General features: G+C 46.2%; 3 protein-coding genes, 1 non-coding gene and 3 pseudogenes across 4 annotated transcripts; 3 read left to right on the top strand and 4 right to left on the bottom strand.

Annotated features, from left to right (window-relative positions):
* Window positions 1-16,607: 16,607 nt before the first annotated feature.
* Window positions 16,608-34,816, bottom strand: LOC136507290 (putative wall-associated receptor kinase-like 16; annotated as a pseudogene).
* LOC136509379 (uncharacterized) lies at window positions 26,253-30,080 on the bottom strand (annotated as a pseudogene).
* Window positions 34,817-36,075: 1,259 nt separating the features above from the next.
* Window positions 36,076-38,270, top strand: LOC136507289 (uncharacterized; annotated as a pseudogene).
* LOC136509726 (small nucleolar RNA Z247) lies at window positions 36,552-36,690 on the top strand. The gene has a single exon (XR_010772470.1). It is a non-coding gene; the product is annotated as a small nucleolar RNA Z247 (small nucleolar RNA).
* A 2,013-nt stretch (window positions 38,271-40,283) lies between the features above and the next one.
* On the bottom strand, window positions 40,284-57,046 carry LOC136507287 (disease resistance protein Pik-2-like). The gene is made up of 4 exons (XM_066502059.1): window positions 56,438-57,046; window positions 56,201-56,260; window positions 54,882-55,640; window positions 40,284-42,605 (listed from the first exon to the last, which is right to left on the bottom strand). The coding sequence occupies exons 1-4, from the start codon at window positions 57,044-57,046 to the stop codon at window positions 41,376-41,378; spliced, it is 2,658 nt and encodes an 885-aa protein (XP_066358156.1). The 3' UTR covers window positions 40,284-41,375.
* On the bottom strand, window positions 40,492-41,235 carry LOC136507288 (putative disease resistance protein At1g58400). The gene has a single exon (XM_066502060.1). It carries the CDS (start codon window positions 41,233-41,235, stop codon window positions 40,492-40,494), a length of 744 nt encoding a protein of 247 aa, XP_066358157.1.
* Window positions 57,047-62,414: 5,368 nt separating the features above from the next.
* Window positions 62,415-62,849, top strand: LOC136507286 (vegetative cell wall protein gp1-like). The gene has a single exon (XM_066502058.1). The coding sequence runs from the start codon at window positions 62,415-62,417 to the stop codon at window positions 62,847-62,849; it is 435 nt and encodes a 144-aa protein (XP_066358155.1).
* The last annotated feature ends 9,051 nt before the right edge of the window (window positions 62,850-71,900 follow it).

Genomic DNA, 71,900 nt, shown 5'->3' with positions numbered 1-71,900 from the left:
TAGGAAACCCCGTTTAATTCATAACTTTCGCGTTTTAGCTCCAAATTTCGTGAACTTCGCGTTGACGTGATTGTAGCGGGACATAGATTCTTTCCATAAACATTTTATCTTGTTTTCTATACTGCTGGTGTACTATTCTAACCGTAGGATTGTTTGCTTTGCATGAATGTTCCTAGAATGTTGTGTGTTGTCGTGTTGGTCGTGTTCAGATGGTGAGGAGAACGTTGGAGATCAAGAGTTCTTCGACGACCAGCAGGACCAGTAGGAGTTTATGAACCAAGGCAAGTATAGCATGGACCTACCTTGATGTCCTATTCACTTTAATCATTTACTCATGTGCATGTGTCTAAATTTGATAACCATAAGGACATCCTAGTTATTTGATGACATGTTCCCTTGACTCCTTTGGGTTAATTGCATATGGATAGATTGCTAGCGCTCTAACTGAACATGATCTATACAATGGTTACTAGTTCTATGGAACTAAAGGTAAAACATGCTTTATAACAACTGATCCATAGGGCGAAGGAGCAAATGACTTTCGATCATGTTGCTCTCGACCCTCCATAAGGACTTATCTGTCGGCAAAAGCTGGGACTAACAGTGCAACCGTGAGAGTCATATGGCTTTGACTTTAACTCAGTAATAGGACATTTTCTAGCTTGTTAGAGGTTACCTTTATGGCGCAAAAGGGGCTTGCCACGTTGGGTATATGACTGCCTCTGTTTCTATGTGTATAGCCGCGATGGATATGTGCCATAGAAAAGGGGGTTCCTACATCTACCTGCTAAGGAAACCTAGCGGCCCTAACTTGTTAGAGAAACCTATAAAATGACTTCATAGTGTACCCTGCCCGCTCACCTTGGCAGTGATATGGGAGTAATTAACCCGGGCATATGGGAATCACGTCTCGCGGTGAATGTGCACCACCTCTGTAGAGGGTTACAAACTATTAGAACAGCCGTGCTCACGGTCACGAGCGCCCGGAAAACTCACAGAATAATTGGTTACTCATTGTGGTTCATTTATGATGGTATACGATGATAATATGATGCAAATGATTCTGATATCTGAGTATGTGGGTATAAATGGGAGCTTAAGCATAACATGATAATAAAATCTGGACTTACTAAAAGTGCTAACCACAGTAAACCAGTGTTATCCCTTTTTGAGCTTCATAACCCCATGTTATCTTGTTGAGTACGGGAAGTACTTACGCTTGTTTATTTTCTATATTTGGATAAAAATTCCGGATGGGTAACATATGACAACGGGTATGAGGAGTTTTCTGAGGATTATTAGGCTTGTGGTCAACCAGTTGACCTTCCCTGTGATGGAGTTCCACGAGAGAGTTATCATTTTACTTTCCGCTGTGTTGTGTAAGAATATGTGTTGTTATTAAACGTGATGTAAGATACACCGTGATGATAATTTTTATGATTTATCAACTTGTGTGTGTGACTGATCCCTGGGCACAAATAGGTTTTGTGCATTCAATTTTATCCTTAAAATTGGGTGTGATACAACTACATCTTCGGCCATCGACGTCTTCTTGCTTTCTGGCCTATAACTAGCGGAGAGCAAACGTGTGTGATGACGTGTTTGAAAGTAAAAGTGAGAGACAACAATGTGATGCAAATGATTCATTCCCAATGAACAGTGTGTACATATATATATACAAAGTCTATGTGGACGGTTACAAGTGTGAAAGAGAGGGAGGGGTGAAAGACACCCCTTGAAAAAATCCCTAAAGCACTAAAATAATAATTCTCAACAGTTGCCACTGGAAGGTGCAATTATATGTCGTATAATCAACGAGAGAGTTCATCAGATCACATCATTATTGGCGTATCCAAGATTTAGCTTTCAAGCCACAGCCTAGCTAGTAGCGAAGGTGGTAGTAGCTGGAAAGAAGTACCATTGTACCAACAAGATTCCAATCGAAGTTATCGTGTCCAGGCCGAGGAAGATTAACGAACTGACCACACCTCCCAACAAAAAGGCTAAACAGATCCACTACTAGCAGTAGCACGTGATGATCATAATGACTTGAACAACACACCATTCCTATTTTGCCGATCAATGCAATCATGCATAACTAACCAAAAAAAATCAGGAGACACAAATCAATCAATCTAGTTAACAGAGACGACAGCGATTTCAGGTGTCGCCTCTAGAAATAACAAGGCGGGCTAGGCAAATCATTTATGTTTTAAGCCAACGTCTATCTAAATAGTCGATTAATAGAAGCGGTGGCCTTAGAATGTGGTGGCTTTTGGCTACATGTTTTCTTGTTACTATTGATAGTCAATTGATAGTCGCCGCCACCTAGATAGAGTGGATTAGCGGATACTCTGTGAAACACTCAATTGGAGATGCGATATGCTCCGGAGGTGATTGTTAGGGGCCAGGGGCTTTATCTCAGCTGCAGAGTCGAAGAACCACTCTGTTGGACATGAGGCTCGGAGAAGCACATTGTGATCTAGCCAGCTCATAGACAAGCGCTCACGTTGGAGCCATCCTTAAGGAGTTGTTGAGCTTGTAGAGGAGTGCGGTGATCCTTGGTCACCTCAACGTGTACATAGGTGACAAGCAAGTCACCGAACCACATAAATATAGCTTGTATCATCTTCTATAGTGTTGTTTGATCACTCTCTAGTCTCTACTTTGTTTTTTTACTTGTGTTCTTACAATATAGGTAGAGATAGGACTTGACATCCTAGGGTGTTTGTCTAGCTAGTTTTCAATTCAAGTTTGGTTTTTTCCAATTCTAGAATTATGTAGTACGTCTTTGTCACGCTAGTCTTGTAAGATCACAGCTTGCTTATTCAATTCTAGAATTGTGTAGTGCATCTGTCACCCTAAGCTTGTAAGATCATAGCTAGTGTAGTGTTTATTAGGACGGCTTGTTATCTAATTTGTTTGTCTAGTGTTTCTACTTCACTCAAACCATCATTAAATCCTTTCACTTTTGCATTTTGACAACATTAGAAACCCAGGCTAGGCCGGTTTGAAAACCAGCCCTAGCGGAGAATTTTAGTCGTCAAGACAAATTATTTTCCCATGTAATTCTTGAAGAAAGTTTATATATATCTTTCAACTAATAAGATAGACGACGGTGTAGACACTAGGTGACACATTGGCTGTCCCTATAACCTCACCCAATTACAATTGCAGCCCCAATTCATCAGCCTAGCAGCTGACAAGCAGCTTGACATGGCAGCACAATATCCAAATGATTCTATATAGCGCAACTGCATTATTGGCTGGGACTTAGGAGTAGGAGTATATTACACCAACCACTGACATCATGCATGGTTCCCATAAGTGCCTAATAATATCTTCATTATCATGTTTTTGTTTAGAAAAAAAAGGACTTAAGCACTTGTCAATTTGCCATTTACAGTAAAAAGATAAACGAACATTGAGTTGACGCATAGTTAATTAGAGCACTTATCATTTCCCGCAGGAATGACGACACTTGTTTCCCCTATAAGAAATTTAACAGTGAGTTTTCAAGCATCGAAAGAAAAAGGATGTTGTTGCGATCCGTGGGTGCAACACATGCATGTATGAAAAAGTCGAGCATTATCATCATTGCGGCGTATCGGCTTCCAAGCTACAGAAGCGATAGTTGGGCGTGGACAGCAGAGTAGTACTACTTTCAGTAAAACTAGCTACAGCCTATATATAGGCAGGAGAAAGTGCAAGATTCTAATCCAAGTCATCCACCGAGAGGAAGTTTTTTTTAAGGCCTCGTTTAGATTGCCTCAAAGTTGCTAAGTTTTTTTTGCTCTCTCTCCATCACATCAATTTTTGGACGCATGCATGGAGCATTAAATGTAGGTAAAAAAGTAACTAATTGCACAGTTTGGTTGTAAATTACGAGACGAATCTTTTGAGCCTAGTTAGTCCATGATCGGACAAAATTTGTCAAATACAAACGAAACGTGCTACAGTGTCCAGATTGCAAAAATTTACAATCTAAACAAGGACTAAGCTCACCGAGAGGAAGTTAAACCAACTAAACAGCATTAGGTTTCTTATAATATAATATACTATTAGCTACTCACCCTCTTCTCAGATTATAAATCATTCCAATTTTCTTGGAAAATCAAGTTATCTTAAGTTTGATCAAATCTATATAATAAAATAATAAGATTTATTATACCAATTACCAAATAAGTATCATATATTCTTCATTAATTATATTTTCATAGTATATTTATTTGATGTCATATTTTTTTTGTAAATCTCTCTATAATTTAGGTCAAACTTAAGATGCTTTGATTCTAAAAAAAGTTAAAATCTCTATCTCTACCTCTATAATACACCACTTCAAATTATCCTACAGCCACTAAACAAATCCCACCTCTACAGTTATCTATATCTCTATCTCTACCTCTACCCCTATAATACACCACTTCAAATTATCCTACAACCACTAAACCAATCCCACCTCTACGGTCACAACCTAGACTACGCCCACCCCACAAAATGCGCACAGAAATAGACCAACATAAAAACGTGCGCACCGGTTGCCTCGTTCTCTCTCCTTACTCATCCATATCCGACGGCCAATATTCTTTGGATCTCCCACCCCCGATCTCCCCACTTCACCGCTCCACCCCACCCACGCGCGCAGACGCCGATTCGAGTCCCCTCCCCCTCCGTGGAACATCATCCTCTTCCCTCAACTGACCGCAGAAAGGAAAAAACACCACGACTTCCGCCGCCTCCTGGTTCCCGGCGACGGCAACCTCTCCAGCTCCGGCGGCCTCCTTCGGCGACGGACGTGGCACGGCGCGGCAACCGGCGGCAGGCACTCGCGAGTAGGCACCCGCCGGATGCCGCCGCCGGTGCTTCGACCAAGCCGAAGGCGGCGACGACGAAGCTTGCAACTCGGGGGCGGGCAAAGCGCGTCAAGGCGCCGCCCAAGCCCGAGCCCGAGATGGATTACTTCCCTGAGAAACGAGAAAAGGAATCTGGTGAGTTGGGTTTCTAGGATGACCGGGCTCAGGTTAGGTTTTGGTATTCCCAATCGAGTAGTCGTTTGGTCCTGATCTGATTAGCCCGCGAGCGGCGATTGTTGCTCTAGTGGCAAGATTTGCCTTGCCGTGCTTTGATTGGTGGAAAAAATTGGCGATGATGGCTCCATTCTGCCTGGTAATCTGGACTGGACTGATAGGCAAGTATCACCGCTCCGTCCAAGTTCTAATCTAGGTGTGTGATAATCAGATATATGCATGCTTTGGCAATTGTGTCGATTAATTATCGGTTTTGTTAAATAGAGCATAGAGTGATGCTAGTCTGCCACTCATGGATCAGCAGCTAATCGCTTGCTATAGTTATTGGTGATTGGTGATGCCAGGTCCCATGTGTAGTATGTCTGTGCCATCATAGTTTTTGCTTTTCATGTGTCCTACGAAATGCGTCTCTGGCCAGGCGAGTAGTTGCATCATCTCTTGTAATTTGATAAATTTCTACACTCTATTTGCATCATTTCCTATTAGTTAGTTACTAATTGCAAGATTGAAATTATTTCATTTGACACTTCAACATAGATTTTCCTTAGTCTGCTGATTTTCTTTGTTGTTTGCAGTTGCTAATATCTTGACTATTAAGCCATAATTGTCTTGTACATAAACATAGAATTTTTGTAAATATCTACTAATCTGAGCAACTCATTGAAGTTAGCAGAAAACTTCTCTGAAGATTCACCGACAGGAAAAGCGCGCGCATACACACACCCTTACAGAAAGTTGCGACATTCGGTTTCCTTTGAAATCCAAAAGTCATCAAACCACACATTGGTTAAAATCCCGTGCGCTCGCGCATCGCAATAATTAAACGACGTGGCATTGTAATTAAGGAACTCTCACCAGCGCCGATGAGAATGGGCGAGAGGATTGGAGAAGCTATGTGGAAGGAAGTAAGGAATTCCAGCAAGCAAGCGAGAGCTAGCGAGGAGGGAAGGATCAGCAGTCGTGATGGGCAAGTCGGATTTTGACATATAATTTTCTGACAAACTGACTAAAAGTTCTATTCAGATTCTAGGTTGCGGGCAATGGTAATGGGTGCACCTTTAGAGGATGCCAGACATCTGGCCCAGAGATATGACAGAATGAGGCAAGAAGCTGAAGCACAGGTGAGCATCTTTGCTAGCTTAAGCAAAGTTCCTTGCAAAGATGAAACTTTATTATTAGATTAGAGAGTTATTCTCAGAGTCGATAGCAACTGTCAGTTAGGACTCAGGAGCTATGTGAGCTATAGTGGTTCTTACTATCACTATTTGGCTTTAAGGTTGAGGCTGAGAGAGCTTACCATCAGAGAGTTCTAGAGATACTTGACCAGTTGGAAGAAGAAGTATGTATGCTACCAGCTTAATTATTTGAGCATATCAGGTGGCACAGAACATACTCATTTGCTGATGTATGGAGATAGCACGGCATATATGTTTCTGATAATCTATTCCTTGCATTCTCTTAATGAAATTATAAATGGCGTTCATGATTTCCGGAATGTCTAAATTGCTTATTTCTATAGCATACCAAGGATCATTGGTGACTCCATACCGATGGTTAGACTGGAATAGCTGGTGAAATATTGAGACTGACGCCGCTGTTATTCTTCCATCTGAAGAACTTTTTCCTGGTCAAAACTGAAAAGGATAGAGAAGAGGCAATGGATCCAGCAGTATCTACTTTGACTCAAGCGGACCTAGAATACAACTATACTTCTTGCTTGGCCTTGTTTATGTTGCAGTGACACTATTCTTGCTTCCTTTCATATTGGTATTCTTTTTGGGTTCGCATATGTTGTCTTCCGCCACTAGGACGGAACCGCTCTTGAGAGTTTACTGCTCGTCAAACCCACTAGGGGTATTCAAATGATTTTGAATAAGTTGTCTGATTTGAGTCTTGTTTGCTTGTTGAAGGGTCGAGATGGCGACTAGAGGGGGGGTGAATAGTCTTTTCTAAAACTTAATCGCATCGGCTAACCGATACAAATGCGGAATTTAAACTAACGGTCTAGCCAAGACTACACCCCACTATATATGTTCACTAGCACCTTGCAAAGATAACAATTATGCAACAAAGGTGCCGGGCTAGCTAGAGCTCTCCTAAACAATTCTAGGAGTAAGGTTACACAAACCTTTGCCACTAGTACTTTAAGCGACAAGGGAGCTCCTACACATGCTAGTAAGCAAAAGCACAAAGCTAACTAAGCTCACTAGCAATGCTCAATAACAAGGCAACTAATGCCTAATTAGAGAGCGCAAATACTTAGCTATATAAACTAAGCAATGTGACTAACAATGTTACTAAAACCAAATTAGCCACGCAAGGGAGCTACTTCTATGCTACACAAGCAAGAAGGTAATTAGCAAGCTACGCAAGCTATCTAATTACAAGAGCAACTACACAAGCTTAATATGTATAAAAGTAATTGCAAGCTTGTGTAATGGGGATGTAAACCAACGGGAAGAACAAGGTTGACACGATGATTTTTCTCCCAAGGTTCACGTGTTTGCCAACACGCTAGTCCCCGTTGTGTCGACCGCTCACTTGGTGGTTCAGCGGCTAATTAGCATCACCCGCTAAGCCGCACGTCGGGCGCCGCAAGAACCTACCCCTTGAGTGAGGGTAGCTCAATGACACACTTTACTAGAGTTGCTCTTTGCGGCTCCCGTGGGGCGAGCATAATGCCCCTCACAAGCACTTCTCCGGAGCGCCGCACAAGCTTCTTGCGCGCTTCGACGGAGACCGCCACCAAGCCGTCTAGGAGGTGGCAACCTCCAAGAGTAACAAGCACCACCGGCTTGCAACTCGATCACCTAGTGCCACTCAATGCAACCTCACGATGCAATCGCACTAGAATCGCTCACTCACACAATCGGATGATCGCTATCAAGTATGTGTGAGATGGAGGGCTCCCAAGCACTCCCAAGCATGGACACTAAGTCCCTTGAGGTGCTCAGCACTAGCCATGGCCGAAGGCCACTTCTATTTATAGCCCTAAGGGCTAAACTAGCCGTTACCCCCTTCACTGGGCAACGATCGGGCCGACCGGACACTCCGGTCGTGTTGACCGGACGCTGGACCTCAGCGTCCGGTCGCCCGTAGACGGCCACGTGTCTTGGTTCCAACGGTCACTTGACTTGACCGGACGCAGCAGCTTTCAACTGACCGGACACTGAACCCCTAGCGTCCAGTCGTTTCCAGTAAGGTACCGACCTCGACCGGACGCGTCCGGTCACACTTGATCGGACGCAGCCAGCGTCCGGTCACACCTCTAGCTTCTACGTCGTCGTACGTCAGCCTGACCGGACGCATAGACGACGGTGTAGACACTAGGTGACACATTGGCTGTCCCTATAACCTCACCCAATTACAATTGCAGCCCCAATTCATCAGCCTAGCAGCTGACAAGCAGCTTGACATGGCAGCACAATATCCAAATGATTCTATATAGCGCAACTGCATTATTGGCTGGGACTTAGGAGTAGGAGTATATTACACCAACCACTGACATCATGCATGGTTCCCATAAGTGCCTAATAATATCTTCATTATCATGTTTTTGTTTAGAAAAAAAAGGACTTAAGCACTTGTCAATTTACCATTTACAGTAAAAAGATAAACGAACATTGAGTTGACGCATAGTTAATTAGAGCACTTATCATTTCCCGCAGGAATGACGACACTTGTTTCCCCTATAAGAAATTTAACAGTGAGTTTTCAAGCATCGAAAGAAAAAGGATGATGTTGCGATCCGTGGGTGCAACACATGTATGAAAAAGTCTAGCATTATCATCATTGCGGCGTATCCAAGAATAATTGGCTTCCAAGCTACAGAAGCGATAGTTGGGCGTGGACAGCAAAGTAGTACTACTTTCAGTAAAACTAGCTACAGCCTATATATAGGCAGGAGAAAGTGCAAGATTCTAATCCAAGTCATCCACCGAGAGGAAGTTTTTTTTTTGAAGCTCACCGAGAGGAAGTTAAACCAACTAAACAGCATTAGGTTTCTTATAATATAATATACTATTAGCTACTCACCCTCTTCTCAAATTAGAAATCATTCCAATTTTCTTGGAAAATCAAGTTATCTTAAGTTTGATCAAATCTATATAATAAAATAATAACATTTATTATACCAATTACCAAATAAATATAATATATTTTTCATTAATTATATTTTCATAGTATATTTATTTGATGCCATAAATTTTTGTAAATCTCTCTATAATTTAGGTCAAACTTAAGATGCTTTAATTTAAAAAAAGTTAAAATCTCTTTCTCTACCTCTATAATACACCACTTCAAATTATCCTACAGCCACTAAACAAATCCCACCTCTACGATCATCTCTATCTCTATCTCTATCTCTACCTCTACCTCTATAATACACCACTTCAAATTATCCTACAACCACTAAACAAATCACACCTCTACGGTCACAGCCTAAACTACGCCCACCCCACAAAATGCGCACAAAAATAGACCAACATAAAAAGGTGCGCACCAGATTAACTCTGCCTCGTTCTCTCTCCCTACTCATCCATATCCGACGGCCGATATTCTTTGGATCTCCCACCCCCGATCTCCCCACTTCACTGCTCCACCCCACCCACGCGCGCAGACGCCGGTTCGAGTCCCCTGCCCCTCCGTGGAACATCATCCTCTTCCCTCAACCGACCGCGGAAAGGAAAAAACACCGCGACTTCCGCCGCCTCCTGGTTCCCGGCGACGGCAACCTCTCCAGCTCCGGCGGCCTCCTTCGGCGATGGACTCGGCACGGCGCGGCAACCAGTGGCAGGCACTCGCGAGTAGGCACCCGCCGGAGGCCGTCGCCGGTACTTCGACCAAGCCGAAGGCGGCGATGACGAAGCTTGCAACTCGGGGGCGGGCAAAGCGCGTCAAGGCGCCGCCCAAGCCCAAGCCTAAGAATGATTACTTCCCTGAGAAACGAGAAAAGGAATCTGGTGAGTTGGTTTTCTAGGATGACCTGGCTCGGGTTAGGTTTTGGTATTCCCAATCGAGTAGTCGTTTGGTCCTGATATGATTAGCCCACGAGCGGCGATTGTTGCTCTTGCGGCAAGATTTGCCTTGCCGTGCTTTGATTGGTGAAAAAAATTGGCGATGATGGCTCCATTCTGCCACGAGTAATCTGGACTGGACTGGATAGGCAAGTATCACCGCTCCGTCCAAGTTCTAATCTGGTGTGTGATAATCAGATATGTGCATGCTTTGGCAATTGTGTCGATTAATTATTGGTTTTGTTAAATAGAGCATAGAGTGATGCCAGTCTGCCACTCATGGATCAGCAGCTAATCGCTTGCTATAGTTATGGTGATTGGTGATGCCAGGTCCCATGCGTAGTATGTCTGTGCCATCATAGTTTTTGCTTTTCATGTGTCCTACGAAATGCGTCTCTGGCCAGGCGAGTAGTTGCATCATCTCTTGTAATTTGATAAATTTCTACACTCTATTTGCATCCTTTCCTATTAGTTAGTTACTAATTGCAAGATTGAAATTATTTCGTTTGACACTTCAACATAGATTTTCCTTAGTCTGCTGATTTTCTTTGTTGTTTGCAGTTGCTAATATCTTGACTATTAAGCCATAATTGTCTTCTACATAAACATAGAATTTTTGTAAATATCTACTAATCTGAGCAACTCATTGAAGTTAGCAGAAAACTTCTCTGAAGATTCACTGACAGGAAAAGCGCGCATACACACACCCTACAGAAAGTTGCGACATTCAGTTTCCTTTGAAATCCAAAAGTCATCAAACCACACATTGGTTAAAATCCCGTGCGCTCGCGCGTCGCAATAATTAAACGACGTGGCATTGTAATTAAGGAACTCTCACCACGCCGATGAGAATGGTCGAGAGGATTGGAGAAGCTGTGTGGAAGGAAGTAAGGAATTCCAGCAAGCAAGCGAGAGCTAGCGAGGAGGGAAGGATCAGCAGTCGCGATGGGCAAGTCGGATTTTGACATATAATTTTCTGACAAACTGACTAAAAGTTCTATTTAGATTCTAGGTTGCGGGCAATGGTAATGGGTGCACCTTTAGAGGATGTCAGACATCTGGCCCAGAGATATGACAGAATGAGGCAAGAAGCTGAAGCACCGGTGAGCATCTTTGCTAGCTTAAGCAAAGTTCCTTGCAAAGATGAAACTTTATTCTCAGATTAGAGAGTTATTCTCAGAGTCGATAGCAACTGTCAGTCGGACTCAGGAGCTATGTGAGCTATAGTGGTTCTTACTATCACTATTTGGCTTTAAGGTTGAGGCTGAGAGAGCTTACCATCAGAGAGTTCTGGAGATACTTGACCGGTTGGAAGAAGAAGTATGTATGCTACCAGCTTAATTATTTGAGCATATCAGGTGGCACAGAACATACTCATTTGCTGACGTATGGAGAGAGCACGGCATAATATGTTTCTGATAATGTATTCCTTTCATTCTCTTAATGAAATTATAAATGGCGTTCATGATTTCCGGAATGTCTAAATTGCTTATTTCTACAGCATACCAAGGACCATTGGTGACTCCATACCGATGGTTGGACTGGAATAGCTGGTGAAATATTGAGACTGAAGCCGCTGTTATTCTTCCATCTGAAGAACTTTTTCCTGGTCAAAACTGAAAAGGATAGAGAAGAGGCAATGGATCCAGCAGTATCTACTTTGACTCAAGCGGACCTAGAATACAACTATACTTCTTGCTTGGCCTTGTTTATGTTGCAGTGACACTATTCTTGCTTCCTTTCATATTGGTATTCTTTTTGGGTTCGCATATGTTGTCTTCCGCCACTAGGACGGAACCGCTCTTGAGAGTTTACTGCTCGTCAAACCCACTAGGGGTATTCAAATGATTTTGAATAAGTTGTCTGATTTGAGTCTTGTTTGCTTGTTGAAGGGTCGAGATGGCGACTAGAGGGGGGGTGAATAGTCTTTTCTAAAACTTAATCGCATCGGCTAACCGATACAAATGCGGAATTTAAACTAACGGTCTAGCCAAGACTACACCCCACTATATATGTTCACTAGCACCTTGCAAAGATAACAATTATGCAACAAAGGTGCCGGGCTAGCTAGAGCTCTCCTAAACAATTCTAGGAGTAAGGTTACACAAACCTTTGCCACTAGTACTTTAAGCGACAAGGGAGCTCCTACACATGCTAGTAAGCAAAAGCACAAAGCTAACTAAGCTCACTAGCAATGCTCAATAACAAGGCAACTAATGCCTAATTAGAGAGCGCAAATACTTAGCTATATAAACTAAGCAATGTGACTAACAATGTTACTAAAACCAAATTAGCCACGCAAGGGAGCTACTTCTATGCTACACAAGCAAGAAGGTAATTAGCAAGCTACGCAAGCTATCTAATTACAAGAGCAACTACACAAGCTTAATATGTATAAAAGTAATTGCAAGCTTGTGTAATGGGGATGTAAACCAACGGGAAGAACAAGGTTGACACGATGATTTTTCTCCCAAGGTTCACGTGTTTGCCAACACGCTAGTCCCCGTTGTGTCGACCGCTCACTTGGTGGTTCAGCGGCTAATTAGCATCACCCGCTAAGCCGCACGTCGGGCGCCGCAAGAACCTACCCCTTGAGTGAGGGTAGCTCAATGACACACTTTACTAGAGTTGCTCTTTGCGGCTCCCGTGGGGCGAGCATAATGCCCCTCACAAGCACTTCTCCGGAGCGCCGCACAAGCTTCTTGCGCGCTTCGACGGAGACCGCCACCAAGCCGTCTAGGAGGTGGCAACCTCCAAGAGTAACAAGCACCACCGGCTTGCAACTCGATCACCTAGTGCCACTCAATGCAACCTCACGATGCAATCGCACTAGAATCGCTCACTCACACAATCGGATGATCGCTATCAAGTATGTGTGAGATGGAGGGCTCCCAAGCACTCCCAAGCATGGACACTAAGTCCCTTGAGGTGCTCAGCACTAGCCATGGCCGAAGGCCACTTCTATTTATAGCCCTAAGGGCTAAACTAGCCGTTACCCCTTCACTGGGCAACGATCGGGCCGACCGGACACTCCGGTCGTGTTGACCGGACGCTGGACCTCAGCGTCCGGTCGCCCGTAGACGGCCACGTGTCTTGGTTCCAACGGTCACTTGACTTGACCGGACGCAGCAGCTTTCAACTGACCGGACACTGAACCCCTAGCGTCCAGTCGTTTCCAGTAAGGTACCGACCTCGACCGGACGCGTCCGGTCACACTTGATCGGACGCAGCCAGCGTCCGGTCACACTCTAGCTTCTACGTCGTCGTACGTCAGCCTGACCGGACGCAGCCAGCCAGCGTCCGGTGCATTTAGATCCAGCGTCCAGTCAGTTGACCGACGCCAGCGTCTTCGCGATCAGCTCGTTTTCACTTCTAACTTCTTCACCCTTGCTCCAATGAGCTAACCACCAAGAATTTGCATCCGGCGCAATAGAAAGTAGGCATTCCATTTTTCCGAAAGCGCCGAATCCCGCCTCAAACACCACCTCCTTTGTAAATGTGCCAACACCACCAAGTGTACACCACCATATGTATGTGTGTTAGCTTTTCACAATCATTTCCCAAAGGATGTTAGCCACTCAACTTGCCACGCCACTCGATCCTAGCGACAATGCAAAGTTAGATCACTCGAGTGGCACTAGATGACCGATATACAAACAAGTTTGCCCCTCTTGATAGTACGGCCATCTATCCTAAACCCGGTCATGAACTTCTCTACACACCTATGACCGGTGAAATGAAATGCCCTAGGTTATACCTTTGCCTTGCGCATTCCATTTCATCTCCTCCAATGTTGATGCAACACATGCACCAACATGATCAACAATGATATGATCCACTTCATATCATCACGTGATCATATTGGTTCATCGATCTTGACTTTACTTGCTCTTCACCGTTGCCATCGTCCATCGGCGCCAAGTCTTGCTCAAGCTTCACCGCCACGCGGTCCATCACTCCAAAGCCTTCGACTTGCCCTTCACGCTTACAACCGGTCCATCAAGCCAAGTCTTGTCTTGATCTTCTCCACCTTGATCACATGACTCAATGTCATGTCTCATGTGCATTTAAGCTCCTTCATCATCACATGTGTGAGCTTTGCAATATCTCCAAGCCATTTTCACCTTCATGGCATATGTTGCTCACACACATGTACCTGTGGACTAATCACCTCTGTATCTCACATAAACTCAATTAGTCCACCTAGGTGGTCACTCAATTACCAAAACCAAACAAGGACCTTTCACTTGTGCTATTAGATAACAAATGTCTACAATCAGCGATATGAGAGCGTCGCACCATTCTGGTAGTCACTTTGTTTCATTAACTCCTTCCTGGTAGTGAAGATGTGGTGATTTGGGATTCTCATATGTGCTAGATAGTCCATGCCTCAATTGTGGGATGTTAGTATGTTACTAAAGATTTCCCTTTTTTCACACCTATAGGTGACGTCAAGTGGGTGGGGCAACCATGCCCAAGGTCAAAAATCCACACGTTTTCATGACATATCAATCATTGGAGGCAGGCACTGAGAGGATCACATTCGAGGTTGAGCAACATGCTTGGTTGTTGTCGTCGTCGTCTCTTTTTTTTCAACTGTTGAGGACATGGATCAGGAGCAACATGCCTGCTAATGAGGCAAGATTTTTTTCTGTATGGTTTAGCAATTCTAGAATAGCTATAAACTACAACTTTTTCACCTCCACATATTATATAAGAGCTGACATATAGACACTGTAGGATTCAAGATTGTATCAGTAATATTGAATTTTTTGCGCTGTTTTTGGAAATATTTTAGGAACTAAACTGAGACTATATTGTTATTTACATGGTGCTGTTTTCTTTTAAGATGTCAACATGGTTTGTCGTCGTAGCGTTAGCACGAGTAATATACTACTAACTTATAATTTAGGACGGAGGGAGTAGAACCTATCTATTCAGATCTGAGTTTCACATCGTGTTTGTATTTATGCTCATATATTTTTCAGCTAATTACACTTTCTGTGTGTCGGTTGCTGGCGAGCGAGGTGCTCATGATACCTCGCAAATTTCAATGCCTGCTCTGTTCATCTATACCGTGTTTCGAAAATATAAAAACCTGTGATCCCAAACAGTGTTGGACCTCAATCATTTATTTTGTCAGCCTTTGTAAACAAGACCGGGTCCACCAGTATCTTTACTTGCTGAGAGTCGTCATGAACACATTTCTTTTTGTCGGAGCCCAATACACATCCTCTCGTTCGTTTGTGGACCAATTGGGCTCACATGTCCTTCGGCCCATTTCGAGAACCTAAACCCGCTGGGCTACAGAAACGGCCCATTTCCCATGGAGATTTCCTTCTTTGTCCACAGTCCGCGCATCCGCATCGCTGAAATTATTCATCCGGCACGGCAGTCCAGCCCCAATGCCCAATGTCGGTTGCTCTATAACCAGGATTCACCGCCCCGGCGCCGTCACTGCTCAGCTCCAGACTCCAGTTCTCACCGCTCCGCCGCCGCGTCCCACCGTCGCCCACGGGTTGCATCTGTTAATCTGTCTGGTGTGATGTGGCCATGGCCCTTGGGCGTGCGCCGTCCTTCGTTCGGCTGGCTGGCTGGGCTGAGCCTGGCTGGCTAGCTCACTCATAGAAACACTGTTTACGTTCAGACAGAACAATATTTTTCTCTCACAATAATCAGCCGAAACAGTATTTTGACTTATTTTTCAGTCCTGCCGAACAGGCCCTCGGGGAACATTTCGTGGGCTACAGAAATCTAGTGCCCAGTAAAGATGCTGGCATGTTGTCAATCTTCCAAGAGACGTGGTTTCATGAGGAATCTGAAAATCAGAGAAGAAACAAATGCTGCGTTTTCTCTGTTCTATGAATTTTTGTACCTAAATACATTATACACAAATAACTCAATTTGTCCAAGATGATATAAAAATTTAGACATGTACATCCATTGTATGGACTGCAAGGATCCAAGTACAAACAACAGATAAGAGAATCCAGGTACAAACAATAGATAAGAGCAAGTCCAATTTGCAGGGCAATAAGTACAACATACTTATGTATGATAATAATGTATAAAACAAGAGAGTAAAGGACAGTCCATCATCTTCTGGGGATACAAAGATGGACCACATTAAGATGTTCAGGCTCATGCCTGGTTGCAACACAGTATTTTGGTAGGACTTGCAGGAAAATAAATATCCACCTCGTAAAAGCTTCTTTTCCTCTTGATGTTCTGTTGGAATTCTGACACTTCAAGGAGGCCCTTAGCGTGGCACCCCAAGAGACGATTCAAAATCTTGCTCCAAGCTATTGAGTCTTCGGCTGTAGTGAGACTCTGAGTTAGAACTTCCACCCAATCTAATAGAAAACATCTCATATTTAGATTCAGCTCTTGTACAAAACAATGGTTGTATCTCGTCAGCATTATCTTGGATGACATGGCATGAGTTTCACCTTTTTGGGCGTGTTCGCTGGTCTGGTAAAACCAGATCAGCCGGCTGATCCTTCTCAGCGAACACTGTTCATCAATCAGCCGCTACAGTGTTTCTCTCTCACAAAACCAGCCAGTTTCAGTCAAGTTTCAGACCAGCGAACGGGGTCTTTGTTCTCAAGAGCTGCAAACTCATCTCAACTTGCTTCATAGTAGGTCTCTCTCCACTGTTGAGTCCCAGACACATCTTAGCAAGAGAGGCAACACTGTTAATCTCTTCCTCGGTTGCTTCCTCGCAAACCTGAGTAGCTACTATCTCTTTGATTGGCCTTGCCTCTAACTCCCAAAGAAAGTAATTACACAAGTTCTACTTTGAACCTGTCTCACTTGTAAAGATAGGCTCCCTTCTCATAAGTAGTTCCACAAGTACAACACCAAAACTATATACATCACTCTTCTCATTTAGCTTCCCGGTATGGTAATACTCTGGGTCTAAGTACCCAAATGTACCTTGGACATTTGTAACAACATGAGTTTGATCAATAGGAACCAATCTAGAAGCACCAAAGTCTGAAACTTTTGCAGTATAGTTTGAATCTAGCAGTATATTAGAGGACTTCACATCTCGATGGAAGACTGATACTGAAGCTGATGAGTGGAGATAACATAGAGCTTCTGCAGCAATTCTTAGGCAGTCATCCCATGACAAAGAGAAACCACTGCTTGAACTAGAACGTAGAATTTCGAACAATGAACCATTTGAAATGAAGTCATACACCAACAGTGGGACCTCAGTTTCAAGACAACACCCAAAAAGCTTCACTATATTTCGATGATTTATTTGAGAGAAGAGAACTGCTACCTCATTAATGAATTGACCGATCTCACCTTCCTCAATGTCCTTAGACCTTTTTATTGCCACCACGCGTTGGTCAGATAAGATACCCTTATACACCATGCCATGCCCTCCATGGCCAAGGATTCGTGTAGGATCAAAATTGTTTGTTGCCTTTTCCAGGTCTTCCAAAGTGAAAATATTTGTTTTTTCACTTGCATTTTCATCGGATGATATCAGTTGTTCCAAGAGAAGGCCTTTATTTTTCTGAAATATTTTTTTCATTGTTGCTTTTGGATGTCCTTTTTCCATTTGTGAATAAGCACTGTTGCACTTAAGCTGAGAAGTAAAATCCCGAAGCCACTGCTGAGCCCAATCACAATACCTGCGATAGTTATGTTCCTTAGTCTGGTTCTGCTTTATATTCTCATTGTTAGTTGTCAAATTACTATTGTAGAAAGCTCACCTAATAGAAGATTTGCTTTTTCATACTTGCTCCATTAATTGGTAAAGCTGCAAATGTCCATGTTAATTGGAGAGTAGAAGAAAGTTAGACTGAGCTTAGAGCAGATATAGGTAGATTCCCAGAACAAAATTGCGATCTGGAAAATCTGACTGTTGGATTTCATTCTGGAAAAATGAAGCAGGATATTGAAGAATGAAGATCCCACGTGTTGGAGCACTAAGATCGTCTTTATTCAAGAATGTTATTTGTGGAAAGTTTTGTTTTCGCCTGTAATCGAGTGAATTTCAGTTTTGTCACAGAGTTGTCTTTAAAATGCTGAGGCAAATCCTAACTCAAAGCTAGTAACGCAACAAGGTGAGAACACCATAATGTGGCAAAGACATTAATCACCTGGAAATATTTAAAGTTATGGTTACCAGTCTATTAACTTTAGTCTGGTTAGTGTTATTTTTTTAACGTAATGGCAGGAGCTCTGCTTTCAATTAAGAAGGGTAAAGAGGTTTATGTACAGAGCAAGAGGGGCATTGCCCCCATTAGGATTACACGATGCCTCCCGCAATATTGCCCCCTCCCCAAGCTAAAGCCCTCTTTCTTTGCTCGATATCCTTTTTTACCCTTAATGCCACTTGCATTGCCAACTCGTGGGCGTTGTTAAAAATTCTTCTGTTCCTTTGCTTCCATATGTTCCATAGCATGTAGACGACCATCCCGTTGAAGCGCCGTTTTTCTTGTTTCACTATCTTGGTTGCGGCCTCTTCCCACCAAGACTTCAGGTGAGGTAGGTCTTGAGTGGGGTGGGTCAACTGTACATCAAAATGCTCCCATGAAAGAACTTGGCTCCACACTGCCTTGGCGAAAGGGCAAAGGAGTGATAGGTGAAGGCATGTTTCCAAAGGTCCGTTACATAGGGCGCATTGGTCCTGATGAGGCCAACCTCTCTTCTGGAGATTATCCGCCGTCAAGACTTTTTCTTGCACCAGGATCCAAACAAACACTTTTCCTTTATTCTCAGCATGTGCTCTCCAAATGAGGTCATTTCGGAATCCGCCATAGGAACCTTCGAACTGGATCCTGTACGCTGAACGGGTGGAGTTAGAAGCATAGCTGTCCACCTCCAGACTATGGAGTCACGAACACCTGGTGTCAACTGGATGTTTTGGAGCCTTATCCAAAGGGAGACAAACTCCTCGACTTGGAATACGGAGGTGATCCTGCCTCTTAGCGATCAGATCCAACTATAGTTCGAAGCTCCTGTTGGACCGATTTGTTTTTCCTTCTCACCAAGTCGAACAAGTGCGGTGATAAATATTTGGGTGCTTCACCGTCCAGCCAGCTGCTGTGCCAGAAACGGGCCTTTGCGCCATCACCAATCGTGACCTTGGTTGATGAGTTGAAGAGCAGCCGGTTGGCTTCGTTGCAAGGCAGTTCCGCACCTGCCCAAAGTTTGGATTCATCCACCCAATCCTGCCAAAACCAACGTAGGCGAAGCGCCCTGCCAAATTTTTCTAGATCCGGTATCCCCAAACCGCCAAGGTCTTTGGGTCTAGCAACTGTTGGCCAGTTCACTAGACAGTGACCGCCATTTGCATTTTCTTCACCTTTCCAAAGGAATGATCTCCTGATTTTATCGATTTTCTTCCTAGCCCAAGCCGCAAGGGGAAACACTGTGAGGTGGTAGGTCGGCATGGATGAGAGGACCGAGGAGACTAGAGTGAGGCGACCAGCTCTGTTTAGCCATCTCCCTTTCCATCCAGGCAGTCTTTGGCCAATGCGCTCTATAAGCGGTTGGACATGAATTTTTCGAAGCTTACGGACGTGCAGCTCCAGTCCTAGATACCGACAAGGGAAAGCACCTCTGGTTCCCGCAAAACAAGACAGAATGTGGTCCAGGTCCACTTCTACACATTTGATTGGGTGAATTGAGCTTTTTTGCAAATTTATGTGCAGGCTTGAGAAATTCCCAAATGCTTGCAGGACCATTTTGGTAGCTTCCAGGTCTTCTTTTATGGGGTTTATGAAGATGGCCGCGTCATCTGCATACATGGAGGTCCTCCACCTTGCTGCAGCCGATGGTAGAAAAGAGAGGATTCCTTGCTGCGTGGCCAGCTCTAGCAGCCGTTGTAGGGGATCCATGGCGAGGATGAAGAGCATGGGCGATAGAGGGTCACCTTGGCGGACCCCTCTGCCGTGGCTGAAATTAGGCCCTCGCTGGCCGTTCAGCAACACCTCGACGTGCGGAAAAGGATGGATACCCATTCACGCCAACATGGCCCAAAGCCCAGTGCCTAGAGCACCTCGAGCAAGTAACTCCAGTTGATCGTGTCAAAAGCTTTGTGGATGTCTGGTTTCATGAAGAGGGTTGGGGTTTTTTTGCTTGTGCAACTTTTGTACTGTGGTCTGGACATATAAGAAGTTATCATGGATGCTTCTCTTCTTTATGAAGGCACTTTGACAATTGGAGACCAGCAAGTTGAGAATGGGCGCGAGCCTGTTGGCCAGGAGCTTTGAGAAGATCTTTGCAAAGTTGTGTATGAGACTGATGGGTCTGTAATCTGTGATCCACAGTGTGTCCTCCTTTTTTGGGAGTAGGACAATGTTCGCTGAGTTCATGAGTTCGAAACCCTGGGAGTTCAGATGGAACAAATTATTTATGGCCGCCGTGACATCGTCTTTGATGATCTCCCAGCATGATTTGAAGAAGGCGCCGGTGAACCCGTTAGGGCCCGGGGCCTTTTCCGACGGCATCGAAGTTATCGTGTCCTTGATCTCCTCTTGTGAGCATGGCACTTCCAGTTCCGAGAGATCTCGTGGGGTGTATCCCAGTGCCTGCCAATCTATGGTCCTGGTCCTTTGGATGGACGTGCCCAGGTGGTTCCTGAAATATTCTCCTGCCACATTTTTCTTTTCCTCATGGCTGAAAGCCGTCCCCTCATTTGTTTAAAGGCAGTGGATGTAATTTTTTCTCCGTCTGGTGCTTGGTCTTATGTGGAAGAATTTTGTGTTGGTGTCTCCGCAGCGGATATATGTGAGCCTCGATCTTTGCCTTATCCATTTTTCAATGACCGCAAGACCGGTGCTGCGAATTTTGAGACGTCGTCGTAGGTCCAACTCTTGGTCCGTGAGTGTCTTGAATTCCTGTGCCATTTCCAATTGCAGCAAGATTTCTTTGATTATGGCTAGCTGCTGCTTGGTGTCCCCTATCTTGTCTCTGCGCCATCTTTTGATACTTCTTGCTACCCTTGCCATTTTGATGTGGAGGCGTTTGAGGGGTAGCTGGGAGCTAACCGGCCGGACCCAGGTGGCTTGGACCATGTCTTGGAATCCCGGCATGGTGGTCCAGAAATTCTCAGACTGGAAAGCTGGGTTGGGGCGATGGTCAAGGTCTCCTTGAAGTAGGAGCAGTGTGTGACTGTGTGGTCGGACATAAGAGACGGCAAGGAGTGAAGGAAGCAAGCCGGAAACAATAATTCCCATTCGGGGGTGCAGAAGAGCCTATCAATTCTGGTTAGCGTTGGGTTCGTCTGTTCGTTGCTCCAGGTAAAGCGACGACCATTTAATTTGATTTCTTTGAGCCGCATAACATCTAAGGCCGCCTTGAAGGAGTTCATCAGACGCCGGTTGAGGTTTGAATTATTTTTGTCTTCCGCTTGGTATATAAGGTTGAAATCTCCCAAAATGAGCCATCTGTCATGAGCGGGAACGGGGATGTTTTTTAATTCTTGGAGGAACTGAATCTTTTCATCATCCCTTTGTGGTCCATATTGCCATTGTATCCTGTCCGCCCTCATGGTAATTGTCACGGTGATAGCATTTGTGGATAATTGGATATCTGATAAATCGAAGAAATCCTCATTTACAGCTAGCAGGATACCACCTCTGGTATGTGCCACTGGTAGCATAGCGAAGGAGTTAGCGAATTTAGGACCTGCTGTTCGACTGACGGCGCTCTGGTCCATGATTTGTAGTTTGGTCTCCTGAAGACAAACAATTGTGGCACCAGTGTCTCTCACAAGCTCGTTTACAGCATTCTGTCTGGCGCCATCATTTAGCCCCCTCACATTCCAATTTAGCAAGTGACAATTATGCTGGGCCATTTAGAAACAATCTGACAACCTTTTGAAACAGCAGGACAAGCAGCCTGGAGGAGTAAACTTCCTGATGGAAGAAAGCAGCAGAGTTCAAAACACACAGCAGCACAACAGCCTTACATTCAGGAGCTTGTAACGTTGGTGCAGGTGCCCATTGCCGGCTAGACTGAAGGACAAAGGCTGCCGGTATGGTGACCATATGCAGGGGAGCAAGGATCCTAGGATGACGACAACGGACAGATAGGCGTTCTGGTTCACTGGATGGTTGGGGCGATGACTTGAGGCCCCTGGCTGTCATCCCACTCATCCAGGAAACCAATGGGCAGCGCCTATACATGACGAACACGACGCAGCAGAAATTAAGATGCATGAAGGCTAACATTTGGTCAGAAGCTGAATCGCTGAAGGGTGGACGCTGTGCATAGTGCTTGGCAGCGGCCGCTGGTATAGCAGCGTCGGTGCAAAAACTGACCAACAAGTAAATATTTATAGTTTTGTTGTGCATTGTGATCGGATGTGGCCTAACACTCAATGACACATGATTTATACTGGTTCAGGCAACGTGTCCTACGTCTAGTTTCCGTCGGTCGGAGACTTTATTCCTGAGCCCATGTGCTTAAAGTTTGTTGTGGGGTTACCAACGAGTAGCAATAAGTAGGTGTAAAAGGCCCGATCGGACTCCGAACCGAAGGGCTGAGAGTGACGGGGGCTCTAGCGTGCGCTAAGTATTGGAGCGTGAACTCTGTGTAGCTTTAGAGTTCTGGAGCTGTTCGAATGCTCAGATTATCTAGAGCCAGCCAGAGAGAGTCTGAATGATCCTCCTCTATTGAGAGAGAGCGTATCCCCTTTTATAGGTGAAGGGGATGGCCTTACAAGTTTAGAGAGAGAGAATGTATATGTGTGTTTCCTAGTCTTGTTGCCCACGCTATCGGGTACGAGATAGTCGTCGACGCCCATAATACAGTTTATGTCAGACGCATGTGGCAGGCTTTACCGTGTTCGCCTGGTATGGCAAATGACGGCGCCCACAACACTGTAAGGCAAATGTCTGCGCCCACAACACTGTTTGGGGTCTGACACGCCTGAAAGGTTACATAGTACCCTTCTGGCATGGCCTGGCGGTACTGCCCTACAACTGTGCAGGGTATGGCAGGGTACGGTCCTCGGTATTGCGGTAGACTTGAGCGCCTTACCTTATCTGTTCCGCCTGATCCTCAGGCCCTTACCGAGCGGGCGTCCCCTGGTCGGTCGTTCCCGGTCGGCTCCGACCGTGTCGGTCGGAGAAGAGCTGTAACCAGAGGTTCAGCGTATTCCCGGTCGAAAAAGGAGGTCGGAGTCGGATCATGTCCCCTCCTTGGCCAGGCCTTCTGGTCGGAGATTGGATCGTTCTCCGGGTCGATCGTTAGGTAACTGGGCCGGCCCGAGAGGCGCGCGTTGTTGCTATGCCGTTTGCTAGACCGAATTTTTGTTGAGAAGCGGCCCATTGGGGACTCCGAGTTTATGAACCCGACAGGAGCCCCCGAACCCTTTTGGGACTTCTCTGAAGTCGTGAAGGGGTTGTTTACACTTGTTTTAGTAGCGCACCTAGTGGGCGTAAGATCGCGAGTCGCCGTCGAACGAGTCGGAGCGCCAACTCAGGCGTCAGGCGCAGACGAGACGGAGCGCCAACCTAGGTGTCGGGCGTGGCCGAGGGGTCGGGAGAGATGGGGCGCCAACCCAGGCATCGGGCGCGGCCGAGGGGTCGAGCGAGACGGAGCGCCAACCCAGGCGTCGTGCGCGGCTGAGGGGTCGGTTTTAGTTTCGTGCGTTACCTCGTCCGCGATTTCCACAACCGGAGGGGTTGAGCTAAAGTCGCTTGCCTCGATGGCTCGAGTGACGCGCTCGGTGAGCTTAATAACGGGTACATCCGAGTGGAATCTGGGTCCGTTGTTCGTAACTGGGTCGGCACAGCCCTCATGTGGCATTCCACTGCTCCTTAACATGCCTCTCGGCAGATGCCCGAGCTGTTCTGGAGACCGACTCAGGTGGCCAGCTGGCCTCCCCTCAATGGAGATTCTGTGGGCATGGCTTGAGGTTAGGATCGAACAAGAAGGTCGAGATGACCCTGTCTGCTTCTGGGCAGATCAGGCAAGGGCCGCTAGGGCTCATCTGTATTTTCTCCCCTAGCTCTATTTGACGCGAGGCGGCTTCGAGCCCTTCACGGGCCGGCCTTCGAACCCCGGTCAGTAGTCACTCATATCGAATGAGGTGACTACTGCTTCGTGACACAACACGAAGCGTTGTGATGCATCAATTGCATATGCAATGCTTGGATGTATGGGATGAATGAATGGATGAATGTATGGATGAATGTGTGAATGCATGTATGAGAAATGATGAATGAATGATCATGCATTAGAAAATAAAATAAAATGAGAAGGTTTGGTAAAGTTACCTTGATGACTCGAGTGACGGGTTTGGGAAGCTCCTATCGGATATGTTCGAGTGGGATCCGTGTTCATCGTTTGTGACGGAGTTGGCATAGCCTGCATGGAGCATCCCACTGCTCCTTACCTGTCTCTCGTCAGCCACCTGGGCCGTGCGATCGACCTAGGTGACCCGTTGGTCTCTCGTCGATGGAGATTATGTTGGTGGGCCCCACCAGTCCCTTCTTGGGAAGGTGGAGGGGTGTTTGCGTGCAGTTGCGCCTTGTTTCCCGTGCTCGGGTTGTGGTAGTGCCGTAGTGGTGGGCCCTGCCTAGGCCATGTCCCATTAACCGGGTGACGTTTCATCGGGCAGGGTGCGTCCCATCGGCCAGGGTGCGTTCCATCGCATGCCTCTCCACCTTAAATTGGGGGAAGGGAGAGGGTTTTCCTCCCATTCTTTCACCTTTCTTGAACTGTTGCCTCTTCTCCTTCCTTCTTTTTGCCAAGCCTGTTCGTGCGCCGCGGCGGTTTCTAGGAGAGAGAAGGTAAAGCGAGGGAGAGGAGAACTCATTCGTTCGTGAATCTAAGGCGGGGGCAACAGGGCCCCTTCGGAGAATCGGCGGAAGGTATTAAACAACGAGTAAAGAACAACATGTGCGTTACTCACCGTGGAATTTGAGCCTAGTTTGGGCTCAAAACGAAGCGTAGGTGTCTCGACGTTGAGGTTGTCGAGTGGCTCGGGTTCGACGGAGGGCACTCCTCCTCCAATGGGCGCTGGGACAAGTGCCTCCTCGCGGAGGTGAAGTACGATGAGCTGGTCGGCGACGAAGTCCAAACTTCCGAACGGAACGTCTGGAACGGCTCAAAGACGGGAGGAACCCACATCCCAACAGGTGGGAGCGTGGGAAACTCTAGCGAGCCAAAGCGAATCGTATCGCTTGAGCCTGTCATGCCAAAAATGGTTGAAAGGTGGGCCATCCGATAACCAAAAGCGTGAATGCACGACATCCTCCCCACGGACGGCGTCACTGTTGGTGCGAAAAGTGACCAACAAGTAAATATTTATAGTTTTGTCGTGCGTTGTGATCAGATGTGGCCTAGCACTCAATGACACAAGATTTATACTGGTTCAAGTAACGTGCCCTACGTCCAGTTTCAGTCGGTCGGAGACTTTATTCCTGAGCCCAGGTGCTCAAAATTTGCTGTGGGGTTACAAACGAGTAGTAATAAGAAAGGGGATGTAAAAGGTCCGATCGGACTCTGAACTGAAGGGCTGAGAGTGACAGGGGCTCTAACGTGCGCTAAGTATTAGAGCATGAACTCTGTGTAGCTTTAGAGTTCTAGAGCTGTGGAGCTGTTTGAATGCTCGGATTGTCTAGAGCCAACTAGAGAGAGTCTGAATGATCATCCTCTGTTGGGAGAGCGTGTATCCCTTTTTATAGGTGAAGGGGATGGCCTTACAAGTTTAGAGAGAGAGAATGTATATGTGTGCTTCCTAGTCTTATTGCCCATGCTGTCGGGTATGAGACGGTCGTCGGCGCCCATAATACTATTTATGTCAGACGCATGTGGCAGGCTTTACCGTGTTCGCCTGGTATGACAAATGTCGGCGCCCACAACACTGTAAGGCAAATGTCGGTGCCCACAATACTGTTTGGGTTTTGACACACCTAGAAAGTTGCATAGTACCCTTTTGGCATGGCCTGATGGTACTGTCCTATAGGTGTGCAGGGTATGGCAGGGTACGGTTCTCGGTATTGCGGTTGACTTGAGCGCCTTACCTTATCTACTCCGCCTGATCCCTAGGCCCTTACCGAGCGGTCGTCCCCTGGTCGATCATTCCTGGTCGGTTCCGACTGTGTCGGTCGGAGAAGAGCTATAAGCAGAGGTTCGGCGTATTCCCGGTTGAAAAAGGAGGCCGGAGTCGGATCATGTCCCCTCCTTGGCCAGGCCTTCCGGTCAGAGACCAGATCGTTCTCCGGGTCGATTGTTAGGTAACTGGGCCGGCCCGGGAGGCGCGCGTTGTTGCTATGTCGTCTGCTGGGCTGAGTTTTTGCTGGAAAACGGGTCCATTGAGGACCTCATATTTATGAACCCGACAAGCAATGTCGAGGCCGGACAGGGCCATTAAGGCCATGACTGCCGGCGAGCGGGCCCCTAAAGAGGTCGATGTAGCGCAGGAAATGATCATCAGGGGTGAGACCCTCTTCCTCCATGATGCCGAGCTTCTTCACGAGGACTTGGCGGGCTTGAGTGTGGGTGTCGCCTTCGGGCCAGTTCCTGGCTGCAATGCAGACACTCTTTCTGCATTGGGTGGGCTGGACACCTCTTGCGCCGCTTGCGGCTGCTCGTTCTTGCGCCGGGGTGGCTGGAGCAGGGGTGGGGGCAGCGTGGGTGAGATGGTGTCGATGAATGCTGACGCTGCATGGTCCGCGTCACATGCTCCCCCCTGCTCGTCGACGGTTGTTGCTGCAGCGGCCATCTAAGTTGGAGACGTGGCCGCCGAACTGGAGGACGCGCAGCGCCGTCGTGCCCTGGCTTTGCCTAGTCCACGGGCCCGGCCCTGCGCCTGTAGTACACGAGGCCGGGTTTGAAGCATTGTACAGCCTCGTCCGGTGGTGGCTGCACTGCATCTACAGCAGGGGGCTCGCTGTCGCTGCCGGGGATGAAGCGGTGATGCACACTTCCATCAACGACCTGCAGTGGCTCCGGTGCTATTGCGGCATTTTCCTGCAAGTTGGAGGGGTGAGAAGCATCCCAGCCTCTCTTAGTAAAAACAGAGCAGTGCAGTATAGAATTCTTTTTCACTACTTCCTTAGCATGGGGGTGGATGCGGTGTCGAACAGACGCATGAAATCTGAGTTGTGTCAGAATGATTCAGAGGTGTTGCCAGAGTGTGAGGATCTGAGGCAATGCCATCAACCATCCATGGTACCTGATGTAGTAGAGATGTGCTCATGAGCCGTCCACCACCAGCAACGTCCACTGAACTGGCAAGCGGATCTGAGGCAATGCCACTGAGTTGTGGTACCAGATTCTCATTAACAAATGAGGATGAGCTGCCCGAGTCAACCAAAATTTGGACCGGTATCTGCTGTAAGAAGCCCACCAGATGAACTATCCGAGCAGCTAGAACACCTGACAGTGCAGACTTGGAGAGGGCCAGCATAATGTGCTCAGCCTGTGGCGAGGTTGGAGGTGTATCAGCCAAAGAATCATCGGACGAAAATGACTCCCAAAGTGGATCGACCGCGTGCAACACTTCAGGCGGGCAGCAATGATCACGGCTCCACTTGGTACCGCACTTGAAGTAGAGCCCCAGAGCACGTCGGTAGGTCTTGAGGGCGGCGAGCTTGGCATCGCTAGCCATTGGTACAGCACCAGCCACCGCAGTGGCCGAGGTAGTAGCGGTCGATGCCGGCCGTTCGGAGCGTGGTGGCGGTGGTGGTAGTGGCAGGGGCATCCGCGCCACTGCCACCGGCTTGTAGGAAGAAGACCAATCACCACCTCACGCGTGCTTCGGGGCAATGGGAACTGCCATTTCTTCCTGCAATAATGCCAACGAGCAAGCAGTATCTAGGTCTTTCAGAGATTGCATAATGACGATTGCTCGAATTTCAGGCTTAAGCCCGTCAATGAAGCGCTGGGTAAAATAGAGGGGATCACTGATTTGGGAGTAGGAGTTGAGGTGATCTTTGAGCTCACAGAATTCGTTCACATAGGTTTGGACAGAGGAATGCTGGCGGATGTTAAAGAGCCTGCGCAGCAGGATTTCATGCTGGTTGTGATCGAATCGATCATGGAGAAGGCGGCAGAACGTATCCCAAGAGGCGTTTTCAAGCTAAGACTGAACAGATTGGTACCAGCGATCAGCTGGGCCTTCGAGATACATCTCGGTGACACTGAGCCAAAGAGGTTCATCCACCAAGTACATGTGAAAGTATTTTTCACAGCGGTGCCGCTAGCGGCGAGGATTTTCGCCATTGAATTTGGGAAATGGAAGTTTGGGAAGGCGGCCTAGAGTAGCTATGATTTGCGCCTGATCAGCAGGCGTGGAAGGTGTGGAAGGCCTGGATTGGGGAATTGTGTAGTTGGCGGTGTGATGCTGAAATTGGGGATAGGTTGGGAAATCGGTGGTTGGTAAGGGGCCAAAAATTGGTGGGGAAACGAATTGGATAGTGGAGGTGGATAATGGTTAGGCATCGATTGGGATATTGGATTTGAAATTGGGGGAGGATGATGCGTAGGCAGGGGTTGGGAAATTGGGGTGGATATTGGTGGGGGGAATACTGTTGGGTGGGACTGGGAGATCGACATTGCTGCAGCTGGTTGTGTATGAATCGACAGTGAGTGGACAGGGGAAAAACACACGGAGGACTAAGAAGACTCGAACCCAGCGCAGACGACAATGGAACATGAGACGGAGCCGGCGACATACCAGATGCCGGGATATGGGTCCACGTCGTGACGACGCCTGGCCCAATATCCCGTGAAGTCGGAGCGACGCAGGGCCCAATGGGCGATTCCACGGTGGAGCCCGCAGTAGCTTGCGCGGACGCCGGACCCAGGGAAGAGGGGATGCCTGGTTCGCGCGCCATTGTCTCGAACACCGCGCGGTCCCAGTGGTTGGTGAGCTTGGAGACCTTGAGCGACAGGGCGTCGAGGATCCGTTCGGACTCCGGACGCCAGCGGCCCAGCTCGGCCACGGCTCGCTCGAGCTTGTCCATCCGGTCGTCCTCCTCGTCGCGGACGCGCTCCACGCGGAGGGACTCGAGCTCCTAGAGGCGGCGCTCCAGGGTGGGATCCAGCACGGCGCCCACGTTGGCAGAGTCGAGGCAGAAGCCCTCTAGTTTGGTGATGCGACGCTCGTACTCCGGGTTGAGGACGGCGCCGCCGGTGGACTCGAGGAAGGCGAGGCGCTGGTTGGTGGCGGCGCGAGCCGACTCCAGATCGGCAAATCGGCGCTCCCATTGGGCGTCGTGCTCGTCGAATCGGCGAGCCGACTCCTCCTTGGATTTCTGGATCTCCTCCAGAACCATCTTCATGTTAGGTTCCATAGCACCATGGGATTTCTAGAATCGAGTGTAGTGATCGTGGGGAAGGGATGGGGAGGCCAAAATCGATGAGTCTCTGATACCAGATGTGAGGATCAGCAACTTGGAGGATGGGAAAGGAGGAGCAGAGGAAGAACAACAAGCAGTTCGGAGGACATGATTGAAATTAACAGAATGTTTGATACAATTTTTGTTCACCCTTCTCTCTTGCCTTGGATACATATACTAGTGCCTACGCCGCTCACAGAGAATCTGCATACTTCTGGTTGGGCCGCCGGATCCGCTTGGGCCGACCGGAGCCTGGCGAGCCATGAGGTGGGCCTGAAGGAGTCGTCGTGGTACCAGGCCCAGCAGCGAGTGGGGTGGCGCAGACTGCTGTTTGGGGTGGAGCGGAGACGCAGGCTGTGGCTCTGAAGATGCTGAGTGCCCCGTGCTGCGTACCTCAGGAGGGTTTGGTGACTGGTGATGATTGTTGCCGCTGCCATGCTTGGGGCTGGTCGATCTGCAGCGCGCACGCGGAGCGGGCGACACCGGGCGCGGTGATCTTTACCTCGGCTCCGAGCGCGCCCTCCTGGACCCGCGACGGCGAGAGGCGCGCTCCCTGCTTTTGCCGCGTTCTCGGGCCGGACTATTGCTTCGTGGACGTCCTCGGGCCCGTGCGTGTCCACTAGGGCCTCCCGCGTCGGTGAAGGGGGGCCCTGGACAGGCTCGGAGTCGCTGGAGCGTGGGGGCGTTGCAGCTGATTGGGGCGGCGTATCCTCCATGGCAGCCATGCTGTCGTTGTGTTGACGGTCTCGAGACCCGTGGGCGGAGGTGCCATCGCGACGGCGTCCGTGCCGCGACTCGGACCGCTCGCGCTCCCTCTGTCCGAGTCCGCAGCCTGCGGAAGAGTCGCGAGCACCAGCTGTCATCCTTTCGCTCACGGCGGCCTCGTCGGTTGTCTTATCTATGTGTAGCTTGTTATGGTTTCCAGACATTGTTGTTCACTGTCAAAAATCAGAATACAGAGGAGGATTCTGCTCTCTGGACAGTAGAGAGCTTAAAAGATTCAAAGTTCTGGTACGCAATTAGAGAGAGTTGAGTCAGAATTGGTTGATTTATGCAGCATAAACTACAGTTCCAATTGAACAATATAAAACTAGGAAATATCTTTCTCCTGCGCTGTCCGAGAAAAAAAACTAGGAAATATCTGAATTACAACTTAGAGCATAAACTTTCCTAGATTGAAAACATATAGATCTGTTGTTCACAACTGAAACTGAATCAGACTATCTCTATCACTCCCTGCTGTTTTAGTTGTTCTTTTTTGGGTATGACAGGAGGGGTTGCCCCCTACTGATTATATATATTAGAAAAAACAGAGTAGAAAGAGGTACCTTACAACAATTAATAGACAAAAGAAATAACTCACTACTGTTTTAGTTACAAGTAATCTCCAAAATGCAAATCCCTTGTTGAACGTATATGGTTAGGATCTCAAAAGCATCAAATGAATGTGCAGTGCGTGCTTGTGTTGTACTCTCGAGAATGCAATCAGTTTCTAACCAAAAAAGATAAGGGCCACGTTAAGTTCGCCCGAATCGGCGCCGCCAAATGCCCGAATCGCCCTACAGTAGCGTTTTGTTTTTATTTAGTAATAATTGTCCAATCGTTGACTAATTAGGCTCAAAACGTTTGTCTCCCAAAGCACAACCAAACTGTGCAATTAGTTTTTGATTTCGTCAACATTTAGTACTCCATGCATGTACCGCAAGTTTGATGTGACGGAAAATCTTCTTTTTGCATAGTGTCAAAGTTGAAAATTTGGTGGAACTAAGGGGGTGTTTGGTTCCACGGACTAAATTTTAGTCCATGTCACATCGGACGTTCGGATGTTATTTAGGAGAATTAAATATGAGTTAATTATAAAACTAATTACATAGATCGAGACTAATTTACGAGACGAATTTAGTAAGCCTAATTAATCCATCATTAGCACATATTTACTGTAGCACCACATTGTCAAATCATGGGCTAATTAGGCTTAAAAATTTCGTCTCGCAAATTAGTCACAATCTGTGTAATTAGTTATTTTTTTCGTCTATATTTAATACTTCATGCATATGTCCAAATATCCAATGGGACATGGACTAAAATTTTCCCGTAGAAACCAAATACCCCCTAAACATGGCCAAGGCAGAAAGGAGGGAGGGAGGGACACCTTGGCAGCCACTGTATGTATGGATTCCCCTGAAATCCCTGCAGACATTAGCATCGATAACCAATGTAACCATCTGTTGAGAGTGTATTTAGTTCCCACCCTAAAATCCAAAAAAGTGCTATAGTACTCAGCATATCGAATCTTGCGATACATGTATGGAGCATTAAATGTAGACGAAAAAAAACTAATTGCACAGTTTTGTTGGAAATGGCGAGACGAACGTTTTGAACCTAATTAGTCCACGATTGAATACTATTTACCAAATAAAAACAAAAGTACTACGGTAGCCCAAATTCCCAAATTTGGGCAACTAAACACGCTTTGAGTTGACACCCAAACATGTGCTACTGATGCTTACACATGCATATCCTGACTTGTTCTGCATTGCCTCCTGTCAGGTCAGATTGGCAACAGTCCAGTTCACAGAGGATGATTCCCCAGAACCAAAGTACTCCTACAGGCCAGGTTCCTTAAATACATCTCCTGTTCGTTGTACTTAATGTCCACAAGCCCCTCATTGATATGTATGTATGTCACCTGATGTTCATCATCGAAAGTTGAGCTGAAATAGCTTTCTTGCAAAACAACCTTCTTTTAGTGCCTGTTTAATTCCCAAAATTTTGCAAAATTTTTCAAGATTCCTCGTCACATCGAATCTTTGGACGCATGTATGAAGCATTAAATATAAATAAAAAATAAAACTAATTACACAGTTTAGACAAAATTCACGAGACGAATCTTTTAAGCCTAATTAGACTATGATTGGACACTAATTACTAAATAACAACGAAAGTACTACAGTACCATTTCCCCAAAAAAATCGCCAACTAAACAAGGCCTAAGGGCCTGTTTAGTTCCAAAAAATTTTCACCCTAAAGTGTCACATTGAATCTTGCGGTACATGCATGGAGTACTAAATGTAGACGAAAAAAAAACTAATTGCATAGTTGGGTGAGAAATCGCGAGACGAAACTTTCAAACCTAATTAGTCCATAATTAGATACTAATTACCAAATATAAACGAAAGTACTACAGTAGCCAAACAGTAGCCAAACCTAAAAAAATTTTGGGAACTAAACGCGCCCTAAGCCAAAAGGGAACGGGACACTGATGTTACCACATAATCGCTGGATAATCGCTGGCAGTTATCCTTTTGTTGAATTGGATTATATCCTGAGTTTGACAAAAGAAATTCAAAAGTCACTAATGTTTGGAGAATATTCACATTCTTTAGCATCTAAGAAATGTTAGGCATTTGAGCAATCATGGTGATGCAATAAAACTAATATATATGGTGCTCACAGACATCATGGCCGAAGAAGTAGACAGCAAGACTGAAGAAGAACATCATGGCCGAGGAAGTAGACAGCAAATATGTTTGATACATTCTACTGGGGTTATCACCTTATACGAAAGTATAAAGAAAAGCTCGCTCACAACCTGACCGAGGAAGTACATAAGCTTCATGAAAAGTTTTTATTAACATTCTTTTACCTATGTGTGCATGCAGGTGTCCCCACATGTTAGTTTGTCTGCTAGTGGCATTTAACGATGAGGCAAACATTCAGCTGCATATAGAGATTGGCCATGAAACGGAGTACCTTTCATGGCCACTCTACATATATGCATGTTATTCGTATAAATGCAATCTAGACATCCACATGCCTATACCTATATGAAAACATCATATTTTTTGTTTTTAGGATTTTTTTTTGGGTCTTTGGCCCTGGCATTTCAGATTTATATCTCCTTTTTACCATGGGCTATCTAACTGAAATGTGGACCTAAACCCTCTAGTGTGGTCATATTGAGAAAATATTTAAATCGAGTACCTAGTAGAAAAAAAATAACCTTTAATTTATTGATTGCAGGGATTACCTGTATCACGTGAGCAGCCATTTGGTACATATGGATTCCCCACATAACCACCATCGCAACTGCAGATATATCCAAAATTATCCTGTGTCCCATAGTCATCATAGCACGTGCTATTGTTACTTACACATGCATATTTTGCCCTGTCATCCTTGGCGCTGGCACAAGTCAGCCGATCCACAATACTCCAGCGGATTTCAGCATAGGCTGAAGTTACCTTGATGCTCTCCCATAGCGAGCTTCGGTTTGTGTGCGTGCCAAGTGTACCTCTGCTGTGGAGGACAAATTCTAGCTGGAAGGCTTCAACACTACTCAACCTGATGGAGTAACATCCTGATTTCAAACTGAGAGGGTGCTCTGCCCAAGTTCACAGGCCAGTTAAGCCGATATCGGCTTCTAGCCAGCCGATCAGCCTGACTTCCCCTTGTGAGACGATTGGGATATCTGCCCGAGCAAGCAAAAGTCAGCTAAGATGACTCTTCCTGTAATACGAAATGATTTGGTTTCCAAATTGGTTTTTGGTATATTTTCGATGTGGAAATTTGGAGAGCGCGTTTGGGATTTGTTTTATACTGGGATAAGACCACTCCCTATATATATATACGAGAGGATCACGACCGATTGAGTTTTCATCTATTCAATCGTCAAAATCAATCTACAACACCCTCTTTTCCAACCCCTTTGCTGTTTGTCACGTCTCCCGCACGAGATTTGGCGGCGCCTTAGGCATACTTATAATACACATCAGGTTTATCTTTTGACACATGTGTGCAGCACCCATAGTAGCAATGGATGTAGGGAGAGCCCTCACTTCACTCAATATGTGAACTTTGGCCTTAGTGCCAAATTGGGAATTCAAATCCCTATTCACATATTTAGGGGGAGCTCCTATGTCCATGGCTCGAAAATCTCGGTTATAATTTAATTCTTTTGTAAGCTCTAATTGTGTTGTCATCAATCACAAAAAATGGAGATATTGTAAGTGCAATCAAGCCCTATTGGGGGTTTTGGTGATATTGACCACGTAATTAGAGGACTGATGAGATTTATCGAGATGACAAGTAGGTAAATTGCAAAGGAGGATAATATATGTGTTGGTAGAGCCCCCAATTACAAAAGAACGCGGTAATCGACTCAAAGACGTTTAAATTCTTTTATATTTTGAATTTAAGTTTAGGAAAAATCATACTATAAAGGAGGATATAATGCATAAGCTTTGTTGTGTAACCATGGGCAAATTCACCCACAAAAGATATCCTCAAATCCTAGCCAAGACAACATACTCTTCATTCCTTCTCTTGAGCTGTCTGGGCAGAGCGGCATTACCACTCAAGCAAGCGGCACTGCCGCGACTTGACCTGACCGTTGGGCGTTGAGGAGATATTTTACATCTTCCTCTCCACTCCCAATGGTCACCTCGCCCATTTCCACGCAATAGCAACTAGAGTGCAAGGCTCCTAGGCTCCCAAGCTTCTCTCCCTTGATTCCCTTGCTAATCTAATCTTTGAGAGATTGAGCCTTCAAACTCCTTTTGAGAGCTGCTCCAACTAATCTTCAACTCCTAGAGCACGTGGTTTACCTTCAAGCCGGTGGATTGCATCTTTTACTCTTGGAGCAAGGCTCCTAGCCGGCTAGGCGTCGCCCGAAAGCTTCCAACTCGTTGTGGGTGTTCTGGGACGTTTATAATCACCCGTACATCTAGTAAGAACTCATCTCAAGAGATTTCTCTCTTGACTTGACAACGACGATAGGATTTGTGAAACCCAAGCCTTTGTGGCTTCCTCAACAACGTGGACTTAGATAAGCCTTGGTGGCGAGCTAAACCACGAGAAAAATACCTTGTCTCTCATGTTCTTGCAATTTGTATTGTGTTACTCTTGTTTGTTGTTGTTTCTAGGATTTGGTCCTGATCAACTTGTGCTCAAGCTTTCGACTCATTTCAACTGATTGGATAGGCTCTACACTACCCCAGGAACATTAGTAATTTGCTCGATCTACTTTTCGTTGGACATATTTTGAATTGTGCTCTCATAGGTGTATGTGCACGCGACAGTGCTGCGCGTGTGCCCGTAAGTGCCACTCGAGCGGCGGTGCCGGGGCTTCAAGCAGCAGTGCCGCATAGGAACTAACAACAAATTCAAGTGCTATTTTAAACAGGCCTATTCACCCCCTCTAGCCTTAAAAGGGATCCTTACAATAATAGTATCATTGGATCTTCAGCAACTAATAAGATTAAATTTGGAAAAAAATTAGATTCATGACATCAAATGTTATACTCCATCCGTCCTATAATATAATGCATTCTTAAAAATTGGAGACAACTTAAGAAAACACTCAAATGACACATGTGTTAGATAACAGGCATGCATGTATGCTGTACGTGTCTTCCTAAATCTGTAACAACCAAGGATATCTTAGCCCAGGAGAATAGGTAGTCCCTGAGAATAGGTAGTCCCTGTTGAATAGGTAGACCTGGTAGTTTGTGAGTCGTTATGATCCAAATCTCCTAGACTAGTACTGGTTGTTATACTCTATGTAAAGGCCACACACAGGGCTGTTCTGTGCATAGAAGGTAACACGAAGCCGTCGTACTCTCGATATTTGAGAGACGACGTTCATCCCACGCTCTTGCGCCTCTGATTTTTCACATGGTCATCAGAGCCAGTTTTGCTTAGGATAGACTCATGGCTTCAATCGCTAATAGCTCCACCAATCCCTTCTTCGGCATTCAAGTCTCCGAGAAGCTGACCAAGGGTAACCACGTGCTATGGCAAGCGCAGGTGCTTACCGCGATGCCCGAATGGAGGGGCACATCAACGGCAAGACCGTTGCCCCTGACATCGAGATCTCCGAGAAGGCAGCAGATGGCAAGATCGTCAAGACTGCAAATCCGGCGTATGAGGAGTGGTTCGCTCGGGATAAACAGATCCTGGGGTTCCTTTTTGCATCTGTCTCCATGGAGGTATTTGTGCAGATTGCTACGTCACAGACGGCAGCACAGGCATGGCAGGCGGTGGGAAGCTGGTTCACCGCCCAGAGCCGCGCACGATCCATAAATGTGCGCCTTGCCTTGTCCACCATGCAGAAGGGCAGCTCATCCATCACTGAGTATTTCGGCAAGATGCGTGCACTCAGCGATGAGATGACAGCAGCTGGCAAACCACTTGATGATGAAGAACTGACAGCATACATCCTCAATGGATTGGATCTCGACTTCAATCCACTGGTCACTTCCCTTGTTGCAAGGGTCGAGCCTGTTTCTCTCAACGAGCTGTACTCTCATATGCTCAGTTTTGAGAACAGACTTGATCTGAAGCAAGGAGGCAGTGGCGACTCCAGCGTGAACGCCACAAATAGAGGTGGTCGCGGTGGCTCTGGCGGGCGTGTTTTTGGTGACCATGGACGTGGCAATCGCGGACGCGGAGGACAAGCACCTCGTCGTGGTCGTGAAGGTCAACAACGCCAACAATTTAACCAGCAGCGATTCAACTCTGGCAGACGCTCAAGGGGTGTTGTGAAGGCAATAACTTTACTAGGAATTCTATTTATGATATATGTGGCAGCAAGGGGCATAGAAGCACGCGCAAGGAGAGACCAGCCGACTTCAACAATGTGTTGATGTTTCCTCTCGGCAGCTCTATTTTGTTGATGTGCATGTGGGCAGGAAACAAAATGAGTTATGCCGACTTTTTCAAAGAAGGAATGAAGTTTTTGATACTCTCCACCCCAATCAGTTTGCATAGAAACATTTTTTCGGTCAAAGAGTCTTTCGACAAGATTTTGGAACTCATGAAATCTCTAAAACACTTCAGATTTGAACTTGAGAAGATAAACCCAAGTGAATTTACTATAATTATCAATGAAGCTGACATAATATTTATTTCCTCCAACGGAACTGGGTGCAGGACCCCAAACATCAGAAAAAATAAGTTCTAAAGGATGACTTGAAACACTAGACGACCTAGGGTACCGAAGCTAATAGCTTTTGGCCTGTTGACATGCATCATAAACAGACTCTTTATTTGACTCAGCAAGACATGGCAAACTATTACTGCTAATTACTCTTGTGACAATGGGAAGAGATGGATGTCCCAAGCGATCATGCCACCGTCATAGAGATGGTTTGTCGACACTGAAGACATGCTTTATTGACGCCAAAGGGAGAGGATAAAGGCCCTTGTGACATCTGCCCTCAAGGATGGTGTCCTTCGAGTTTTCGGGTGTGCTTGCTGGCCCAACCTTCGGCCCTATAATAGTCACAAACTTCAATTTCATTCTAAACAGTGCGTGTTTCTAGGGTACAGCAATATGCATAAGGGGTTCAAATGCCTTGTTTATATTTCCCGAGACGTCACTTTTGATAAGTCTATTTTTCCCTTCGCCACTTTACACTCCAATGCTGGTGCCGTCTTCGCTCTGATATTTTCCTTCTTCCTCCTAACCTTCTTATAATCCTGCTTATGATCAAGGGCGAGAATTTATGGGTGATCATATGTTTAATTCTAATCCTTCTAACCCTGTTTTTGTTGAAGAAAATACAACAAATGATACAGGAGTAGATGGAGGGAACGGAGGCACTATTGAAGAAAATACAACAACAAATAATATAGAAGTAGATGGAGGGAATGAAGTCACCGTAGCAATTTTGCCCGACACAGTACAGGTAGCACCAGACGCTGCAGCGGACTCCTCAGGATCGGTTCAGGTGTCCTCAGAATCACCTGCTGGCCAACCAGAACTCCATCCAGCCAATAATGCTACTCCAAGATCATCCGAGGAACCAGAAGCTATGATCAGACCAAGGACACGATTGCAGGGTGGAATTCGAAAGCCAAAACAGTACACCGTCTCACAACTTTTGGTGAACCTCAAAATTTAGATGAAGCTCTAGAGAACAGAAATTGGAAAGAAGCAATGGATGCTGAGTATATGGCATTGATGAAGAATAAAACATGGCATCTAGTTCCTCCACAAAAGGGAAGAAACATTATAGATTGTAAATGGGTGTATAAAATTAAAAGAAAATCAGATGTTAGTCTTGACAGGTATAAGGCTCGCTTAGTTGCAAAAGGCTTCAAGCAGAGATATGGTATTGATTATGAAGATACCTTCAGTCCAGTCATTAAATCAACTACAATCAGAGTTATTCTATCTATTGCCATCTCTAGAGGGTGGAGCTTACGTCAACATGATGTACAAAATGCTTTTCTTCAGGGTGTTTAAGAGGAAGAAGTGTACATGAGGCAACCTCCAGGATATGAAGACCCCTCAGTACCAAACTACCTGTGCAAACTAGATAAGGCCCTATATGGGCTTAAAATAACACCTAGAGCATGGTACTCAAGACTCGGTGCAAAGTTACATGCACTAGGTTTCAAATCATCAAAGGCAGACACATCATTATTCTTCTACAGTAAGGGAGATGTTACTATTTTCTTATTTATTTATGTAGATGATATAATCGTTGCCAGCTCTACTCCAAATGCGACAGCAGCACTGCTACAAGATCTCAATCAGGAATTTGCTCTAAAGGATCTGGGAGATCTTCATTACTTTTTGGGTATAGAGGTGAGCAAGTTAAATAATGGTATTATACTGTCTCAAGAAAACTATGCATCCAACATTCTTAGACGGGTTGGTATGAGCAATTGCAAACCTGTTAGTACACCTTTGTCTACATCAGAGAAATTATCCTTGCATGAAGGTTCATTACTTGGTCCTAGTGACGCAACTCAGTATAGGAGTGTTGTTGGTGCCTTGCAGTATTTAACTCTGACTAGACCTGATATTTCTTTCTCAGTTAATAAGGTTTGTCAGTATTTGCACACTCCAACCACAGTACAAACCAAGGTTGGACTTCATATTAACAAATCTTCTTCCTTGTTCATTAGTGCCTTTTCTGATCCAGATTGGGCAGGGTGCTTGGGTGATTGACGTTCCACTGGAGGTTTCATTGTTTTAGGTCCCAACCTTGTTTCCTGGAGTGCTCGAAAACAGGCTACAGTGTCGAGATCGAGTACTGAGACTGAGTATAAAGCACTTGCAGATGCTACACAGCAGAAATCATGTGGATTCAAACTCTGTTGCAGGAAATTGGAGTTCATGCTCCTAGAATAGCCAAGATTTGGTGTGATAACATAGGAGCTAAATATCTTTCTGCTAATCCAGTTTTTCATGGTCATACTAAACATATTGAAGTTGATTATCACTTTGTTCGAGAAAGGGTCACTAGATAACTTCTTGATATAGAACATATATCCACTAAAGATCAAGTTGCAGATGGCTTCACAAAACCCCTAGGTGTGTGGCAGCTGGAAATCTTCAAGAGCAATCTAAACATGAAATGATTAGATTGAGGGGGAGTGTTAGATAACAGGCATGCATGTATGCTGTACGTGTCTTTCCTAAATCTGTAACAACCAAGGATATCTTAGCCCAGGAGAATAGGTAGTCCCTGAGAATAGGTAGTCCCTGTTGAATAGGTAGACCTGGTAGTTTGTGAGTTGTTATGATCCAATCAACAGTCTGTTTGGTTGGCTGGTTCGTGAAGAAGTACTGCTGGCTGGTTTGTGTGAGAGAAAAATACTGTTTCGGCTAAAAATTTACGATCGTTTACGACAAGCCACAGCCAAACGAACAGGCTGTTGCAAATCTCCTGGACTAGTACCTGGTTGTTATACTCTATGTAAAGGCCACACACAGGGCTGTTCTGTGCGTAGAAGCTAACATGAAGCCGTCGTACTCTCGATATTGAGAGACGACGTTTATCCCACACTCTTGCGCCTCTGATTTTTCACAGCATGTATCCATGAATATATTCCAATTAAGGAATTTCTCTTCAAATTTGCCAAAAACATAAAAAATGCGTAAACGATTGGGATAACTGCAAATACGAATTTGGGCAGGTTGAATGTAGAAATGGCAGAACGGGATCTGTCTGGACCTTTTTTCACCCCTAGTCAGCAATCAGCGTGGATCACCATGGTACTCCAACAGTCCAACGGTCCAACCCTGCCGCACACTCCAAACCGTCGCACACAACAAGTAAATGTGGCATTGTGTCACGAACAGGAAGGTGTTTGTCCTGCCGGCTGGATCAGTTACAACAGCTTCAGCTTGACATGTTTTAGATCTTCTGTGAGCTGCCTCTGCAGATTTATCTTCAATATGTCATTGGTCGCACTACCCAGCCGAATTTCCTTGAGGCTCGTGAGAAATGCTAGCCCATGCATTTGCGCCCCAAAAAAGTCAGCGTGTATCAGCTCGAGCTTCGGCATTGTGTGTTCTTTAAAAAATAGCTCATCGCAATATACTCCTTTGAGCTCCAGCACCATGAGCTTCGGGAAAGACGGGCCATGGAAAAGGAGCTCCCTCGCTATAAAAGAAGCAAAACGTAGATTTAACACTTTAAGATTTGGTAGTTTTCCAATAGCTTGCATGGGAACAGCTGAGGCAATTTGGGTATCATCCAGCTGCAACTTCAATAGATTCTGAAGCTTATGGATCCACTCAGTTACTCTGACTAGCTTGCCTTCCAGCTTGAGGCACTCAAGGTGTATTGGTGGCAACAAATCACCCAAACAACTATCTAACCCATGACCCTTCACTGACAGTGATCGGAGTTGCTTGTTAGCGGAAATGACAGACCAGAACTTCTTGCTGTATTTGCTGTGCACACCAGCCACACCAAGCTTACGTAGCTGAGTAAGCCCTTCAAGCTCTTTCAGAGTGGTCTTGCTCCGTGCAACATTGACAACTCCTAGTGTGTGCAGGGCCTTCAGTTTCCTGATTCCTCTAGGAGCTTCAACGCCCCCAAATAGAAGCCTAAAGAATGTGGATTGCATGTTGAATACATCTCGCCTGTTCAAACCATCATCTAGAGCTTGTGGCCTCCAGCAGAAAGAGCAAACAGATAAGCAAAAGAGGATCCGTGTTAGACACATGCGGATGTGGTATAGCAAAGATGTGCAGCAATTATTCTTTCTCATGGGAACATTTTCCTTGAGAAGACTGCCTCTGGAGCCATCTGACATTTACTATGCCACAAAAGAAAAGCATCTTGGACAATCCTCGCCATGGCATCATAGGATACAGATCTGGGGTCATCTATTAGGTGATCCTCCATATCTGGAATGACAGAGTCGATACCTTCAAAGAAAACAGCCCTACAAAAACGTAGCGGAAAACATGATCCTTCATGTTCACGGAGCTGTTGAAGTATTAAATCTTCCAGGCCCTGTTGTCTTCCTTCCGAATCATCATCAGATGCAAGAAGTTGTTCTAGCTTCTGTAGCTTGGTGATTGTAGATGGAAAACTAGCTATATTTGTACCTCTACCATCCAGAGTTTGGAGGTGTCTCAGATTTCCCAAAGAACTAGGAAGGCAGTAGATATTGCAACATCCTCGTATAGAAAGGTACCTCAGGTGAAGGAGCTGCCCAATTTGATCAAGATGATGATCCCTTAACCCCAAGGTATCACCCAAATCGAGCACTCTGAGAAACCTCATCTTATCAGAAATAAAAAATGATTTCCAATCTCCAAATACGGTCAATGACCGTACATGCGACAAGTCCACCATGCTCTCCAGTACATCTTTATCTCTTTTCCAGTTGCTGCCTATAACAAGATGACGTATTGTACCTTGTGCATCGCTCAAACAACACCCTTCCTCTAGAGTAAAAGCAAGGTTTTCCTCCCTAGCCTTTAGTATGCATATTTCACGGATGAGATCATGAAGGTGACAAGAATCAATTGCCCCACCATACTGAATTGCCCCTTCCCATAGCAAGATCATGCTCCTATCCAAAAGCTCATCAAAATATTTGTCACCAACTTTCTCTGCAGTCATGCCATGCATTTCTCTACAGTAACCCTCAGCAATCCATCTCCTTATCAAACGTTTTCGCTTAATTTTGTAATCTTCTGGAAATATGGACATGTATAAGAAAGGGGACTTGAGATGATATGGTAAACCATCATAGCTCCTCATAAGAACTGTCTTTATACTCCTAAGTTCAGGATTGATGTCCAATTCAACCCTGATGTGATCATTGACCTTCCTCCATTCAGTGGCAGTTTTAGGCTTAGTAGCTAGGAATCCACCAATTGTAGATATTGCAAGGGGAAGTCCATGACACTTCTTAATGATTGGTGCTGCTTGATCCAACATATCAGTACCTAAATTTGTATTTTCAGGGTGGTCGTTAAACACCTGCAGCAAATGTAGCTAAGCTTAAATACTTGGGATGAAAAAATTATTATTGTTAACTGAAAATACAAAATGCATGTCATTGTTTGACCAATAATTCTTGAGAAGCTGAAGCAACATAAAAAACAGTGGGATCTATGCCTTACTCTACAAGCTTGCACAGCCTTTCTACTAGCATTCTTTGGGAGCAAAAATTATGGTGAAACAAATGTAAGAACAATAATTATAAGATGACGACTTGATCAACTCGGACTTATTGAAACTGAAATGGCCATTGAACTATTAGGCTATCTAGCTCAAAGATAAGTGGTGTAACCGCTGATTTTTTATTTAATATTAATAGTTTCCTAGTTGCTGCTCAAACACAAAGGAGTCACATATACTTGGCCATAAGGCCCGAGGCCTGATGGCCCGCCCACAGGCCACTCTTTTGGCCCGGCCCAGGCACGGCACGGCCCAGTGGCCGTCGGGCCTGGGCCAGCCCGACTTAATCCTAGGGCCATGCCTGGGCTACTCTCTCAGCCCGTCGTGCTGCCCGGCCCGACCCGATCTGCAGATGGCCTGTTAAGGCCTTTCACAGCCACCTTCAACTTAGGTATAAAAACGAAACCCTAATTCCTAATTCCCACACCCAGCCGCCGCACCCCAACTCCGCTCGCGCAGCGTCGCAGCGCGCGTGACTCCGCACGCACCCTTCCGCTACATCCTCGCTTTCCTCCGGCTCCGCCCAACGCTCCGTCTCTCTTCCTCGCCTTTTCCTCCGACTCCGCCCAACGCACTCGACAGCCATCGCCTGGCGGCAGCGCAGCAGCAGTTCCCGCGGCGCCGGCGCAGCTCCTCCGCATTCGATGGCCACCACTTGGCGGCGGCGTAGCGGCAGCTCCCGCGGCGCCGGCGCAGCTCCTCCGCGTTTGTTGGCCACCGCCCGCAGCAGCGGCGGCCAGCGCGTTGCATCGGCGGTGGCGTAGCAGCTCGCTCCTGGGCCGACTCAGGCACGTCGGGCCCAGCAGGCCTTCAGGCCGGCCCGGCACGGTCTGCCCCCTTTAGGGCCGTGCTTGGGCCGTTGGCGCCGCCCGTGGGCTGGGTGCATCGGGCCGTGCCGAGCACGGGTTCGTGCCGTGCTGGGCCGGGCAGCCCGAATGGCCATCTATAGAGTCACACAACTGGCATTGTAGATATGGCCACCAAGGCACACCTATGCCATTATGGTGGCGTTTAGTTTAGGGGTGGGATAGGGACATAGCACATCTAATATAATTCTACACTTAAGTCCTATAGAACTAGAAGTTTAATAGAACGTCTCTCTTGAATTTTAGTCCCAGTAGAATTTGAGTCACCGCACAACAGAATATGAATAGAGTGTGTGCTCAAAGATTAATAATTACGATTAGTTGTAGGTACTGAATTTAATTAGCAATATACCTCTACTACTCATTTTTTAGCTCGCGTAAGAGCACAGGTTGACGGATTTAGTACTGCTAGTTAAAAGATACACATCAGTTCTACCACTTTCTCGAAGTAACGGAATTTTTACAAAGATAGGGCAATTTAAGTGTGCATGCCAACTTTTGAGTCTAAAAGAATTGTATGTCAAATTTGTTGACTAGTTGGTTGCTTTCATATGAATCAGTTCTGTGGTAACTGACATAAAGAATCTTAAAATCGTAGATGCAATAATTATGACATCTTAAAAGGAAAAAGGCCGACATCGCTAAACAGAGGGAATAGTCTGGATATCTTAAAAAAGCCACTGTATATCAGGACCTGTTCGGTAGAGATTCACTACTAAAAAAAAGTAAATCTAGATCTAAGATTCACCACGGATCAGCTGCACCGTGGATCTACAAGAAAACTGTTTGGCTAATGCAGCTGCTCCAGATCCACCCAAGGGCATTTTGGTTCGAATGGACAAGATTTGCCCTTGGGATAGGCTCCACGTGTCAGTGAGTCTGTTTGGCTTTTTTCGTTTTCTCTTTCCCCGGGCCCGTGCTCAGGTGCGGGCAGCCGCGATCGGTGCTCGTGAGCAGTCATGGCTGGGGCGCTCGCGGCCGGTGCACGGCCAGGGCGGGGCCGATGCTCGCGGGCAGCCGCACCCGGGGCGCTTGATGCCAGCGCCTGTTCTTCCTTCTCTGGCTGGCGCGGGCACGGCCCTAGCTGGCAGCGTGTGGCCCCAGCGGCCATGGCGGCTTGGTGGCCAGCCAGGCGCCGGTCTAGGCATGGCGCGCTGACATCATAGCTCCTCGGCACGGGCATCTCGGTGGCTCGTGGCGGCATGGGCGGACGCCTCCTCAGCCGATGACTCCTTGGCGCGGGGCACGAGCGGGCGCCTCCTCGGCCGGTGGCCCGACAACGCATGGGGGCAGGGCAGGAGCCTTGCCGGCCAGCATCTCGGCTGCCCGTGTGGGTGTGGGCGGACGCCTCCCGGATGGCGACTCCTTGACCAAGGGAGGCTCTTGTGGCCGGATCTCACCGCACGGCGCTCACGGGGCCAGGACAGGCAGTTCTCGTTGTGCACGGCATCAGGCCAGCCATGGCCAGTGCTGAGTGCGTGCTCGGCTGACGCAGGGCTCCGATGGTGCGGCTAGGGAGCCAATAGGAATGGGGCGGTGGCCATGGTGCATCCAAGGTGCTGGATGGGGAGAACGGGAAAGAAGGGAAAAGGAAGGAGAGAGAAGAAAGAGAACCGGTACGTGTGTAATGAGTGGCATTGGTGAGTAATTTTTTTCAACTCCACCAAACTTGAGTTGGTGGAGCACCCCAAGAGGAGCTCTACCAAAATGGTGAATCTAGCCCTCTAGATCCACCTTGTTGGTGAATCTAGATTTGGTGGATCTAGAGTGCTTGGGATTTTTTTGTGGAGTGGAGTTATTTTTGGTGAATCTAGAGCTGATGAATCTCTACCAAACAGGCCCTTAGTCTTGAGGGCGTGCAAATGTAGTTACACTATAGTTATGTGTTACACATGCTACCGGAGACCAGCCGCTATAGCCCATCCAACATGTGGAGAACCGGGTGTCCCGGAGCCCAAATGAAGTGGGCGCGTTAGAAGTCCAAACGCTAATGTACTTGGGCCAGATTGGGCGTGATCTCTAAGCCCCAAATGAAACTATGCTATAGGGAACTCACTGTCAGCAGAGCCAAATGTGTTAGAATGTAAACCCATGGGCCATGGGCTTGCCGACCCACGCTCCCCATCGTTCCTTTATGTACTCACTAATAGTCATATTGAACAATCTAATCGAGCATTATCCAAACCCTAATACTCTATCATGGTATCAATGAGATGGTTAGCTCCTAGGACCTCTCCTTGGTTCCACAAACCCTACCACCGTGGCCGCTGAGTTCCACTTGCCGGCCCGATTGCCTGCTGCCGCTGAAAACGCTATGTTTGGTTTTGCCTAATTGAGACAACCTAGTGAACTAACCCTATGCTCTAAGTGTTGTGATTGAGTTAGGTTGGTTCACAATTATGGTGGAGCTGGATGGCACTCCAGGTGAAGGAGATGGCCACAAGAAGGTGATCAAGTTCTCCACATTTGGAAAAGAAGAAAGAAAAAAACAAAATCCTATAGACTCAAGGCAAAGGTATAAGATATGGCCTTTGTTTGCCAGTCAAGACACAATAGAGTGTGTGATCGGGTTTAGGATAGATAGTCATACTAAAAGAGAGGAAACTCGAAGCTAATGTGATTATCTAAAGTGCCATTAGGTGAAATGACTCCATGCATGTGCATTAGGACGTAGTGAGCTAACATAACCCTTTGAAAAAACTTTGAAAAATGCTAACTCATGTACACAAATAATGGATATACTTGGAGTTAGCACATTTGTAAAGGGCTTGAAGATTGGAAGAGAAGGAGACCTTGAGCAGGCGTCAGACCGTGTGAACGCAGGCGTCGGACCATTAACCCGTAGGGTTCGACGGTCGACCCTAGCTCATAGAGAAGGCAGTGAACACGCGCGAAGCGTTGGACCAAGGAAATCTAGGGCACCAAACGGTATGGTAACACTATTCATCATCCGAAGTTTAGCTCAGCAGAGGAATAGGCGCTCGGTATTAGGGGCGTCGGACCACAAAATTGGTCCAACGGCCACCGTCGGACGCTGGTGTTGCAGTGTAGAAACCACGACATGCATTGTTGTTCGTTGGATGTCACTAAGTGTGGGTCTCCGGTGGCTCGGGTGGACTCAAGAACACAGAGAGGACGTACTAACTCATCCTTGTTCGAGCTATCAGGGCCCTATGTCCAGCAGCAAATGTTTCTTGTATTCCAGACCACCCAAATCGAGGGGTTACAACATAGTGTAAGAGATTTGGAAGGGGATCGCTCGGTGCTATCCTAGGCTCATTGGTGGTGAGGTTTCTTCCTCGTCGGAGAGGAAGAAGACGATGGTGAGGACCTCTTGATACTCCTCTCGAGGTGGCTCTGCTCTTAGTGCATAGCTCTGAGCTCTGAGTTGTAGTGAGGACTCTATTCGATTGGCTTGATTCTGTTTGCCTTCTATTCGTCCTCCCCCCTCTGTAGGATCCAACCTCCCCTTATATATCGAGGTAGGTGCGGTACATGGCGGTTCACGGGGTTTAGTCTATGGTCTACATGCACCGGAGTCCAAGAGGGCATTGCTGCGGCATGGATGGACCTCGGCATTGTCGTAGAGCCAGGGAAGCCCTAGGCATCATCTGGCTGCTCTGCTCTGACGCTCTGACCGTCAAACCTTGTTGGCATGGACCAGCCTCCACTAGGTGCACCTTCTGGAGACTTCATTGGTGGCGAAGGCATCTGGCTTGAGGGACTAATGAGCGGGCCTAGAAGCTCCTGAGCCCCTAAAGCCGGTAGAGGGGTTTTGTCCCCTTGTGTCATGCCCTGTGCGTGACTATGTCGGAAGAGTGGATGACATCGCTGTGCCCATTGGGCTGCGCTTAGGAGCCCCCGAGCCTTGGGCGCTTGGGGCACTAGGTTTCAGCCCGACCCTTGTCCTGTGCTGGAGGTAGAGCCCAAGGATCAGGCTCGAGCTACCGTTGATTGGGAGTCTAGGGCTCGGGTGAGCCCCCAAGTCCCGAGCAGAGGTCGAGGGCATGCTCAGGTTCCCCCTAATCCTTAGCCGGAAGGTGCGTGCCAGCGCCCCTGATAGGTGTAGCCCCCGAGCAGTACTGGAGGGATCGGTCGGGTGGTCCTTCGGTTGGGAACCTCTTACCCCGAGACTTAGCATATCCCTATGTTATAGTCTCGTCAGCTGGTCCGACTCGAGTAAGGTTCTAGAACCTCTCTGGTGGGTGTCGGACTATGGCTGCAGTGTAGTCTGATGGTCGTCGGACTTCGCTAGGTCGAATAGTGGAATCAAACTTTTGAGGCACCAATGGATAGTTTGAACCACATGGACACGTGGCAGCTCATAGAGTGGTCAGATTGACCCGTTGGACGGTTTGACAGTCCTGATCCCGTGGTCCGACGGTCGATTTCTAGAGCAAGGGCTAGTGTAAGCCTTGGGGCTGTATTTAAGGGCTTTGGTCGTCTTGGGGAGGTTCTATTGGCCATTTTCAAAGTTGATACAACCTCTTGAGCTGAGCCAAACCTCTCCCACTCATTTCCATCATTTGTTGATCATCTAAGTGAGTTGGGAGTGATCCAAAGTGCTTTTGCATTGAGTTGAAGCATCTAGTGGCACTAGTGATCAATTTGCTACGGGATTTCTTGTTACTCTTGGTGGTTGCCGCCACCTAGATGGCTTGGAGCAGCGGTGGATTGTTGAGCGGAAGGTGGTGATAGTTTCCAGCACCAATCAGTGATTTATGAGGGGTTCTTGACCTTAGTCCCCGCGGAACATTTGCAAACAGGTACTCTAGTGGAATCGTGGCTTCTGGAGCTCTCTCTAGTGTGGTTCTTATGGCGCCCAAGTGGTGGGCTAGCGGTGTGATGCCTATTAGCGCGTGAGCCACCTAGTTAGTGTCTCACCACAACGTGGACGTAGGTTGTCGGCAAGCAACTGAACCATAGAGTTGGAGTCTCCTTTTTTCTTGATTGTCTCTTGCTCGATTGGTATACCACTCTATCTCTCTCGCATTTACAATTCCATACTTGTCTTGAGTGGTAGTTGCTTGTGTAGCCTAGTGTCGGTGCAGAATATGACTAACTAGTAAATATTTGTAGTTTTGCCGTACGTTGTGATCGGAGGTGGCCTAGCACTCAATGACACAGGGTTTATACTGGTTTAGGCAACATGCCCTACGTCCAGTTTGGGTCGGTTAGTGACTTTATTCCTGAGCCCAGGTGCTCGAAGTTGGGTTACAAATGAGAATGAGAAAGATGAGGTATAGAAGAGGTCAGGTCGGCTCCGGTCAGAAGGGCCAAGAGCGACGGGAGCTACACTATGAGCTAAGCATTCAATCGCGTGCTTGGGGTAAGAACCCAGCGATTCTATGGTTGTGAGCTGATGAACTTGATCGATGATGGTTTTTTACCAGAAAGGACTAAAAAGAGACCCCTTTGTTGGAGGGAGCGCATCCCCTTTTATAGACAAAAGGGATGGCTTTACAAGTGAGAGGGTAAGGGTACATATGCTATTGGGCTTTGTTGTCCATGCCAGCGGGTACAATATAATGGCAGGCGCCCACAACACTGTTGATGTCATTGTAGAATATTAGATGCATGTGGGAGATCATGTTGCCTTTGGGAATGGTAGATGTCGGTACCTGCAAATACTGTTGATGCCTAAAGGCATGTGAGGAGTCTCACCATATTCACCTGGCATGGTAAATCCCGGCACCCATAATACTATCGATGCCCAGAGGCACGTGGGGGGCCTTACCGTATGGGAGTTAACGGCGCCCACAACACTATAGAGATAAATATTGGCGCCTACAATACTGTTTGTGTCAGGATGGTTGCAGAGCATTGTTCCCGCAGGTGCTCAGGGTATGGTCCCTGGTAGCCTGGTTTGACTTGTGCGCCCTGGCTTGCTTTCTCCGTTTGTCCCCTGGTTCCTTCCGAGCGGGCGTCCCCGGTCGGACGGCTCCAGTCGGCCCTGGGCGCGCCACTCGGAGAAGAGCGGTGAGCAGGGTTTCTATGAACCCCGGTCGGGGGACATGGGGTCGGAGTCGAATGTAGCACTTTGGGCTTGGCCTTTCGATCGGAGAGGTCGTCCGGAGGCGACTGGAGTCCGAAGCGAGCACTCCGGTCGGAGAGGTGGGCCGAAGTTGTCGACGAGCGGGCGTTGTTCCTTTTCGGCCAGACCTTCTGGTCGGTGGCTGGACCACCCTTTCGGCCTGTTGCTCTAGACCCTTGGGCTGGCCTATGAGCTGTGTGCTGTCTGTTTGGGCCGAGCCTTGGCACAGAAGCCGGTCCCCGAGGGACCTCAGGTTTTTGAACCCGACAGGAGCCCCCGAGCCTCCGGACGATTCGGGTAGAATTGTCCGGGGGGTTTTTTGACTTGCTGGTGGGTGCGCGCGAGCGCACCCGCGGGTGTACCCCCGAGCCCCCGGGCAGTTCGGGCAGAATCGGCTGGGGGGTTTTCCGCGTTGTCAGCGGGGGAGGTTTTCCTGTTGTGTCGGCGGGTGCGCGCGAGCGCACCCACAGGTGTAGCCCCTGAGCCCCCGGGCGGTTCGGGCAGAACTGTCTGGGGGATGTTTGGTTCAGCGGGTGTGTGTGTTCCTAGTTCGAGACCGAATTTTGTCACCAAGGCGTCGCTGTGCAGCCAAGGTGGTTAGGCGCGGGGATTGGATTTTGAGATAGAACTGATTGGTCTTGGCCTCGATGCATGCCGTAGGACCGGGCGAGGGGTTTAGTTCGGGTGTGACTGAGCTCACTGCTCCTGGCGTCGTTGCGCGCCGTGGGATCGGGCGAGTCAGAGTCGCGAATGGACCCTGGCGTCGGTGCGCGCCGTGGTTAGGGACAGTTAGTTTTCAGGGATCGGACGAGATGGAGCCCGTGGGTCCAGGCGTCGGTGCATGCCACGGGACCGGGCGGGTTGGAGTTGTGGATCCTGGCCTTGGCATAGCCTAGGTAGCCGAGGTAGCTAGTTAGTTTTTGGAATCGGATGAGCCGGAGCTTGTGGATCCCGACGAGGCGAGTTCGGGGTCGCGGTCCCAGGAGCTTGATGCGTAGTTGGAAGCGTAGCCGAATGGGGCGAGATCGGGGTCACAGACCCAGGTGTCCTTGGAGCGCAGTCGGAAGCGTAGCCGGATGGGGCGAGATCGGGGTCGCAGACCCAGGCGTTTGGCTTGAGCCCCTGAGACCTGTCGGGCCTTCATAGGGGTCGGTGTGAGTTTGTGTGCATTACCCCATCCTCGGTCCCTCACAACCGGAGGGGTTGAGTTTTGTCGCTTGTCCCGATCGCTCGGGTTCGAGTGACGCACTCGGTGAGTTCACTAATGGGTGTGATCGAGTGAAATCTGGGTCCGTCGTTCGTGACGGGGTCGGCATAGCCCTCTTGTGACATTCCACTACTCCTTTACCTACTACCCGGCAGATGCCTGGGTCGTTCCATAGACCGACCCGGGTGGCCTAACGGCCTCCCCTCGATGGAGATTCTGTGGGCTTGGCGAGAGGTTCAGGATCGAATGAGAACGTTGAGATGACCCAGTCTGCCAGACCGGGCGAGGGCCGCACGAGGCTCATCTGCGATTTTCTCCCCTGGCTCTGTTGGCTGCTCATGTCGAATGAGGCAACCGCCGCTTCATGACGCAATACGGAGCATTGTGATGCATTTTGCAGCACGTGCGATGCTTAGTTCTCGGGCCCCCGGGCGATTCAGGGCCCGAATCATCCGGGAGGCACGGGCGTATGGAATGAGTGCGCGTATGGATGTATGAAATGCTTATAAGGAAATAGAGGGGGTTTGGCAGTGTTTATCTTGACGACCGGAGTGACGGGGCTCGGAGAGCTTTAGTCGGAAAAGGTCCGACCGGGACCCGTGCTCGTCGTTCGTGATGGAGTCAGCATGGCCCACATGGGGTGTCCCTTCGCTTCCTACCTATGTCTCGGTGTGTATCTTGAGTGATTCGATCGACTCAGGGGTTCGGATGGTTTCTTCTAGCGGAAGATTTCGCTTTGGATCTCTCCAGGTTTGGCTTGGGGAAGCGGGGAGCCGCCCGCGTGCGATGGCGCTTCGGTTCCTGTGCCCGTCGTGCGGTAGTGGTGGGCCATGGCCGGGCCATGTTCCTTCTGATCAGGAGCCGTTCCATCGCGCAGGGCACGTCTCATCGGTCAGGGCGTGTCTTATCTGCATTAAATGGGAAAGAGAGAGGATTTTTCATTCCGCCGTTCTGCCTTCCCCGATCGGTGCGCCTTTCCCTGACTGTTGTTCCCTTTTCCTTTAAGTAGGAGAAGGGAGAGGGTTTTTTCGCCCCGTTCTTTTGCCTGTTCCTCGTATGCCGCCGCCTTCCCTCTTCCTTCTTGCCGTGAGCATTCCTAAGAGCCGCGGAGGTTTTTAGGAAAGAAAAAAGGGAGAGAGCGAGGGGGAAGAGAAGAACTCACCTAATCCTTTTGCGAACCGGGGCGAAATGTCGGACTGGAGGTCGTCCACCGTGAGGAAGTCGGTGCTGGAGGCCTTCGTCAAGAAGGGGTTTCTACCACTGCAGGAGGTGGCGCACTAGAGGGTTCCCGGGAGGGAGGAGTTTCCGCAGCCTCAGCCTGACGAGGTGGTGTCCTTCCTCACCTTCCATGAGCATGGGTTGGGATACCCCGCGCACTGGTTCTTGCGCGGGCTCCTCAATGAGTGGGGTCTAGAGCTACAGCACCTTAATCCGACGGGGGTGCTGCACATCGCCAGCTTCGTTGTCGTCTGTGAGGCTTTCCTCGGGATGGAGCCGCACGCGGATTTCTGATATGTCTACCTCTCCCTTGGATCCCACAACCTTGGACATTTTTAGCAATGATGATTGCTCCACTTTGCTCATCGGGACTAGTGCTCAAGCTGCGCATGCGCCTACAGCCGATTCGGCTTGGCTGCATGCCCCTGGCGCTACCAAGCCACCGCCTCCAGCTGGGTCTGGGTCTCCACCCGTCAGGCCATCCTCACTGCCCAAGCCTTGTGCCACGGGCCCTATGGACACCACGTCCCAAGCTGTTGCCAGCGGCGCTGTTGGGACCTCCGTCGGACCGCCCCATGCCGCTGCCCCTGTCGACACCTTGTCCTAGGTTGTTGCCAGTGGTGCCAAGTGTGCCACCGGGTGCATCGCAACCATGGCCCCGAAGGCCGTTGTGCCCAATGCGCATGGTATGTGCACTTGTGCCAAATTCGGTTTCATCCAGCCGGTGGATCTCCTCAACCTCTACATGGCACGTGGTGCTCTCCTTGCATTTGATGCCTTTTCGATCAGCTCTGTCTAATCTGAATTGGTGTGCTGTGCAATCCGAGTTCGATGCGCTCCAGGCAAAACGACACTTGGACCTTGGTACCTCATCCCCTGGAGTCAATGTTATCACCGGCAAATGGGTATATCACGACATGTTCCTGTTAGATGGTTCTCTTGATCGCTACAATGCTTGATGGGTCTTACGTGGTTTCACTCAACGACCCGAGATTGACTACGACAAGACTTTGAGTCCAGTTGTGAAGCCTGCCACCAATTGTGTGGTACTTAGTTTGGCTCTCTCCCGCTCTTAGTCCGTTCATCAGCTCGACATCAAGAATGTGTTCCTGCATGGCACTATGACCAAGACAGTGTACTGCGTGCAACCATATGGTTTTGTTGACTCCTCTAGACCTGATCATGTTTGCCACCTGAACCGCTCTCTATATGGATTGAAGTAGGCCCTTGCGCTTGGCACAGTCACTTCACTTCTCGTATCACATCTCTTGGATTTGTCGAAGCTAAGTCTGACACCTCGTCGTTTATTCACCGTCGTGGCACTAATATGGCTTTCTTGCTTCTCTATGTTGATGACATCGTTCTCGCCGTTTCGTCAGAGAGTTTCCTCTAGCAGATTATTTCGGCTCTTCGACAGGAATTCTCTATGATAGATATGGGTCCTGTTCATCACTTCCTAGGTATTACTATTGAACATCGAGATCATGGCCTATTTGTCTCACAACGAGAGTATTTGCTAGATATTCTGGACCCTGTTGATATGGAAGATTGCAAGCCATGCAGTACTCCTATGAACACTCACTCCAAATTGTCTGCTGCTGGTACTTTGGTGTCTGATTCTACTCACTACCGCAACATTGCAGGTGCTCTGCAGTATCTCACATTTACTCGACCCGATATCGCTTATATCGTCCAACAAGTTTGTTTACATATGCACGACCCGAGAGATCCCCATCTCGCTGCTATGAAGCGGATTTTGCGGTATTTACAGGGCGCTCTGGACCTCGGTCTCCATCTTAACGGACTTCGCCAATTGGGCCGCCTACCTTGACACTCGCAAATCCACCTCATCTTATGCTGTCTTCCTTGTGGACAATCTCATTTCCTGGTCTTCCAAGCGCCAGCCGACAGTGTCCCGGTCCAATGATGAAGACGTGTGTCGCGTCATGGCCAATGGCATCGCCGAAGCTTGCCGGTTGCGCCAGCTTTTTAGGGAACTTCACTACCCTGTTTGCCGCGCCCACCATTGTTTATTGTGACAACATCAGTGTTGTTTACTTCTTCACCAACCCCGTTCAGTACCAGCAGACTAAACATGTGGAGATTGACTTACACTTGGTCCGTGAACACGCCGCTCCTGGTGAAATTCGCGTCTTGCATGTTCCTACATCGTCCCAATACGCTGACATCTTCACCAAAGATTTGCCAACATCCGTCTTTATGAAGTTTAGGTCCAGTCTGAATGTTCGTTGTGCTCCCAGTTCCGATGCGGGGGCGTGTTAGAATGTAAACCCTTGGGCCATGGGCCTGCCGACCTAGGCTCCCTATCGTGCCTTTTATGTACTCACTGGTAGTCATTGAGCAATCTAATCGAGCATTATCTAAACACCAATACTCTCTCAAAATGTATTAAAGAGAAGGAGCCGTGCGAGAGTAGGTAACAATACAATAGATAACTGAATTCTCTATAGCTAATATGCCCTCCGACGCTACCTTTGTTTTCTTCCCTTCCCCATTCTAGTTCTTCCGATCTCTATCCCTAACATACAGCCACTTCAGGCTTGAGAATACGAGAGGCAGAGTTAATAAGAGCACATTTTATGTAATTAGTGAACTTTATGGCACGAATAAACAAAGAAAAGCATGTTTTGTAGACGGCCAATATTCCGGAAAACTTAACAATGCTAATGCAATAGCCAAAGCAAAGTCATTTCAATAGGAATAATTGACAAAGAAATGTTCAGAAGTACCTTCTTTACGAAGAGGGCAAGTGCCTCCTCTTGATCCAGGACTTGAAGTTGGTGCGTGTTCATGTCTTCTCGCGAACAATGTTTGGCAACTTTATGTTCCCTTGTGGTGACTATGATCCGTTTAGCCTTTGCCAAATGATCTCGAACCAAGTTCCATTCTTCAATAGATGATAGGTCATCAAGAACAATGAGACAGTTCTTATGCTTTTCTAGAATATTTTTTAACTTTTCTCTTAGGTCATCCAACCTCATCGTTGCTAGGTTTGTCCTTACCTGGTCGAGTTTTTTCAGTTTTATTTCACTTGCTGCAGTAGGATCGTCGTCGAGTTTTTTCTGTTTTATTTCACTTGCTGCAGTAGGATCGTCTGTCAGTAATTGCAAAACTAAGGTTCTGATGAGCACTTCATTGTTGAAAGGACGCGGAGTGACCCAAGCACGCTTCCAGTTACCAAGCTGTTGGCTTCTGTAGATGCTTCGGACAAGAGTAGTTTTGCCAAGGCCTCCCATTCCCCAGACAGAGATCACCTTACAGCCTTCCATGTCCGAAGGTTGACCAATCAAATCAAGAACTTTGGATTTCTCTGTCTTTCTCCCAACAAGTACATCATCATCCAGTGCCATTGTCCTCCTGCGATCAAACTTTTTTCTAGCAGTTGAGGTACAGAAATTATTTCCATCTGTACTCTTTGGTTGTCGATATTCTTCATGTATCTCATTACTAGGCGTTGCTGGGTCACAGATGGGCTCAGGAATAATAACCTGATGAACACAACATTTGTTTCAGAAATTTATTCCCTTGTGGTCTATACAATTGCACATCGAGCTACCCGGATATTGACATTCACATTACACTTTCGGTAAGCATAATATGCCCACAAAACTACAAAAGTATATAATTTTATAAATATCTCTATTAGAGCTTCCACAGTAAAACTTTCAATATCATTGGGAGGCATGTATACAATAGATCTGAGAATACATTCTTTTTTATATATTTGTTAATTATTCTTTTAAGCTAACTACCAGGATTAGCTCATCTGTAGCATAAATCTGATAATACATTTGGGATGTAATAACATATTAACCAGGAATGCATATTTTGTCAAATTTTACAAAGTAAATTTGAGATGACACAAAAATATTTGAGGGTGAAAAGCACGCGTCATGCATGTAAGAAAATATAATTTGTGTGCATGCAATTTATATAACAAAATTTTCAGTAGAGTGAAACCCGTTAACTATGAGGAATCGAGGACATGCATGAGGAAATAAAGAATAACCATAGTTGTGTTAGATGACTGATTTGTTTCCTGTTTTACCTTCTTGACATTTTCATTCTTGGTCAAGTTGTGGTGGTTCACATTTGATTTTTCCCTCCTCTAAATCAGCAGGTTTTGCTTCATTTTCGTCAAAAAATTTTTGAGGAAAAGTTTCGTCAAAATTTGATGCACTGGTCCGCTCCTCTGATTCCTTTAGTCAGAAATGGAATAAAAACAACAACCTCAGTCGTGTCGAACAAAACAATAACTGGAAGAAATTTTTTGATGGAGACTTACCTGCTGCCTATGGAACAGATAAAGTGTTTGGTCATACGGGAGCTGCTTGAACTCGGACATTTGGTATGGTTGCTCTGTACATAAGCTTGCAACCTCAACTTGCTGAGTGGACACTATGATTCTGCTCTGTTTCTTGTTGTCAGGGAAGTACCTTCTGATGCATTGCCACTCTTCTATTGTGCGTAGGTCATTTATTACAATTAGATAGCTATTGCTACTCAACTGTGTAGTAAACGTGTGCACTAAATCACTTTGGTTCATCCTCTCCATCTTGAGAAGAACACTTGCCCCAACATTCATTACTACTTCTTCTCCCCCTTGAGGCTTATCATGAACATTTTCAAAGAATTGCCTTACCATGCTATGAAGAAACACTCTTGGCTTCAAAGGGTGGATCAGCCTAACCCATGCCCTGACTCCATACCTTGAGGTCACACTTGGGTCATCATAAACCTCATGGATGGCGGCCGTCTTCCCAGGATCACCGGTTGTTCCCCACACAGCCATCACCCTCAGGTCGACCTCCTTGCTAGTGACCAGCTGCAGGAGGTCTGCCTTGGACTGTTGGTGCTCTACGGCAGCAATCATGGCTTGGTTTATGCCAAACATTGCTGCACCATCAAAGGCGCCAGCCTGCTCCGCTGCCGCACCGGCAGGCTTGGAGCTTGAGCCATCCTTGATGAGGCGGTAGCGCAGGTTCCTGTTCACTACGTAGAAAATGATTTTTAGCAACGGTTCGATTTTTTTTTGTAGGGGAGGCTGGTGATGGAGCTGCCCCTACAGCGGCGTGCTCGGGTGCCCAGACACCAGCTGCCCCTACAAATGGAATAGCAGGGGCGGCTGGTGTTACGAGCCGCCCCTACAAATGGGGTCTGATTTGTAGGGGCGGCTCAATCACCAGCCGCCCCTGGAAATGATATTTGTAGGGGCGGCTCAATCACTAGCCGCCCCTACAAATGCCCCCCATATAAAACAGATGCAGCATCTTCTTTCTCCTCGGGTCACTCACTCTAACCCGTGAAAAAAAGATGGGGAGGCCTTGGACACCTCCCAAAAATTGCTCTACTAAGGGGAAAAGGTTTTGGTCTCAAATCCTTTGGTGGAGAGGTTGTAGAAGGTAAGAAAATGCTATTCTACACTTTTTTTTTGAAGTTTTAATGGTCGGTTAGTGAGTAATTAGAGTTTTGTTTTTCTCTCTCTTCTATGGTGCTTGAGCTATTTATGAGCAAATTAGACCCAACTTTTAAATATACTAGGGTAAATTAGGGAGGAGAACAAGATCATACCCTTATTTGGTCCATGTTTCTTGATTTTAGTGAACAATTAGTTAGTTTTATGGATGTTTCATGTGCATGTGATCTAGATCTAGGGTTTGATTTTTTTATTAATTTCGTTTTTGTAAATTTATGTTTGATAAAATTAGACTAGGGTTTGTATGAAAGATATTGAGTAAAGTATAATTATTGCTAATTGTTGTCTTTGAAATTGTTTATTGTAATCAATAAATATGTATTTTAATTATTTATGGATAAATGGGCCATTAATTAATTTTCCTCTACCATGGTGTGTTTGTATGCTTCATGTAATTATATTAGATTTATATTCATATATATCTGAAGTATATACAATTATTCTCAAATAATTATTATTTTGATTCATTTTTATATATATCTGAATAAGTAGTCCTTTAATGTTTGTTTTGTTGTTGTTGTAAAAGATAGAGTACAGGAACTCTTGGATGTATGGTTCGTTAAGGTTCAAGGCAGGTTTTCGTGAAGAGGTGGATAAATTTATTGAACCCGCAACGAAGCATGCAACAACATTGAAAGAGAATAAGGATACAATTATTTGCCCCTGTAAAGATTGCAAGAACCGTATGGCATGGACAGATGTGACTATCATCAGATCACATTTAATTATGCGAGGATTTGTTGAGGACTACACAGTGTGGATTTATCATGGTGAAACGGTTATTGTTAATGATGAGGATGAGGAGGAATACGACGACGAAACCATAGAATCCCTGTCCCAATATTCAGCAGAGCTTGATGCACGAATGGATTTTGAGTTTGGTAATGAACAAGGTGGTGATGCTGGTGGTTGGGATGGTAACGACGAAAGTGGTGCCAATAATGATGGTGGAGCACGTGTCGGAGATAAAGATGATTTAGAGGACATGATTCGAACCCTTGAACCAGAGATTTTACTAAATAGCCCGAAAGGTCTAGAAAATTTGGAAAGAGTGACAAAAGCATCGAAGAAGACTGTGTATGGTGTTGAAAAGGGCTGTCCGACATATTGGACATTGCTATGTTTCGTGCTTGAGCTGCTCATCTTGAAGGCTAGTACGGCTAGTCAGACTGTAGTTTCAATGATCTATTGCATCTCCTGTCATGGGTGCTGCCACAACCAAACTCAGTTTCCGCCAACACATACCAAGCGAAGAAGGTCATAAGTTCATTGACAATGGGGGTTAAAAAAATACATGCATGCCCCAACCACTGCATACTTTTTCGTGGCAAAACATTCAAGTCACTGGATAAATGTCCCCGGTGTAGGGCCAGCTGGTACAAGAACAATGACCTTTACGGTGGGGACAAACCCTCCACAGGGAAAAAGAGGAATAAGAAGGGTACAAAAAAAGTGGTATAAGAATCTCAGCCCCAGAGGACACTCCATTAGGCAATGATGCAAAACAGAGAAGAATTCCTGCCCTGGTAATTTGGTACCTGCTAGTGACCGACCGCTTGAGACGTATGTTCCTAAACCCTAAAGAAGTCGCACTCCTGACATGGTGGGATGATGAGCGCAAGGTGGATGATGATAAGATTGCTCACCCGGCTGATTGTAGTCAGTGGCAAAGGTTTGATGAGAAGCACAAATAATTCAGCGATGACCAAAGGAATGTACGGTTTGGCCTGAGCACCGATGGAATGAATCCCTTCAATGAGAGGATGAGCAACCACAGCACATGGCCAGTGATCTTGACCATGTACAACATCCCAACATGGTTGTGTCAGAAGAGAAAGTACCTTCTCCTCACTATTCTTATTTCTGGCCCTAAACAACCAGGCATTGATATAGACGTGTTCCTCGAGCCCTTGATGCAAGAAATGGAGAGGCTATGGAGGCATGGGGAGCAGATGTACGATGCGTTCCGAAAGGAGGACTTCATATGTAGAGCAATAATATTTGTTACTACCAATGATTACCCCGCGCTGTTTGCTTTGTCTAGACAGATCAAAGGGAAGACGGGATGCTTGGTTTGCTTGGATGGTACTACATGGGTGTACCTAGATGCATCCAAGAAGATAGTTTACCTAAGGAACCGACGCTTCTTAAAGACAAGTCACAAGTACCGTAGCAAATTGTTCTTTAGATTTTATAACAACGCCCCGGAGATTGAACCCTCTCCGGAGAGATGTCATAACGGACAACATGTGTACAGAATGGTGAAAAACATACACGTCGTCTATGGAAAGAAGAATCCAGATGGGACGAACAAAGATAGAAGCACACCTCCTGTCGAAGGCGTACCTTTTAAGAAATAATCGATCTTATTTCAGTATCTGCCTTATTGGCCAGACTTGGAGGCCCCCCATGCCATTGATGCTATGCACGTGCAGAAGAATGTCTTTGAGAGTCCCATTGCTACCTTGATGGACACAGGCAAGTCAAAGGATGGTCTAAAAGCACGGAAAGACATGGTGCAGCTAAACGTGATGCCACAGCTTCACCCGGTACCTGAGGCTAATGGAAAATACACTCTGCCCGCGGCGTGCTTCAACCTAACACCAGACAAGAAGAGAGCTATATGCACTTTCCTAAGGGGGATCAAAGTCCCGACTGGGTTTTCAGCAAATGTGAAGAAGCTAGTGTCGATGAAGGACTTGTCAATAACACACTGCAAGGCTCACGATTGCCATGTGATGCTGACAGTGTTTCTACCTATTGCAATCAGGGCTATAAAGCCAGAGTTCTTGAAAATGGCCATCACCCGCATGTGCTACTTCTTTTTGAAGATCTCATAGAAGACAATTGCAAAGGAAGAGCTGAGTGACCTACATGAATTTGTGGTGGAGACATAAAACCAACTGGAGATGTGTTTACCTCCTGCTTTTTTTGATATAATGTCACATCTCATGATTCACATGGTTCATCAGATACAAGCGCTTGGCCCTTGCTACTTGCATGAAATGTGGTCCTATGAGCGGTTTATGTCGGTTTTAAGTCGATACGTGCATAATCGAGCATACCCAGAGGGCTCCATGATAGAGGGTTACAGTACTGAAGAAGTCATCGAGTGCTGTCAAGAGTACCTAAAAGTACAAAAAGGGATTGTTAAACCCGATTCTCGTCATAAGGGTAGGCTGGCTGGGAAGGGCATCAGTGGTAGAAAAGTGTTCATCGACTATGATTACAAAGAGGTCAGTCGGGCGCATTATAGTGTCTTACAGAGTACACAACTGATGCAACCGTATATTGATGAACACTTGGCTATCATTATGGCGGAGAGAAATGGCCGTTCGGATGATTGGGTCATGAAACAGCACAAACAACGACTAACTACATGGTTGAAGGACTACAACATACCGCCTGGAGAAACCATAAACTCTATTACCATCAGTAGGTTGGCGGAGGGGCCATCAAGACAAGTGACATCTTGGAATGCTCATGACATCAATGGGTATACGTACTATACCCACGCAAAGGATAGTAAATATGTGAACCAAAACAACGGCGTTCGAATAGAGGCTCTCGATGGATTAGGGCGAAAGATCCAATACTTTGGCATTATTGAAGAGATATGGGAACTTGACTATGGAAGGGATATAACGGTGGCCCTGTTTCGATGCCGCTGGATCAAACAACACCAACTGAATGAGATCGGATTGAGAGTCCTAGACCTCGAGAATCTAAGCTACCAAGATGACCCTTGGGTGCTCACTTCACGTGTCGCACAAGTTTTTTATATGTCTGACCCACAAAGTAATCTCCCCCCGAAGAAGAAGACAAAGCACGTGGTTGCCTCCGGGAAACAACACATTATTAGAGTTGATGGCGTGGATGATATTGAAGCTTACAATAACTATGATGAGATGCCGCTATTCATAGACTTTCCTAAGAAGATCAGTGTTGTCGAAAAGAACCTCCCCAAAGACATAATGCCATGGGAACAAAAAGGTGTCAAGGGGAAAGTCATTACAGCGGGCTAGCTAGTTGTTGAACATGGAGTGTTTGTGTAAGTGTATGTTTGTAAGACTTCATTTATGCATACGTGCGAGACTATATATTTATGTACGTGTGTAAGACTACATATTTTTGTATGTGTGTGAGACTACATTTTATGCATGTGTGTGAGACTACCCTTTGCAACATCCAGATGACTCTATTTGAACATCTTTATTTCATTTAATGTCATAAAATTATAGTCGAAGTTTTAAAATTCAAAATTTTCATTTTTGTTTTCTATATTGTTTTGACTACAATTGTTTATATATATATTTATTCATATATAGAATGATACAAAATATTATATTTGTGCATATACACAATTTTTTTATATTACTTTGTGTTTTTATGATATAAAAAATATAGAATTTATAATTTAAAAAATAGAACTATTTGTAGGGGCGGTTGGATCAGGAACCGCCCCTACAAATGTATTTGTAGGGGTGGCTGGATCAGGAACCGGCCCTACACATGTATTTCTAGGGGCGGCTGGATCAGGAACCGCTCCTAGAAATAGGAGGGAGTATTAATAGGACGGCGCATGGTAGTGATGTCGTCTGGGCACTGTCTTCTTCCACCGACGACACCGTCAGGCTAGCCGCGCGCCTAGGGTTTCCGCCACCGCCCCCACCGCTGGTCCCGCGCCCGCCCACACCCGGCCCTTGGCGTTCCGCACCCGGCCCCCGGCGCCCGCCCCTGCGCACCTAGGGTTTTCGCCACCGGCCACGCCACCGATCTCATGCCCATGCCCGGCCCCAGGCGCCCTGCCCCCGACCTCCCACACCTGGCCCCCCGCGCCCGCCCCTACGCGCCTAGGGTTTCCACCGCCGGCCACGCCGCCGGTCCTACGCCCGCACTCGGCCCTAGGCGCCCGGCGTCCCACACCCGGCCCCCGGCGCCCGCCCCTACGCGCCTAGGGTTTCCGCCGCCGGCCACGCCGCAGGTCCTGCGCCCACACCCAGCCCCCGACACCTACCCCTGCGCGCTTAGGGTTTTTGCCGCCGGTCCCGTGCCCGCACCCGGCCCCAGGTGCCCGGCCCCCGACGTCCCGCCCCCGCACGCCGACGACGCATGCTCCCGGCGCCCCGCGCCTGGCCCCTTGCCCCCGCGCACCGACGACACATGTATGTTCCTCCTCTCCCTTTCTCTGTTGTCCATCCCCATCTTGAACAGAGGCTGAAGAATCCTCGCAATTCTATTTGGTCTTCTTAATTATATTGCTTATGCAATTCTATGCCTTCGCCTTCAGACTTGTCGTAAGATTAGTATGCTTGTGTTTGCTTCAATTAGTATGAGATTTGTCATAATGAGATGTGCTAGATTGCTTGTCAAAATATTGCTGCATTGTTCTAGCATGCTGGCTTGACTGTATTTTTTTTATGAAAACTTGTGCTACTTGCTGGACTATGATAGTAAAGTTGTATTACTTACTGGACTATGATACTTGCTTGACTGTATTAGTTGACAGTTTCGATTTAGGTGATTGTCGTCCACACCTAGCATGTCAAAATCAAGAACTGGACGCACAAGCAAAACCAACTCCTAATATAAATAATGCAAAATGCTACTTATCATGTTTGACATAGAAGCTAGATGATATTTTGTTCTATGTTTTGTGTTTGGTTTTGATTGGGCTCCATGGCACTTACACTGCATACTTTCAACTGTCTTGATGCTTACTACTTTGTTATCTAGACTGCACACTCTTTGTTATACGTATACTGCCACTGGCCAGGTGCTTCTTGCTCCTCCTAGCTTTGCCGTTCCTTTTTTGTTATAGGATGACTAGTCTATACCCATGATGAACAAACAATAGGACCATTGCAATGAAGTACATGCTTCATCTCACTCAAACTTCATTGCAATGGCCAGCACTATTGGGCAAGTTTGCAGTGTTTACAAGAAGTTTTTATTCTTGTTTGCACAATAATAGCAATACCTCATTGGGATGGGCGCATTGTGCACCCAACCGAAAATTGCTAATAACTACTAGTTCTTAATAAATGATTGATGAGCCATTTTTTGTGCCTTTTTCCCCAACTTGTGGTGGTAGTTATTGATGGTAAGATCCTTAATCTCTGCCCTTTTAAGGCACAGCCAACATGATTAGGTGTAATAATCAATCAGGACAACCTTTGAATTCATTCGAGTGGTGGGGGAAAATTGAGGTGGAGAAATGATGCACGAACTGCTTGATCCCGTTTCCTTTGGCCCTAAGATGAAATCATGACCATCTTGCTCATGCAGTAGCTTTTACGGTGGCTATATATTACGATTAGAAATCACGCCCCCTCACTCGTTAGCATTTTGGTTGTACAAGAGTGCACTTTGGTAGATTATATATGTTTCCACTCGTACTAGATTATATATGTTTCCACTGTTCTTTATCAGATTATGCAATCCGATCGACTTTAATAATTATATATGTTTCCACATGTCAACACATTGTGCTTTACCAGATTATATATGTTTCCACTGTTCTTTTGACAGATATTTGCTTATAATTGATATAGCAAACTGTTGAGGCAAGCTATAGTTAGAAAAATTTACCACCCCTCCCTTCCTGTGTGGAGCTGGCTATACTGTTATCATTAGTTCTTTTTAATTGCCGAAATTGAAATACTATACTGTTATCATTTATTTAGATAATCATATTTGAGAATAAATATCTGCTGAGTAGAAATAATCCTTACATTTATATTATTCTTCTTATATTATCATTTGTCAGTATTATGATGATCCTCAAGTTTTAGTAAAAATTAAAAATACACTATTGTGGCCGGTGGCTACTAATCTTCTCTGTACTTGCTGTCTTCTCTGTACTCCTCTTCTACTACTACTCTCCTCTACTCCACTCTACTACTTTCCTACTACCACTGTCTACTACTTCTGAGTGTCCGATCTGCTTATCAAGTTCGGAAGATATTAAGCATATGATGTTCTTACATTGTCATGTTGCTTTTTCTTGGAAGCAGCACCTGCTTTTTTTTGTCAAATCTTCCCTCTCCTCTATTTGTTGCCACCTTTCCTATCCTCTATGTTTTGGAAGCAGCACCTGCTTTTTTATATACTACTACTACTATACTGAACTACTACTACTACTCTACTCTACTGAACTACTACTACTCTACTTGCTACTGCTAGCTACTCTTACTCCTACTAGCTGGCTGCTACTCTACCTTCTTCCCTAGCTGCTGGCTGCTACTCTTAACTACTGGCTGTTACACTTCTCTACTCCTCCTCTACTCTCTCCTCTACTAAGTTACCAGCTTTTGATCTACAGGGGTCTTCCAACCATGTGGCAGCAGTCAACTATTTTTGGTTATTTTTCCTATCCTCTATATTTGGAAAGCAGCAGCTGCTTTTTTTACACCTTTTCCTCTCTATGTTTGCTAAGCAGCTGTTGCTTTTTTTTGCCAAATCTCCCCTCTCCTCTCCTCTCCTTTGTTTTGCCGATGATGAAATTGTCCAAGTCTATACATTATATGGAATATGAGCTGATGATCAAGAACTTGTGAGGAACTTGGCATCATTAGCAGCCGCCCCTACATTATCTTCTCCTCTCTTCTATGTTATGATGCCTTGATGCTCCAAGTTCAAGATTAGATGATGATTGACATGTTTCTAAGGCCTCTACTACTGCTACTACTCATTTTTTGATATATTGTTGTTTTATAGGACTACTTTAGTTTATAGCCCTTTTTTATTTCTTATACCTTCTTGCGTACCTAAAGCACACTTTCTTGCATCTTTTAGAACAAAGCACGAAATAATGTCGCGGACAACAGACAGTGTAGCTCGATGCCCCAAGCATGATGAGCAGCCAACCCTTGAGGAGCAAGCACTAGAGGACTAGCTTACTCAGGAACAATTCGATAATAAGGTAGAAAAGGATCTAGAAGTGATGCTTACTCAGGAGGAGTGTGACGAGGAGGAAGGCCCCGAAGGAGAGGCTGCTGAAGGCGAAGAAGAAGAGAATGATGAGTCAGAAGAGGGATATGAAAGTCCTGAGGATCCTTTCCCACCTAAAGCAAGAAGGAGGCCAATGGAGGAAGATTTGGACAAGGATTTTGACCCGAACGAGGAGGTAGGGAAGAAGCCTTAGCTTGTAAATTTTGCTAAAGCTTTGGCTGTGTTACCTCTGCTAACACTTTGACCTGTCCTATATATAGGTTCCTCCTGAAACTCAGAAAAGATGACGTCGACGTCCGCGACATCTCGCTGGACAAGATGGAGTAGAGGAAAGGAGAGCAGAGGCAACAGCCACAGAGACAGATCACGATGCCTCTGCTCCACAAACTCAAGACACAACCACGACTACCAAGCCTAAGAGGAAAAAGGGGATAGAAAAGGAAATCTATATCCAGATAAGGCTTGCTATGTGATAACAGAGGTCGGGCCAGCAGGGGAGATCCTTGAGCCGAAGGAACTAAGAGGACGATTCCGTAATATGATCGGGGCCCTAGTAAGAGATAAATTGAACCTAGCAATCCCTAACTGGAAAGAGGTACCAAAGAACATAAAGAATGCACTATGGGATAGGCAGCTGAAGGTCAATTTTAGATTTCTAGAGGGTAAGCACGAATTGGTAAAAAATGCTATGAGGATGATGGGAGAGTCATTCCAACGTTGGAGGTCGGAGCTCAATACAAAGTATATCCAAAAGGGGTTAACTCCCTTCAACGAGTTCGGCAAAATAACTCCTAGTCATGGGGGGAGCTCGTGGCTCAGAAGACTTCACCAGAGGCATTGGAGCTCAGTGCCCGTAACACCGAGCTGGCGAAGAGGAACAAACACCACCATCATCTAGGCCCCGATGGCTACTATGCCAAGGAAGAGCAGTTTAGGAAGATGGATGAAGAGGCCGCAACTACTGGGAATATCGATGTGACGAACTTGAAGGTACACTCAAGGAACTGGATATATGCGAGGAGTACAAAATCATCCGGCAGTAATCTTAAGTTTGATAAGCCGGAGACCCAAGAGGCGGTATCAAGGATACTGAAATATGCTGAAGACAAAGAGATAGGCTCATTCAATCCTTCCAGAGCGAGGGACGAGCTTTGCCTTGGCTTGGCAAACAAGGAGCACACATGCCGCACCAGGGGGCTAGGGAAAAGGATGACCTAGAAACAAGGATTCGAAGAGGACAGGCACATGTACAAGAAACATGGCCGAGACCGAGAGACTAGTCTTGAGCTCCAAGTGAAGGCTCTAGTTGCGAAGGCGCTGGAGGAGCAAGGACTGTCTATAGAGCCACATATATTAGTGACGCCGCCAGGAGAACTAGCATTAGTTGGCAGCCCTCCGAAAGTTCCTAGCAGCCAAGGTTCCACTGCAGCCACAACCCTAGTCGATTGCATACGGGAACCAACTAGTTGCACCTTGGTGTTTCTCAGCGGCCGGCAGAACACTATGATGGAGGTGGCAACGGGTGTGTCACATCCTCCCGGTGGCTTACACCACAATAATAAGATACCGCCGGACTACACTAGGGTCGATGTGCATACAGTGAAGCCCGAGTTCATGCAGTGGAGGATAGACTACGCAACTCCCGAGGGGCTGGTGTTACTTAGAGACGTTATGGGGCAGTTCATCCTCTGGCACAAACAGGACATTATATTAACTGCTTCTTCGCCGCCTCTCCCTCTCCCAAATTTGGAGCGAGTTGTTGAGGCCGGAGAGATATTTTCACCGTCTCGTGACCCCCACATTCCTGAGATGCCACATTCTTCCCCGCCTCCAATCGAGCATGTGCCTGATGAGATATCACAACCTTCTCCAGCTCATACCGAGCAAGTGCATCATGAGATGCCACAGTCTTCTCAACAAGCACAACTGATACATGAACAACGAGTGCCTCCTGAAGAAGGCGATGCACAAGAAGATGAGGATGTGCCTGAATAGGAACTCTGAAAGAAGATTCCAATCAACATAAGGCTAGTTTATGTTCTGATCAAAGATGTCTCGTCGATGTCCAAGTGGTATTCCCATGACCAGTTCAAGCCTGAGAACCAAGTTAAAAAAGTCCCATCATGGGATTCTGAGGAGGCCGTCACTAGCAAACTCCACCAAATTGTAAAGTAGTATCCAAATGTTGATGCCATCGAATGGTCAAAGGATTGCCCGAAAACATATGAAAGAGGCAAGCCCTTCCTACCAAACCGGGACATCCAGTGCCTACCACTTGGAATGAGAAGGTTCCATGATTGGTACTTGCGTGTTCTCCCAACGAGCATAGATATCATACAAGCATGCTTTCCCACCGGCACATTTGGAAGCACAGCTAGGAAAATTGTCTTTGACTTCAATGACATGCAAACATGCTTTCACCTGGGAGAAATGGAGATGAATCTAATTTGCACGTGATGCCTGTAAGTCCTTGTCCTCTCGATATGATATGAATGTAATTTTTAAATTTTATTGTAACTTACCTACGCCGTGATTTGCAGAATACAAGTGCACATTGTTAAACAAATGCCAAGTGTGAAAGCTGGGTATGTGGACCCTCAAGCTATAGCCCAAACAAATTTCAATTACCCTAAACAGTGGACACTTGATACCAAAGAGCTAGCTGCTGCAAAGACTCTTCGGGAGAAAGAGCACATCCGTACGACGAAACTAAGGGAAGAGTCCCTTAAGGTTGCGGCATACATTGCCCTGGCTTTCAAAAATTTCCAACAACACTCTACTATATGGCTACCATACAACTTCGAGTAAGCTCAACTCTATACTTAAAGCTTTGTTCGATATATTTTCACTACTAGAAATGTGTTCATCAATGACGATTCAATCGTGACGCTTACAAATTACGTCACAGAACAAGCGCTTTCTATGACGAAATTTCCAGCTTCGTCATAAGTAACAAGTGACAGAGCTTTGGCACGAAGAATAATGACGAAAACAAAAGAATCGTCATAAAATAACAAAACTAAATCGTCATAGATCATTTGGCTCGTGTACCACCTCGAGGACGTGGCGCCGTGGTCCCACCTCGAGGACGTGGCGATGTGGTCCCACCATTGGGTCCCAACCTCGAAGACGTGGCGATGCGGTCCCACCAGCGGGTCTCAGCCTGAGGACATGGCGGCGAACAAGTGGGGCAGCGTGGCCCACACGGTCCAGGTGGACCTGCATCCTTCCGCCTCCCTTTTTTTTGCCAAAAAATAGCGCACGCAGGGAGATTCGAACCCGCGACCTGCTGCTAGACATGTTGGTGCGTTACCATTGGAGCACTCACCGTTTTGTGATAAAGCCATGCATGTTTTTCTATTTGTAAACGTATAACATGATAATTGATGATTTTTTTCCTAAAATTTTCTAAAATCATTCTCTATCAATTTATTTTGTTGGTTTTGTCAATATATACATATGAAAAGTTTGAGCAATTTAAATTTTGAATTTCAAAAAAATGCAACTTCAGACAAGATTTTGGTTCCCCAAATGATTTCAGCTGAAAAAGTGATAAATACCAAAGTTGAATAACTCATCAAGATCTACAACTTTTGTATTGGTCATTTCTTCATATGACAAAGTGGTAACGACATTGTTCACAAATGTGACACATCTCTCATAAGCTTTTATAAACTATATGAGACATGTGTAAGATTAATGAACAATGTGTGCTAAGGATTTGTCAAATGAAGAAATGACCAAAATAAAAGTTGTAGATATTCATGAGTTGAACAACTTTGGTATTCATCTCTTTTTATGTTGAAATCAAATTGGGTCTCAAATTTTGGTTCGAACTTGTCGTTTTTCAAAATTTCAAATTTGAAAGGTACAAATTTTGTCAAATGATAAGATGACCAAAATAAAAGTTGTATATATTAATGAGTGGAACAACTTTGGTATTCATCACTTTTTATGTTGAAATCAATTTGGGTCTCAAATTTTGGTTCGAACTTGTCATTTTTTAAAATTTCAAATTTGAAAGGTTCAAATTTTGTCAAATGACAAGATGACCAAAATACAAGTTGTAGATATTGATGATTTGAACAACTTTTGTATTCATCACTTTTGCATATGAAATAATTTAGGGTTTGAAAATTTGGTTTGAACTTGTCAAATTTCAAATTTCAAATTTTAAAATGTGTAAAACATTGTCACATCCAAGTTTGATCAAACTTAAATGCTGAAGCATGATTTTATAAATTTTTAGGGAAAAAAAACCATCATATTTGGAGTTAGTATGAGGGAGAACAACTAGTTACAAAGTTTACCCACATATTAAAAAGAGAAATCACACTGTTCTAGATGATCCTTACATGATCATAGTGAACAGTGTGATTTTTTTTTTAATCTGTGGGTCAACTTTGTAACTAGTTTTTCTTCCTCATACTAACTCCAAATCTGATGATTTTTTTTCCTAAAATTTTCTAAAATCATTCTCTATCAATTTATTTTGTTGGTTTTGTCAATATATACATATGAAAAGTTTGAGCAATTTAAATTTTGAATTTCAAAAAAATGCAACTTCAGACAAGATTTTGGTTCCCCAAATAATTTCAGCTGAAAAAGTGATAAATACCAAAGTTGAATAACTCATCAAGATCTATAACTTTTGTATTGGTCATTTCTTCATATGACAAAGTGATAACGATATTGTTCACAAATGTGACACATCTCTCATAAGGTTTTATAAACTATATGAGACATGCGTAAAATTAGTGAACAATGCGTGCTAAGGATTTGTCAAATGAAGAAATGACCAAAATAAAAGTTGTAGATATTCATGAGTTGAACAACTTTGGTATTCATCTCTTTTTATGTTGAAATCAAATTGGGTCTCAAATTTTGGTTCGAACTTGTCGTTTTTCAAAATTTCAAATTTGAAAGGTACAAATTTTGTCAAATGATAAGATGACCAAAATAAAAGTTGTATATATTAATGAGTGGAACAACTTTGGTATTCATCACTTTTTATGTTGAAATCAATTTGGGTCTCAAATTTTGGTTCGAACTTGTCATTTTTTAAAATTTCAAATTTGAAAGGTTCAAATTTTGTCAAATGACAAGATGACCAAAATACAAGTTGTAGATATTGATGATTTGAACAACTTTTGTATTCATCACTTTTGCATATGAAATCATTTAGTGTTTCAAAATTTGGTTTGAACTTGTCAAATTTCAAATTTCAAATTTTAAAATGTGTAAAACATTGTCACATCCAAGTTTGATCAAACTTAAATGCTGAAGCATGATTTTATAAATTTTTAGAAAAAAAATCATCACATTTGGAGTTAGTATGAGGGAGAACAACTAGTTACAAAGTTTACCCACAGATTAAAAAGAGAAATCACACTGTTTTAGATAAAAGTTGTATATATTAATGAGTGGAACAACTTTGGTATTCATCACTTTTTATATTGAAATCATTTTGGGTCTCAAATTTTGGTTTAAACTTATCATTTTTTAAAATTTTAAATATAATATGTTTAAATTTTGTTAAATAATAAGATAATCAAAATAAAAGTTGTAGACGTGGATGACCTCTGCAACTTTGATCTTCATGACCGAAAATTTGGCAGGCCCAAGTAACATGTACGTGCATCCCTCCTGTAAACCCTATCGTGCCTAACTCCCTCGGACCCGCAGCCGCCTCTCTCTCCCACAGCTCAGTCGCGTGCGCCGCTGTCTCTCCCAGATCTCGCCCGCCGGTGGCTCGCGGCAGGATGAGGCGCAGCTCGCTCCCATGGTGGCGTCCTCGCGCTCGCCCCTTCTCTCCACCTCCATGCCGCCCGCGGGCCCCCTCGCCGCCAACTGGAGCCTCGCCCCTTCTCTCCGCCCGCAAGCGCATAGATCAGGGCCATGGAGAAGCCGCTACCGGAGCCCATCCCCTCGGCAGCCGGCAGCCGCGGAGGAGGGGCAGAGCAGTTCAGGTCGCTCGTCGACCCCGATGACGTCGCCTCCATCAGGCAGACCACCTCATGTGAGCTCGCCCACTCCCCTTCCCTCCACTCCCGATCCCGTGGAGCCCTGAATGGTTCAGATGTTCTGATTCGTCAGTACTACTGCTGGGGCTTTCAATTGCTGTGCCTAGCGTGCTAAATGAGATATTTTTGGGTATTTCCCTCTGATAGATTTAGACCATTCTAGGAGTAGGTTCAGTGCTCGTATGGATTAAGAATTTACCAATCAACCGCCTATAGTAAATTAGTAATTTGTTGCTTCCATGCCTCATGATGATTCACCATCTAGACTGCGTGCTGACATGTGCTGCCCTTATTGC

The sequence above is a fragment of the Miscanthus floridulus genome, chromosome 15, assembly GCF_019320115.1.
Source record: "Miscanthus floridulus cultivar M001 chromosome 15, ASM1932011v1, whole genome shotgun sequence".
Classification (NCBI taxonomy): domain Eukaryota; kingdom Viridiplantae; phylum Streptophyta; class Magnoliopsida; order Poales; family Poaceae; genus Miscanthus; species Miscanthus floridulus.
This window is presented reverse-complemented; position numbering and strand designations above follow the sequence as displayed.

Excerpts from the sequence above, each read along its gene's own strand:
- LOC136507288 (XM_066502060.1), bottom strand. The coding sequence starts at position 41,235 with ATGCAATCCACATTCTTTAGGCTTCTATTTGGGGGCGTTGAAGCTCCT.
- LOC136507287 (XM_066502059.1), bottom strand. The coding sequence starts at position 57,046 with ATGTTTGGCATAAACCAAGCCATGATTGCTGCCGTAGAGCACCAACAG. Across the intron at positions 55,641-56,200 it reads AGAATGAAAATGTCAAGAAG|GTTATTATTCCTGAGCCCAT; the intron begins GTAAAACAGGAA and ends TGTGTTCATCAG. Across the intron at positions 42,606-54,881 it reads TTGCCCTCTTCGTAAAGAAG|GTGTTTAACGACCACCCTGA; the intron begins GTACTTCTGAAC and ends CATTTGCTGCAG.
- LOC136507286 (XM_066502058.1), top strand. The coding sequence starts at position 62,415 with ATGCCCGGCCCCAGGCGCCCTGCCCCCGACCTCCCACACCTGGCCCCC.